The sequence below is a fragment of the Adiantum capillus-veneris genome, chromosome 19, assembly GCF_014529385.1.
Source record: "Adiantum capillus-veneris isolate H3 chromosome 19, ASM1452938v2, whole genome shotgun sequence".
In the NCBI taxonomy this organism is placed as follows: Eukaryota; Viridiplantae; Streptophyta; class Polypodiopsida; order Polypodiales; family Pteridaceae; genus Adiantum; species Adiantum capillus-veneris.
Window position 1 is genome coordinate 15,403,846 of NC_140949.1, and position 72,089 is coordinate 15,475,934.

Here is a 72,089-nt window from a genome sequence, read left to right on the forward strand (position 1 = left end):
TTGTGAGTAGGTACTGAGGTGTGCTATTTTATGACTTCCAAAAAGAGATGAATGTAGGAACCGCCCCAAGCAAGCATGTGGATTTGAAGAACTCTTCACGTCAATTGGTCTATAGGTATGTTTTGTTAGGCTTTGGGCTATGGTGGATGCTACCTGAGAAGAGCCATGGTCTTGAGGTGCAACGTGCAGCAAACGAGAACAAAGAAAGGGGTGTATGAGAGAGAGGGAGAGCAGGAGTCGACACATCAAAAAATTGCACGCTATTATTGATTGATGATACTTTCTTAAAACCTTAAAATATAAATAAAAAGTGCCATGCACACTGCTAAAAGTAGTGGAGTTGTATTTGCATGCTACAGGGTTACGTTCCCACATGTAGACGATACAGGGCTTGAACCCAACAATCCCCCCCTCAAGTAGACGATACAGGGCTTGAACCCAACAATCCCCCCCTCAAGTAGACGATACAGGGCTTGAACCCACAGGTAGACGATACAGGGCTTGAACCCACAGGTAGACGATACAGGGCTTGAACCCAACAATCCCCCCCTCAAGCCCGAACTAGACAGACCCTCTCATGATACCTCGAGTTTTTGATGTACTCGTCAACCGTGAGTTTTATGTTTTCTCACAACCAAGGATTTCTGGTGTATCCATAACCTGGTGCTATGTCAGTAGAACCCCCCCTTGAATAGATAGGGTGTAGGTTAAAAATTTAGCTACCAAAAATGGAGTAATCCAGGAGCAGCTTGTGGAAGAAGTGCTAAAAAAAATTAATATGTATGCCAAGCCTCAGGCTAAGCAGCCAAAGTGGTGTGCTATTGAACAAAAATGGACAAACCATGTGACAGAGGAATGTTATTATAACAAGGGATATTTGAGAGAGCGACCTTATGCTCCCCAAGCTCAGGTAGCATCTCCTCAACTTCCACCGATGCCTAGGCATCAAGCAGGCAACCTACCAGGACCTGTAGGTGTTGAAAGACCACAACCAGTATTGGGGCAACAACCACCCCTACCAGGATTACGACTGGTCGGCATAAGATACACACTAACGATAAACGAACCATAAGAGAAGTCTTTGGTACCTATGCATGCATATTACGAAGATTCCAATGGATATGCAGCAAATCCTGCCTATTATCCAAGGGAAGAACCCCCAACACCAGAACCTTGGAGCATGATTGGAAGTACCGGACCACCAACAACTACATAGGCAGTAGGAGAAGGAAGATACATCTTGGATGAACGAACACTGTTGTTCATAGCCAACAGAGGCATGGGCGGGCAGAGGCATGCATACCAACAAAGAGGAGCTCAAGGAGCACCTCAACAGCGTAAGGGACCCTGCTACAAGTGTGGCGGAGACCATTGGCTAAGAGACTGTCCTCATGATGAAATCATTAGAGTCAATGCGTATTGCATCGAGTGTGGAATTACTCACTTGATTCCTGATTGCCCTAAGAACCTGAGCAAATGAGCAAAAACTACTTTGAACATGCTGGAAGTAGTGCCTTCCAGAGGAGGGTCAGAAAATGAGACAGTAATACCTATTCAAGCAGTGACACGAGCACAAGCTCAAAGAATGACAAATGAACCTATAATTGAAGAGCCAAAGACCGATGCCCCAAGTGCAGAAATGAAAAATCAAAGAAGCACTTGGAAAGCTAGAAAGGCGTGTATGGAAGCCAATTGAGAACGAGAGCAAACGGCTCTATCCGAGGAGTTAAAACACACAAAGGATAGATTGGAGCGGTTAGAGGATCTAACTAGTTTAAGTTCACACGCTGCTACAATCGAGCCAAGGAAAGAGTAGAACCCAAAAGTGCAGGATCGGGAGGATCAGTGCTGGTAGAAAAAGCAAATGAGTAGCTAGACGCACTTTTAAAAGCATACGAAGCCAGATAAAAACAACCAGAACCAGGAGAAAAGATAAATGACTTATCCATATGCAAAAATAGAAAAACAGAGGTTGGAAATGTGTCAAAGATGATTGAAACAGCCCAATCCTTGATAGAAAATCCACTTGGTAAACCTGCAAGTTGGCACGAGGTACCAGCTCCAACCCCTATCAAACCAACTCTAGAGAAACAAGAAGACACGAAGGAGAGACTCACGACTGCCTCTGAGTCTAGGAGAGAACCTATCATAGTGCCAAATACAACAGATAAGACAATTGATGGTTTCCATCCTAAAACATTGGTAGAAATGGGTAAGGATTGTAACAGTCTAGATGACTTGTGGAAGCAAATCCGGGAAGCAAATGAAGCTAATAGGGTGAACCACCAAATAAATAGCACGAGAAAGGAGAAAAATGAGATCTTACCTCCCATTGAAGAGTTTCAGGCAAGATCACAAATGAACTTTGATATGCATTCACAAGGGGTTTACCCTAGCATAGGAGACCACTCTTGAATGCACAAAGGCGACAAAAAACCATTGGGAAAAACCTTGGCACCACAAGCTCTGCAAGAGGCCACCAAGTGGTAAATCGGTGGAAAGTCGCCAAAATGCCACCAAAACTCATGGGTAGGAGCATCTTGACATGCTCTACAAGTCTATATAGCCCACATGGCCATAAGGCGACCCGAAGCGGGACTAAGCTTCAGAAACGGCATTGGACACACAAAGCGTCAACTGGCTCTCACGGCCAAACCGGATGTCCGTTTGCCACCAAAATTCACGAGCGGCTTGCCTAGACCATCAACAACCAAGTCCTATTGTGGTAGACCACCACAAGTCATCGATGGCATGCAAACGCAACCATGGGCGCTTCCAAAGCGACAAATCGCCAAACGGAGCTCCAGGGAAGCTAAAGCCAACAAAAACCATATGGCAAGGTTCCCGAAGAAACCATGAAGCTATGGAGACCAACATCAAGAAATTTCATCGCTGAAAAGCACTCCAAGAGTCAGAAAATGACTCACAGGCTCTGAAAGCCAAACAGGGAGTTTCTATCTATCTTTTTGACTTTTTTGTTGGCCTAAAGGGGATTCAGGGGGGCTAAGGGCATATACTAGTAACACTTCTTCCAAAATAATTCCTCAAGAGACATCCTACGCGTAGGATGTCTCAAGGCCATGTTTGGGCACCCAACTCAATATCTCACCTCATACACAGCTTCTACATAGCTTATACATGCTAGCCATCAAGTTTCATCACATTTGGACAAGATTTGACATCATATGCATTAAAAAAAAAAAGAAAGTCAGAGCATAGAGGCAATAAAGGGCCATAGACCTACCAAAACTAGTCCAAATCACATGAAACTTGCACAATATACTCATTATCACATTGCCAAGCTATCTGTGGAGTCAGATATGAAAAATGGTGAAATAGACATCCTACGCGTAGGATGTATAAATGCCCTATTTGACCTCCAGCTGGTGTTTTTGAGTTCCATGTATCTTTATAACATCTTCACAAGCTCATATATCAAATTTCAAGCCAGACCCATCACATTTGGCCCCCAAAACCTCAAAGATCTGCAAGGCAAGCCTAATAAGATGATTGTCATCATAGAGAAGGTGGGGGCAGCAGCACTTGACCTCTCTAACAAAGGAGACAGTGTGACTAAGAGACGGGATGACATTAAGGTCTACTCAGAGAAGAAAAATAATGATACATTTGAAGATATTGCAAACCCGAAGGTGGCCATCATGAGCCAATTATATAATCAGTACTTCCACATGTGTACCAAGCGGCCACAAAAATACAGGATGCCACCTGGAGCTATTGCCACCACTTTCACTTGGGCGATGCAGAAGAGCCGCCCGAGGGAGATTAACTATGCTGCTTACATTCACTACAACCTTGTGAGAATGGGGACCAAAAATCCCACTTATATTGTGCCTGGTGAGTTGATAACCAAAGTCATCTATAAAGCATTGGATGCCAAGGGAAATTGGACTCTACCTCCCTCCCAAAATGATTGGCTCAAGCTGAAGGAAGACAAAGAAGAAGAGCCTCCTAAGGCTCCAAGGGTAGCCACAAGGTTGAAGCGCCGTTTAGAGACAGTGCCAGAAGAGCCTCCACAGACCAAGAAGGGGAAGAAAGAAACTCTACAGGTGCCAGTAAAGGAAACAAATTCACAGAAAGCAGCAAGGTTGGAAAGACTAATGGAGAGTTTCAGAGCTGAGAGGATGCTAAAAGGGGATTTGAGCAAATTATGGAAGCCCTCACTTGAGGCTATGTCTGGATCTTCTCGAAAGACTAAAAGGGATCACTTTGAAGATTATATAAAGAATTTCGAGATCTTAGATGCTACAGCTGAGAATATCCCAAACATACCTTTTATCGAAGAAGAAGTTGATGATGTGAGGTGGCAGCTGCTAGAAGAGCAGCAAGGGGAAGAAAGAGAGAGGAAAACAAAAGCTGACCAGGATTTCAAAAAGAAACCATCAACCCCACCATCAACCTCCTCCTAGTCCTCCTCAACCCCAACAAACTAAGGAGTTAAACAAATCTGATGGGCAACAAGACTCCAAGGAAGAGGAGAACAAAGAGAAAGAGCAGAAGGTAGAAATTGAACCAAAAGAGCAGAAGGCAGAAATTGGACCAAAAGAGGAGAAGCCAGATCCAGAAGCAAAAAACTATAGAATATTCCTTGATCTACTAGCTGCTGGATACTCTCGAGAAGAGGCAGCTCATGCAGCTTTTCAGTTGTCTAGCACTAGGCCCAAAGAATATATGCTGAGCCCTTGATTGGTGGAGTTGAAGGAAATGGCCACAGATACAATGTATTTAAAGCCACAAGCCAATGATTGGGATGAGGTGATGCAAAGACTCACTGGGCTCAGAGCAAGGTCTATGGCCACTGAGATTGAGTGTGATAATCTCAAAGCAAATGAAGTTCAAATCAAAGCCGAGGTGGACTCGCTGCAAAAGTAGGACCAAGAGAACACACAGAAGCAAGCCAAGCTGCAAGCTGATCTGGACACTGCACTAAAAAGATGCCAAGAGATGGAAAGTCAGAGTCAGGTAGCAGACCAAAAGCTTCAAAGAGCAGATGGGGAGTATAAGAAAATCAACAAATCACTGACGGATGCGAAGAAAGAAAGGGACAACTTGACACTCTAGCTTGCTGATGAGTCCAAAGAAGTGGAGACTTTGAGTAATGCTAAGGAAAAAGATGAGCTAGAACATGAGGCCATCCAGGACGAAGTTATAGAGCTGAAAGATCAAATAAAAGTGAAAGATCAGACAATCCAGAGGCTAAGGGCATCTCCGGGAAGAGTCAGAGCCGCGGCCTCAACTAGCACTGCTTCAGAGAAGGATATGTATGAAGAACAAATGAAGGAACTCCAAAAGGAGTTGACACTAGAGAAGAGACAAATATTGATGCTGACCGAGGGCTCCCTAGTGATGCAAAGCCGTTTGGAGGATAAGAACAAGGCCATGAAAGATGAGCTAGAAGCCCTGAAAAAGAAGATGGACGAGGATCTCAAGAAGATGCAAACTGAAAATGAAGACACCAAGAAGAAGCTAGAAGAGGCTGAGAAAGCCAATGCTGAATTGAACGACCTTTTAGTGACCATGGGGGATCAAGCTGAACAGGAAAAGAAAGCATATCAAAAGCAGATTGATGAGCTAAAAGGCCAACAGCAGACTGAAGAGCCACACTTGAGCACAAGGCCAGCAACTATGGAAGGAATTGATATAGACAATTTGTCAGATCCAGTGGACACAACAATGCAAGAGGACATCCTTGTGGGACCATCCCAAAAGCCCCAGGATCTGACACAAGCACCTACTTGCTTGAGTATTTTGAAAGACCCACAATATCGGGGAGATAATTTAGGTGTTGGCCTAGTTTTCAGACTTTCTTAATGTTCTGGCACACGTAAAAATACTTCCTCCCCTTCCTCGAAGGTAACTTGCTGACGTTTCTCAGCAGCATACTTCTTATACCGATCTTGTGCTTCTTGGACATTCCGAGCGAGTTTTGACATATCCAGGTTGTCTTGGAGAAAATCCTTAACCTGTTGGAGCTTTTTGGGTACCAACCCCACTGTAACAGGTGACCTAGGTTGAAACCCATCCACGAGCATGAAAGGACTAAATCCAATTGTGACATGCTTAGCACTATTGTAGGCAAACTCGAGAATAGGTAAGTATTCTTCCTAGTCTCTCTCTCTCTCTCTATGACGTGTCGTATTTGTGCTATTTCAAATCACTGTTGTCTGTGTTCTAGCCGCTCAAAGCTAGGTGGTGCCCCCTGTTCACTTCCCACGACGAGCTCGACGTGCACGATCCTGGCATAGTGGCCGTTGAGGTCCATTTTGTGCTTTATGATCGTCAGTACTCCTAAATATTTTACCATCCCTACTAAAGATTTTACCCTCTTCAAGATTCCATAGGCGATACCCAAAGTTCGCTTCTCCATAGGCAATGAAGAAAAACTTTTTGGAGTTTTCATCTAGCTTTGACCTTAGGCTTCTATCTATGTGCATAAAAGTGTCACATCCAAGCACTTTGAGAAATGCATAATTCATTGTTTTATCTATCCATGCCTCTTTTGGAACTCCTCCATCCATGTCGTTGTGGTTGACTGGTATGAGGACAGAGTGGAGGAGCCAGAGTAACATGCTGATAAAGTATACAGATGAGAGATATCTTTCCCTAAGGATCTATGTGAGAATTATACAATTTACATTTTATATAATTCCGATATACATTAAAGTTGCAAAATTGTTTGTATAGGGGAGGAGTTCTTCGTGCCCGATCTAGCATGGAGTTGAAGTCGTGAGCTAAACTACACCCAGGGGTACCTAGTGACCAGTGGTACCCCTAAATGTGTATGAATGGAAGCATACTCAAGGAAATGACCAAGTGGAGTGTGAATATTGTGTACACCGCATTGAGAGATTTTAGAGAGAGAGAGAGAGAGAGAGAGAGAGAGAGAAAGAGAGAGAGAGAGAGAGAGAGAGAGAGAGAGAGTAGAGGGTGATGTAGAGTTCCTAGACTCAAGAGAATCTATGTATATCCCATCTAAATGAAACACACAAATCATGAATTAATGCAATAACAAAATCTGGATATACCATAACTTTAGAATATAAATCATTAAGTAGAAGCACTGGACCTTGTGTGTGATCGACCAGTCCACCCATCCACATCTCCTCTCACTATAGACAAAGAGAATTCTACTTTATCGAGAGTGAGCAAGAAAGCCTTCAACTTGATCAATACATAAGTTGAGGCTGCTTCGTCTCTCTCCATGAAATGCGAGCTCTGAAAGGATTTGAAATACAAGCAAGTGGTAGGAAATCAATGCCAACCATACCAATTTAGGTACCATGACTCTTTGGTGCCACACAACATGTTTAGGACAATCCAAGGCAAGATCCCCGACGTGTTAGCCGTGTAGATCATTCAACCCTTGATGCAATAACCACTGTGTAGATGAGCCTAACAAAAAAAATAAAGATCTAGGGAACACCTGCGATCCAAAAAAATCCCTAGGTCATTGACCCTTTCATATGAGGCTAAGCAATTTAGGTGATTCTAATCTTGTATGACATTCTCATGATAAACATAACACATGACTCCAATCAAAGTAGCATCTTGCGCATGCACAAACAATCCCTTCCAAAAAATGGTTATTTTGAATAGGGTCTCTATCCTTATACGTCTACCATAATCCATCAAAACCAATTCATAATCCAATTCAAAGACAATAAGCCATAATCCAATCCCATCACATGGGTGAGCGCTTCACCCTACTCTGGGTGATACACATTCATCTTACAAAACCATTTTAGCACATAACATAGCTGCAAAAAGTTTGACACCATTTTGGCAGCACAATCATAACCAAAAAAATATATTCCAAGATCGACATTGGCTTCCACAATCAAAAATTACAACCAAGACCATAAGGGATCCTTAGCCCTTGAGCATATATCATATTCACCATTATACTAGCTCCCACAATTGGAGTTTTGACCATACACTCTCTTGTCAAACCAAGCCAACACACACGGCCCTCAAAGAATGAGTTTTTATGCGTAAAAAGAAGTCCAACCACGAACCAAACATAATCTCAAAATCCATTTTGATAATGTTCAACCATGCATAAGTGATGCACTATGATCGCGCCTCACACTCCTTACACATAGAGTTAGTTTTGACCTAAAAGGGTGGAAAGCAGTTCATGCATGCACATGAGATATCCACATTTATCCTTGGGGTTACATACATAATATGAAATCACCGTATCAATCCAATCATGATGTGAAACATCCACACAATTTAATCATATGCCATAGTTTCACATGTAGCTGAATTTTCTTTTCCTACTTTTGGGTGCACACATGACATGAAAAATAGAAATTGCATCAATCTCATCCCTATAGCATAGACTAACACCCCTTCAAATCACATTCCCCATATGCGACTTATGCTAACAGCCATGACACAAAAAGAAAGATTCTTTATGTAAAATTGTTTGTGTAGTTCTTGTATATCCACACATAAGTTTTTGAATATCAAACACATAAAATAAACTCACCAAAGCAAACCATAAAACATATATAAACCACTCATCAAAACTCATAACTCCATATGGTACTCACTACAACACAACATGGAGATATCGACGTGCATATATCGACGAAATTAACGGGCGTCGATATACGCATCGCAATGTTCGTCGATATACACGTGGAAAGGCTTTATTTTCCACGCGTATAGCGACGCGTATATCGATGCGTATATCGACGCGTATAGTGACGCAAAAATTTTTTGGGGAAAAAAAGTGAAACCCGCGAGCAGCAGGGGCCATTTTCTCCTGTGCTCTGCTCAAATCTTGGCCTCCACCTGCTGTGCAGGTATTATGTCCCCCTCCAACCCCTCTCTCTCTCTCTACATCGTGTGTGTGTGTGTGTGTGTGTAGGAAAGAGAGAGAGAGAGAGAGAGAGAGAGAGAGAGAGAGAGAGAGAGCGGTGTGTGTGTGTGTGTAGTGATAGCCGTTTTTTGGCTCTCCATAATTGCTATACTAAGTTACTCCACCCTACCAAATTCACCCAAACGCTATGGCTATCCCTACCATTTCATTGTACATAGGCGTGTGTGAGTTAGGGGGCTTTTCCCATATCTTCTTAAAAAACCCTCAGCTAGCTAGTCACTGGGCTAGGTGAGCCAAAATAAAAAAATAAAAAAAATAAAAAAATAAAAGTATATTATGGCCTCTTTGTGTGTAAATATTTCATTGTATATATGGCCTAAATATAGGGATTTTTAATAATTATTTTGGTATTTTATTTAAATATTTCTACTTAGGTGTGTGTTTTATTAAACCTATGTACACCTTCTTTCATCCTCTTACACCATAATTATTTTTTTATTTTATTTTTTTTATTTTTTATTTGCCAATATGTACATACTCTAACCTCATATTTTTCCTTTATACAAATCACTCCCACATTTTCACCCTCACCCTCGTGAAAACAAAAAATTGATTTCTACTCATTGGTCAAGTTTATTATATTATTTACTTGCATACCTTTTCCTCTTTCACCCAAAATAATTCAAAGAGGGACCATATCATATGATTCCAATATCTTTCCATATCCATAACTCCTCCATATTTTTATTATTATTTTTACTCATTATTCTAACACCATGTGCTCATTGAGCTAAAGTCCATGAATAGTCCATACACTAGTCCCACCATGTATATATTTCTTTATTCACCAATAATCCTCCTCCATGCATGTGTCAAGGGCAACTTGGATGCTTTGTATTATGATATGACAAAGGAGGGGCTCACTCTTGGATGCATTGTACAAATTTAACAAAGGAGGGGTCCACTAAAAGACTTTTGCAAGCATAAAAACAGGCTTTTTGGTGAGAATTTTGGCACCTATCTCCACTCCGAATTTGGAGCAGTGGTCAAAAGAGAAAATGTAGCCTACGCTCTGAATAATCACCTCAAATTTTTTCATGATTTTTGGAGCTACCAGCGGTGAGCTATGATTTTTTGAGTGGACCCCAGTCTGCCCACTTTTTTCACAAGTAGCCCATAGTCTTCTCTCACCTCTTTCCACACTTCTACACACACACACACACACACACACACACACATTTCTCTCAATCCCTCACTCAAACCTGCACCTTCAATGGTTTCTCTCACCTTCTTCACCATTAACCTCCCCACTTACTCCCATAGCTCTCATATGAGCTCTCCATGTACATACACCATCTCTATGCCTCTCTCTATTATCTCCAAAGTACAATTCCATCTTACTCCTTATATATATATATAAATTCAGCATGTGTACCATGCTTAACCTCTGCAAATCAAAAGATCTCATCAACGGAATTACCATTTTCATCACGATGATCAACCTTGGCAGCGGTGGCGTAAAGAAGAGAAGACGAAGAAGAAGATCGATGGTCATTTTGAGAACCTACACAAGTAAGTCCAAAACTTCTTCAAGCTTCACCATCACAAGGATTTGTTCACTTCATTCAACCATCTTACTCCAACCATCCCACCCATTCTACCCATTGTAAATATATCATTAACTTTCTAGTGATTACTAACACTAACCACTAACATACTAACACAAAATAGCCATTGACCTAACCATAAAAGACACCTCACCTCAAGACATGTGTATAGTAACTCTCTCTCTCTCTCTCTCTCTCTCTCTCTCTCTCTCTCTCCTTACTTACTTTCACCTTATCTACCATCAATAATGCTCTCTTTTGAGCCCACACCCATGACTCAAGCAGACAAAGAAGGCCCACAATGTTTTGATATTCAAAAAAATCATAATCTTGATTTGTTAGCTTGTAAATTAGGATTTCCAATAATCCTAATGAGGGGTCTCCAACCTATAAATAGGCCCCTCTCCTTCTTGCAAAACAACCTCCAACATCTCACATAGCACCCCAACACTCTATGCGTGAGGAGAGACTTAGGTGTAGCAACCACTTGTGAGCTTCACTCTTGGTGTGAGAGAAGCCTTCAAGCTACACATTGCAAGTGAGAGAGCGTGAGTTCCACAAATCTCAAAACCACTATTGTACATGCTCCTTCATCATCAATAAATTGAGGTTTGGTGCATCAAAGGCGTGATTCGACGTTCAAATCTTCGTCCTTCCATTTGTGCAATACGGTTTGGTGAATTCAAGGTGACTTGTGTATTTTGAGTTTTATCGGTTGATCTTGATTTTAGAAAGTGTTTTAGTGTGTTTTTCATTGCCAGTTTTGTGTCCATTGTAAGAGGGTATTGTGGTGAGAGGTCTCCCACACCCTAAGACAGTGTGTGTGTGTTTTGGCAATGATTAGCAATCACTAAGCATTGAGTGATTTTTGTACAAGTTCTATGATAGCATCATAACGAACCATCTCCATTTGCAAGTCACAAATAAGGTATTACGCAAGATCCTTTCCTCTCTCTCTTCCCTTTGCTCAAGCTCTCTCTGGTCCATTTCATGTGTGTCTTGGTGTGAGGTTGTTTGTGTGTGTTGTGTGGTGCATCTTCTTGGTTGTGCCAAAATCTCTCTTGCGTCCTAGTTCGCATACCATAACTAGGTGGTGCCCCTATCTTGTTTTGGTTTGGCTGTGGGTTTGTTGTTGTGTTGTGCTTGCCCCAGCCCCAATTGAGCAGCACGGGAGCCTTGAGGGGTGTTTAGAGGTCGCCTCTCTTGTTGCCCGCCCCGGACCGCCTCAGTAGGAAAGATAGAGAGAGAGAGAGAGAGAGAGAGAGAGAGAGAGAGAGAGAGAGAGAGAGAGAGAGAGAGAGAGAGCGGTGTGTGTGTGTGTGTAGGAAAGAGAGAGAGAGAGAGAGAGAGAGAGAGAGAGAGAGAGAGAGAGAGAGAGAGAGAGAGAGCGGTGTGTGTGTGTGTGTAGGAAAGAGAGAGAGAGAGGTGTGTGTGTGTGTGTGTGTAGGAAATAGAGAGAGAGAGAGAGAGAGAGAGAGAGAGAGAGAGAGAGAGAGAGAGAGAGAGAGAAGTGTGTGTGTGTGTGTGTAGGAAAGAGAGAGAGAGAGAGAGAGAGAGAGAGAAATGTGTGTGTGTAGGTAATCAGAGAGAGAGAGAGAGAGAGAGAGAGAGAGAGAGAGAGAGAGAGAGAATTAATGTATGCTTCGGAAATTAAAATTAAAGAAAACTAATTAAAGAGAGAAATGAAATGAAATGTTATATTAACGTCTTCGAAAGGCCAAAGTGACCTATGAGACATGAAACAAGAAAGTTATAATGTGATGGATCTGATACAAAGTCAGAGTAAGAAGATAACAAAATAAAATATTATGGAATCCTAAACTGCTCGGTATGGACTAAATGGCTAAACCAGCTAGCTGGGATAGGTAGATCATAGGAGATCCAGCAACTGTCGTTGGCAGATCTCATCAATCTCCTCCATGGTCAGTAGTCTGACCGAGCGTTATGCATGTCGAGCCAAAGTGACCTAGCTAGATCCTCTGATGCAGCCTCTGTCGATGTTGTGTAGTCCTCCGCAGTCATGGACGTCTAGATCTCCCTAGCTCAGTTGCTCGTTCGATCAGTAGAGAGATAGGGAAGTAGAGAGCGAGAGAGAGAGAGAGAGAGAGAGAGAGAGAGAGAGAGAGAGAGAGAGGAAATAGCTAGAGAGATAGAGAAAGAGAGTTATATATATATATATATATATATATATATATATATATATAGAGAGAGAGAGAGAGAGAGAGAGAGAGATAGGAAAATAAGGAAATAGAGAGAGAAAGAGAGATAGCGAGAGCGAGATCGAGAGAGAGAGAGAAAGAGAGATAGAGAGAGTGAGATCGAGAGAGAAAGAGAGATCGAGATCGCTTTTTTGAGAAATAACCATGCAAGGCTTTTGAATCTTTCTCAAGTTGCTCATCCATCTCCACATTATCTTCTGGCTTGGACATGGAGGCCCCGTCCGGTTTACAATCAAGTAGAAAACTTTCATTGGGCTGAGAACTTCCATGGCTTGTGCATGTGGTGAAAAAAAAACTAGGATGGGCATAATATCCTTGGAAAAACCTGTGCAAAAAATTGCAAACAGACGGAACATTACAAAAATGACAAAAATGGTCATGCTTTAATATATGATTCATCAAGTGCGGCATTGGAAAGATTTCTCTGACAGGCTACCTCGGAATGGAGGCAGGTGGGTTCGTAGACAGAGAAGAAACTATGGAACTAAAAGAGGCAAAGGGGTTTTTTCTGATACATGCATTGCCATGTACACCTGGGAGTGCACTTATGTGTCTACCCATATAGGATTTGACCAATAAAGACGAGCTTTTGACCCGGTGGTCCTGATCTCCGTACACCTCTGGACTGAGGTGTATGGAGATTTGGCAAGACTAGAGAATGCGAGGTAGTTTACATTGTGAGGAGTATATATATATATATATTAAAACAACATTCATAATCATTGTAGATGGCAACTTCATCAACTAACATGGAGGAAAAGATTGCATGCTCGTACACGCTCTGCAAGTATCAAATCCTGCGCAAGCGTAGGATATGTAATGAGCATGTGCACAAGTACGGAGAGTTTTCTAGAGAAACCGTACAGAATCTGCGATACGACTCCTACGGAACGGGCATTGATTTCCGCGACATAGCACCTACATCTGAGAGAGAGAGAGAGAGAAAAAAGATTATGCGTGAAGGTCCGACCAATATAGAGCCACTGATGGAAGCAGAAAAGGGCTTACAGACAGAAGACGACGGCATGGAGGATATGCTGGATGCCTTCTTCCAAACAAGCGAGGAGAACGCGAACGAAGCAGCACCAGAAGCCGTGCGCCTATCTCTTGAAGACATGTTGAGGAAGTTGGCACGTCAACCAATCTATGAAGGTGCAAAAATATCTGTGCTTCGTACTTGTCTGGCGTTTTTGAATCTTCAGTCAGTGTACGGGTGGTCAGATGCAAGCGTCACTGCTTTGTTTAGGTACGTAATTTACAAAAGAGATTTTCCGATTGCAACGGTGATGTGCTCGGAGAGCTTTTTAATTTAATGTGGCTTAAACAGGTTATTGCGGGAGCAACTTCTCCCGGCTGGCAATGAAATGCCCCCCTCCAGGCCAGACGCAAAGCAACTTCTGACCTTAGTTGGCTTGGACTACAACAAGATTCATGCATGTCCAAATGATTGCATTCTTTTTCGCAATGAATTCGCAGATTGTCTGTCGTGTCCTAAGTGCGGAGCAATGCGCTACAAACAAGATGCAGTTGGCGAGACAGTGCTAGCTAAAGTGTTGCGGCATTTCCCTATTATTCCTAGGATAAAAAGCATGTTTCGTTGTGGTTTCATTGCAAAGTTGATGCGGTGGCATTCTACGAATTGTACCGGACCCTCGAGAGCGACAATGGTGGTTTGTGGTTCAGGTTGCTCCAAGAAATAAACAAGTATTTGAAGGGCAAGATCTCCTGGAGGAAAGTCAGTCAGACGACGTCCATACTACTGTGACATTAGATGAGACGGACGAAGGTATGGCAGAGGAAGCTGACAGATATACGAGGGATGATGCAAACGAGCCAGAATTGACACTTGTAGATGAAGATGCAATGGATGAAGACAATCTTCCAGAACGAGTTGGGGCAGAGTTATGTTTGCAATTAGAGATAGATGATGATACGGTGCAAGATCTTATCGATGATGCCTCACTCGTCGAGGCCTAGGCCGGTAAGTGTTTGTGTGAAGACTTTGATTTAACATTAAGATTAAAGTTAATTTAAAAAACTTTGTTCTGACGCTTTATTTTACTTTCTTTGTGCAGGACTTTAGTATGGCAGACGAGATTCCAGATCCCGCTTCCATGAGTGCAGATGCACTTATGGGCTTCGTTACACGGATGACGCCTGCTCAGATGGTAGAGGCTTCTCAGTACTGGGTAGCCAGAGGCACGGGTACTATGCCTCCGGGCTTCACACTCGAGGGACCAACTCCTAGGGGGGGGACGCCTACGGGGTTCAGGACGCCTATGGGTACGACGCCTTCTTCTCCTATCATGGCCGCTTCGACACCTAGGGGTGGGGCAGAGGCGGGTACGTCCTCATCTCCGCAGCACAGGCGCACTCGCCGATCTCGACGATCGTCAGGTGGAGGTGGTGGTTGCTGTGGAGGAGGGTCCACAGATGCTTCGACCCCTCCTCGCTCACGACCCCTGTCTTACCCAGGCACACCTCTCGACACACCTCTTGTCACACCTCGGACACCTTGGGGGGCACACGATCCTAGTGCCTCCAAGCTCTATACTGTATGGGGAGATGGTTCTGTTGACATGAATAGAGTCGAGACTGAGATGCGACAGCGGATTCGCCAGCTCGTGGAGCTGCAGTTTTCGACTAGCATTCTGACATCTTGGGATCAGCAAGAAAAGGAAAAAGTCACTTACATAGTGGAGACAATCCTGAGAGAGTACCAGCCTGCTCCGGGTTCTTCCATTGTTTCGGCGCGGTGGATCAAGGGTGTTGCATGGGACACCATCAAACGTCGACGAGATGCAGCTCGGAAGGCTTTCAGGACCGGCTCGCCGAAGCCTTCGGGCATCCCACACGAGACGTGGCTGCAGATCAGGGAGGATGAGCGGATAGTGGCCACGCGGTTCAGACAGCAGCGTGAGGCTGCGCAGGTACGACAGATGACTAGGGGGACATCTCATCTTGGCAACGGAGGCTTCGACACCTTTTGCTATGAGTTTGTGAGTTTCTAATCCAATCTTAACTATGGCGTTTTTTAAAACGCGATGAATCATGTATTCTTATTACTTTGATTTTTGTATAAACGCTGAATCTTGCGATGCATCGAGCTCCATCACGCGAGGAGGAGTCAGATGGATATCGCAGAGGTATCTATGAAGTACTGAATGATCTTGAAGCTTCAGGAGAGACTGTAGACTGGGAGGCCTTACAGTCTCGCTGATCGCTTGAGGTGAGACGTTAATATGTGTGAGTTGATTTAATTATGTCAGTATATGTGAAGTAATATCAATACTAATTTTGTGAGTTGTCCTATGTGCAGGTTGCGATGCCTAGTCATTAGTGGACCAGATTTCATCTATATGCTTTGTGAGACACAGACACGCTTCTGTGTCTCTTTTTTGTACAAACAATTAGTGTTCAGACAGTTATTGTTTCCCTTATGGTTATGATTATTGTCATTGTCATTGTATAGACAGTTATTGTTTCTCTTTCTGGTTATGCTTATGGTTATTGTTAATTTTGTTTATGGTTATGGTTATCTGCATTATGGTTTTGATCAAAGTGATTATAGCCGGTTATGGTTTTAAGTTATGGTTATGCTTTTAAGTCATGGCTATGCTTTTCAGTTGGTATTGTTGTCTTTCATTGGCCTTAAATCTCATGTGAGATCCTACATGGATAGCATGTAGGAGGCGTATACATGATATGGTTTTTTTTGAAAAGTTTATGTAAAAACAAAGGGAACTCTGCCGAAACTTCTGCGCGCGGGAGCATGGTTGATATTTTGGTGCTGCTCGCTTTCTTGGGCAGAGGGCAGGAAGTCTGGCTGTGGCTGTGTCCATCTTTTAACTGGGCACAGTACAGGCCAGGCTACCTGCCCTCTGCCCAATAAATTTTTTTTCTGCTATGGTCGTCGCTATGCACGTCGCTATATGCATCGCTATATGCGTCGCTATGCGCGTCGCTATACGCGTGGCTATCAGTGTCGCTAATAGCGACTGGTTTCACAGCGACGCTCATAGCGATGGGCACCGTCGATATATGCGTCGATAACACCTTCTTTTGTTGTAGTGACTCCTCCTAGTTAGCATCCTTGACATGTATAGGCAATCCCATATAAAGAACACTTAATAACTCACACTCATGAAGTGATATTGTTGATCTAAATACATTTATTAGTTTTTAAATCATGGTTTTTATTTGGCTAAGTTGGTTTCTTAATCCGATGAATCTATATAGTGGTTCCTTAAGGAGCGTGGAGTCCAAAATATTGGTTGTCCCCCCGCAGGTAAAAGCTATGCACAATGTAATTTATCAAGGTAACTGCTATTTCTCATTGTCGTTCTATATGTAGATGATTTGTTGATTAGTGGCCCAAATGAGACACATATTGTTGTTTTTAACCATGAGAAATGAGGCTTTTGTAACAATCCAGCTGAAAGCACTTTGTATGCCAAGTGTGAGAGTGATGTATTTCTCATCATCATTCGATATGTAGATGGTTTGCTGATAACTAGCCTGAATGAGACACATATTGTTGAATTTAAGGCTGATTTGAATTCTAATTTCAATATGAAAGACTTGGGGACTTTTGCATCATTACTTGGCTATACACTTCAAGCTGTATGATGGTGGTATTTCCTTGTGTCAAACAAGCTACATAGAGAGATTACTATGTAAGTTCGGACTTGAGGAATGCAAACCTATTGCTACTCCCATGGAAATAGGTTTGAAATTGAGTCTTCATGATGCTGGTGATCCTATCAATGTAATTCTTTATCAAATTGTTGATGGATGCCTTATTTATGTATGCAATATGAGGTTCGATATTCACTTTGCAATCTCATAGGTCAGCAAATTTATGCATAGCCTAGGGTCTAAGCATTGGCAAGCTGTCAAGAGGGTTTTTCAATGGCATTTTATATCTTGGCTTGTTTTATCCCAAGGGGATATCCTTGCTACTAGATTTACATGCTTGTTTTATCCCAAGGGGAGATCCTTGCTGCTAGATTTACATGCTTTTTCAGACTCAGATTGGGCTGGTTGTTACGACACACGAGTGTCCACAAGTAGTTTTTGTTTTACGCTCGGCAATTCATGCATATCATGGATGAGAAAGAAGAAACCTACTATGGCCACTTCCAGTTGTGAGGCTGAGCATAGGGTTGTCTTCATAGCTATGGTTGAGTGTGTATGGATCATACGTCTTACGGCTGATTTGGTTGTTGGACAGGACACTGACAACATCATCTACACTTGATAGTCAGAGCACATTGGTAGTTGCAAGGAACGCAGTTTTTCATGCACATTGAGGTGCATTATCACTATGTCAGAGAGAAGCTCTCAGTAGGAGAGGTTAGCTTGACTTATGTGCCAGCACATGACAACCTTGTAGATAAATTCAAAAGGCATTGCCTCATGAAAAGTTTGAAGCTTTTCGCAAAGCTTTGGGCTTACTTACCTTTGTGGATTTATCACATCTTTAGGACATGTCACTTCGCTATACACTAGGTATCAACTCTCGTTCACCACATCACTCATAGGGGAGATTTGATACCATTTATGTGCGGTAGTGATGTGTCTGAACACACTTAGGACTGCCAAGGCATTTTTTCCCTCACTAGCAGGTTTTTTCCCACGTGCATTTTATACATGCCCATCCATCTAGAGCTAACTTATCTTTCCATTGTGCACTAAGCAATACACTCTCTATTGTGTGTTCTGAGCTTCTTTATCTTCTCCAAGTTGTGTGTGTTTTCTTGCAACCCTATTTTCAACCCCTATACCACCTTGGTCTATTTATTGTGCCACCTTTTATAAAAGTAATACCTGTAAATTATTTTTTAATCTTGTTTCTTCATCGTATCTGTTTTTTACCCATATGGTAATCAAAATTATTAGTTTTTGGGTTTAGACAATTATAAAAATCACATTACTCTTTGGAAATGCCAAAAAGCAGATTACCCTATGGATGTTTACTGCGGAGATGCGTTGTGGATGAGATGCCGGTGAATGGTGGGCTTTGTTGATGCATCGGTGTACTGCGTTCGTCACTTTTGGGGTCGACCGGGGCATGCCTTCAACGTCATTTCTTGATTGATGGTTGCCTTTGCGTGATTTTGGTGTTTCTTGTTTTGTTGTTTTAGACGTCGATGTTGAGTTCTTCTTGTTTCTTATTCTTGTGTGTGCGTATGGCATGTGTGTGTTTGTTTGAATGTGTGCATGTGCTCGTGAGTGCGTATGTGACTGTTTGTGTGTGCTTGTAAGTGTGCAAGTTGTATGGTAAGTGTGCGTGTGTATAGGTTAAGCGGGAGAGATTTCTTACATAGAACAAGAGTGTGTGTGTGAGTGTTCAAGAGAGAAGATATATTATTTATCTATATTTTTCTTACTAGCTTCGTCGACCACTCAGAGAACGAGAGAGAGTCTGAGAGATGGTGAGAGTGAGTGAGAGGGGGGGGGGGGGGGGGGGGGGGAGGGAGGGAGAGTGAGAGTGACGAAGGGAGGGTGAGAGGGAGGGAGGGAGAGTGAGACTAACGGAGAGAGAGTGTGTATGGGTGGGTGGGTGTGAATAATGGAAGAGAGAGAGAGAGAGAGAGAGAGAGAGAGAGAGAGAGAGAGAGAGAGAGAGAGAGAGAGAGAGAGAGGGAGGGAGGGGGTGAGGGAGTTGGGGTATGTGTGTGTGTGTGTATGTAGGGAAAATGAGAGAGAGAGTCTGAGAGATTCTGCACCATGTTGGCTGTTTCACCGAGAGAGAGAGAGAGAGAGAGAGAGAGAGAGAGAGAGAGAGAGAGAGAGAGAGAGAGAGAGAGAGAGAGAGAGAGAGAGAGAGAGAGAGAGAGAGAGAGGGTTGGTTGAGGGGAGCTAGGGAGGGAGTGTGTGGGTGTATGGGTGGGGAGACGAGAGAGAGAGAGAGTTGTGGTCCACTGACCTCATGGCTATGAGGAAGAGAGAGAGAGAGACTATAGTCAACGAGGGATAAGAGAAAGACGTGTGGGCAAGGGAGAGGGTGAGGGAGCATGTGGACGGAGAGAGAGCCCATTTTTCTTTGCTCATGCATGGGGCCCCCCTGTGGATTGACGGATGAGAGAGAGATATTATCTTGCACCCTACCGGCTTGGTGAAACAAGCAAGGAGAGAGAGAGAGAGAGACAGAGAGAGAGAGAGAGAGAGAGAGAGAGAGAGAGAGAGAGAGAGAGAGAGAGAGAGAGAGAGAGAGAGAGAGAGAGAGAGAGAGAGATAGATAGATAGATAGATAGATAGATTTTATTATCGTCCTCGGAGGTCAAATATGACCTATGGGACCAAAGTTACATGTGATGTAGTATGTGTACGGATGATGAGTGACTCTCGATGCTCCAAAATTGTAGTGATGAGAGTCGCAATGGAGAGCCCACACTTTGGCTGGGAGAGGAAAGTGTGTAGGTCTAAGTTATGGCTGAAAATGTGAGAGAAGCAAGTTCGGATGTGATTGAAAGCTGAGCACTCTAGTAGTGTGTGGTACTCATACTCTCGAACTTGCAGTGAGCATAATGTGCACAATCGATTTGACTCTTCTCCATTGCCCCAACGCCCTATCTCGCATCGAAGGAAATGGGAGCTAAGCCGAATTGCTGCGATAGTGCGTATCGCGGACAAGGGAATAGGCTCAAGCATGTAAGTGTGAGTACGGTTTCCTCTCTCAGCGAAGAACATGGTTTTGTAGTTGGGGGAAATATAGGTGGTGTAATGTATGAAGCGTGACCCACCGGATTTCTCCCAAGCCGTAATACATTGGCGTTGTAGAAAAGCTTCATTCACTTGAGAGTCAATTGAAGCATCATGTAGCAAGTGTAATGCATCCCATCTCCCAAACCACTTCTTTATGTCTTGCATCCATCCCGTGCTCAAGATCTTGCTTTTATGCGTCTTTTGAACTTTTTTGCTTGCTTCCCATGCAATTGTAGGAAGTCGATGTGAGGGGTTTTGACGCATCTTTATCATGTACTCCACAACCCTTTCCATGCCCATAACCTCAATTGGAAGAGATCCCGACTCAAGAAGTAGGAGCATATATGGTGTTTGTGTCTTAACTTGGAGAAAGTTTGTAAGAAAACGCTTTTGGACATTCTCAAACTCTTTCCAAGTAGACTTTGAGATGCTCCCACCCCACACTTCAACTCCATAAAGAAGAACCGGTGTCACCAATGCATCAAAAAGATACTTCTTGAGAACCCAACACTTGATGTTTCCCGCATTACACATGTTCTCAAATGCATAATATGCTCTCTTTCCCGCTTCCAAACGACGCATAGCACATTCATGCCACTTGTGATTGGATGGAACCTCAAGGCCAAGGTACTTAAAGCTCTCAACAACTTCAAGTGTCTCGTTGTTGTACACAATGCATGGCTTCTCCTTATGGTTGGTTTTCACAAGCATAACCTTTGTTTTGGATTCATTTACAATCAGCCCCCTATGCAAGCAAAAGTTCTCAAGGACAACCATAAGCTTTTGTGCATCTTCTAAAGTGTGTGCTAGAAGCACTACATCATCCGCATACAACAAAAGCATGATTACCGCATTGCAAATAGTGACCTCTTCAATGCCTTCTTCTTGCATAAAGTCAAGTACCATTTGTTCCAATTGATCGATGCATAGACCAAAGAGAGTTGGTGACAATGGACATCCTTGTTTAACCCCAATAGTGCTTACAAAAATTTCTGAAATTTCTCTTCCCATGCGCAATTGACAAATCACCTTCTCATAGATTCGAGAAACCGCAAGCATAAACTCACTTGGCACTTGGAGTTCTTCCATCCTTCTCCACAAATTGTTACGTGGAATCATATCAAAGGCTTTCTTAAAGTCCACAAAACAACAATACAATCGCTTGCCTTTCAACCGACTTTCCTCCATGAGAACACGAAGAGTGACAAGATGATCAATGGTGCTATGGCATCGACGAAAACCCGCTTGTCCCTTTGCACGCTTGTCGTTCTCTTCAGCCCAATCACTCAATTTCATCTCCATTATGCACCCAAATAACTTTGCCATAAGAGACCCAATCATTATAGTCCGGTAGTTGCTTACATTCTTTACATCCCCTCCTTTATGCAAAGGCTTAACCCAATTAGTACTCCAATCATAAGGCATACCATGTTGAAGTGCAAGGTTGAACATATCACACATCCACTCATGGGTAAAATCTCCCGTCCATTTTATCATCTCCGGCTTGATACCTTGAAGATCTCCCGCTTTGCGAGTGGCCAACTTTTCAAGCCCACCGCATACATCCTCATAGTAAAAAAAGACGGCATACATGGGAGTGAACCATAAAATGGCATTTTTTCAGTATTTTCTTGCTCATATAATTGCCTACAATGTGTGTACATATCCACTAGACTCAAGTTACCAAAATTCTCAACCCGCTTGCCTCTCAAGTTTCTCCAAAATCTTCCACATGCATGTGCCTTTTCTTGGACTTGAAATTCTTGTTGCTTTACTTCCCATCTTCTTCTCTTCTTTTGAATCAATGCCTTGTATGTATGCAAATGACTTTGATAGTTGTCTTTGTCCATAGTTGCATCAAGCTTTATCAAGGACTTTCGAGCATCTTGACATTCTTTATCAAACCACCTTTTGCGTGATCTATCTTTGTTGATACCATGGAGATGCTTTATGGCAAAGCATTCTTCCGCACAAGAACAAATAGCTTTCTTGAAAGCTTCCCATTTGGTTTCCAATGGTGCATCACATTGAAGCTTTGTCATCCATAATTTTTGCTCAACCATTTCAATGTACATTGGTGCCCGTTTGAAATCCATACATAGTGATAACTTCTCTTTCCTTTGGCTGAGATTATCATGCTTAGTTGCTTCTCCACATGAAAGGTCAATACATAAGGTGCGATGGTCGGATTCCGGGGTCCATTGACCAAACATAAAACTCTTTATGCAATACATGATGGCTTCAGAGAGTAGCATATAGTCAATCACACTATCCCCATTATGTCTTCTACATGTAAATCCATTGGTTCCACTCCACAAAGATACACCATTGGCAATGAGCATACCCGTGCTATTACACATGTGTAAAAGTAACTTTCCATAGTGATCCGGCTCTTTCTCATCCATTGAAGTACGATCATACAAGTGAACTTCCTCCAACTCCCTTGAAATGTATGGCATATCAAATTGTTGAGTATCATGTTGCAATGTTTTTGTGCGAGCATTCATATCCCCAAATACAATAACATCACCTTCACCTTTGAAATAAGCAATGTCCTCTTCCAAATCAGAAAATGGTTGATCTCTATCCATGCAAGCATAAAAGGGAGAATCATGATGAGGAATGTAGCAACCGGCTACAAAAATGGGTGCTCTTTTTGGTGTCATAATTTTCAGCCATACATAACGTTTGTACTTGTCATCTTTCACAATTGATACAAAATCTTCCAATCCTTTCTTAACCATACATGCTAACCCTCCTTGTCCTCTTCGTTGCTTGAGATTCTTTGACCACATCAATGAATGTACATTGTAATCCTCCAAGCCGTTAATGCTTTGTGTATCATGCTCCCAAGTTTCAACAAGAAGTACAACATCGGCTTTGCTTGTTAGTTCATCAATGCCAACCCCCGCATTCCATGGGTATCCATTACAATTCCAAAAGCATATTTTCAATTGTAACTCGGTCTCATAGGTCACGCATCCCTATTTGCTTGAGAGACTTGCCTCCTCCTTGGGCACATTTTCTTCATGAGAGATTTCCTTGTTTTTATTATTCTTTTCCTCATATTATTATTATTCATGAGAGAGAGAGAGAGAGAGAGAGAGAGAGAGAGAGAGAGAGAGAGAGAGAGAGAGAGAGAGGAGGGAGAGCTGAGAGTGGGAGAGGTAGTGTATGAATAATGAGAGAGAGAGAGAGAGAGAGCTGTCCCATGCATGGCGCCCTCCTGTGGGTTGACGAACAAGAGGGAGAGAGAGGGTTGTTGGCTGCATGTGATAATGGAGGGAGAGGGAGATAATGGAAGAGAGAGGGGGAACGGTGGCCCGCTGTGTGTGCATGCATGGGAGGGAAGAGAGTGGCGGGGCAGCAACAACAAAAAAAAGAACATCTTTATTTTAATTTTTTTATATTACCAAGCACCCCTTTTTGGGGTTGGTTCTCGTGGCCACGGCTTGTGAAAGCCGGCCATCAGTACGATGGTAAAATGTTTAGGAGTAGGGATGTAATTTTTAACAAAATAAATATAAACAAAGATTACTTGGAAAGAAAATAAACAAAAGGTACAGGTTACGAGTACATGGATCTTGAAGACGGTGACAACTTGCAACAATGTCGACCAAATGAGGAACCTCAAGCTATGACCCAAAGATCTACGAGAGCAAGTAGACCTCCAGAAAGGTTTATTCCTTCCCTCAAACATCTCTTGGTCTCACATTTTGGAGAGCCAAAATCATACAAAGAAGCTATGCAACACAAATCAAAAGAATAATGGACAAAGATCATGCAAGCAAAGATGGACTCATTACATTGCAACCAAACATGGGAGTTGGTTGAGTTGCCTAAAGGTAAATGGGCACTGCAAAACAAATGGGTATACAAGCTGAAGGAAGAAGAAGGAGAGAAGAAAATGTACATGTCAAGGCTTGTGATGAAGGGGTTTTCTCAAAAGAAAGGTATTGACTTTAATGAAATATTTTCTCATGTTGTAAAAATGAATTCAACTAGGCTTGTATAAGCCTTGTGTCTTCTCTTGACTTAAATCTTGAGCAAATGGATGTGAATACAGAATTCCTTCATGATGACTTGGAGGAGGAAATTTACATGTTGGTATGAAGAAAAGGGTAAGGAGAAAATGGTTTGCAGGTTAAAGAAGAGCTTGTATGGTCTAAATCAAGCATCAAGACAATGGTACCTAAAGTTCAATATGTTGATGACATTCTGATTGCAAAAATCTCTCTCTTCTCTATTATCTCTCTTCTTTATGAAAATAACCACTATAGTCTCTACTTAGCTACCCCTTTATTCCTAACATTGGTAGCAAGTAGGATTGAAATTTTCTCACCACAAACATAAGAGCAAGCATCATGAATTTTACTTTTTTGTAGCCTCTCTCCAAAGCATTCATGACCCTACTAGAAAAGTAGATAGGTCACATCTTGGTACAATGGGGATCTTGTTTGTAACAAAATAGCACCAATTTTTTCCTTTCCAACACTAGAGCTAGCAAAGAATGCATACTCCCAACAAAGAGGCATGAGTGTTGGTAGTTCCGACATAATGAATCTAATGTTACAGAAATACTCTTCAAGCTACTTGTTGTGTCAATTTTTGCAAGGGGTGAAGTAACTTCAATACTCTACTTTTGAATGAATGAGATGGCCTCCATGAGACTCTTGGGGGATGGTAACTCAATAAGAGCCTTTTCCTTTAAGGAATCCACCTCAATGCCTTTGTAAGAAACTTTGTGACCAAGCAAAATCACTTCATTCTCACCTATGTGACATTTTTTAGGATTGAGTTAACGTCCCATGTCAGAGAGTTTGTTCAAACCTTCTTCTACCTTCTGTGGGTGCAACAATTTCAAGCTATAAATGCAAAAATCATCAATGAATATCCTAATGGAATTTCCAAAGAATTCTTGAAACACCACATCCATGAAGCATTGAACAATTGTTGGAGCATTTGTTAGGACAAATGGCGTGACTCTAAAAGCAAAGTAGCCTAAGGAGTGATGAAGGTTGTTTTCAATTGGTCTTCCAATGCAATCCCTATTATCCTAAGTAGCCATCACACATAATGTACTTCTCATGGATAGCTACCTCATTTAGTATCTCATCTTGATAGGAAAGGGGAAAGTGATCTCGCTTGGTTGTCTCGTTAAGTGGCCGATAGTCAACGCATACTCTCCACTTCATATTCTTTTTAGGAGTGACCACAACTAGAGAAAAAACTCAAAATTCTCTACAGGATAGATGAATCCTGTTGCTAGAAGCTTTCTCACCTCTTTGAGTAGGGCTTGCTCCTTGATGACTCCTAGCATTCATAGCTTTTGTGCCTGGTCTCAAGCTTTAACTCAATCTTGTGCTGAATAGCATCAACTCCATGCACATCTGTGTAGTCTTTAGCAAGAACCTTAGGAAACTTCCTTAGCACACATTTGAATTCCTCTCTTTTCTTTAATTTTAAGTGGTTTTGAAAACATACCTTCTAGCATTTCTTCATCTTACATACTTGGGTTCTCTTGGGGTCCTACCTCCTCCAAGCTTGACAAGAGGTCTCTTGGTTGTTTGGCCTTAATCTTATCCCCATGACTTCAATGGAAGATTCTTCTTTAATAATGCTAGTGTTATTTTCTTCTTCTAAGGTGCTATTAGTCTAGTATTCCTTTGCCTCACTCTGAGATGATTCTCCATGGAGCTCCCCTTGACATCACTCCTTCATGTCAAAGACAACCTTCGTATGATTGTCATTCCTACAAATCAAATTTCTACTTCTCTAATCCTACAAATCTTAGATTTTTATTAGCCATGGTCCAAGATCTACCAGGTCAAACATTTCTAAGCATTTCTCATCACCTACCACCTTTTTTATATGTCAAGCCATTCTAAAATTTACTAAAAACAACTTAGCATCCTCACCAGGCTCTCCAAAAAAGAGAGGAATTCTTGGCATTTTGTGTTGGGCCTCCATTGAACAATTTCAAATTGAAAACATGTTTCTTTTTTTTTCTTTCTTAAAAATATCTATAAACACAATGTATGCTAGGTTGAAATCTATTCCAAAACAAAATAAAATCATGCAAATCAAATGATTTGTGATAGTCAATAAGATGCACGATGATAGGTTGTGGTGATGCAAGGATTTTGCCTACCCTTTGAGAACCAAATATAAACACCATACATTGTTGAAAATTGATATTCCTACTAATTCAAATGTTAATATTAATAAGTGGTGCAAAGTAAAAAGGATAAATCTCTATTCTTTCTCCATTGTCCATGGTCTATGTATAGCCTAATGCTTAAAATAGAACAAAAATATAAACATCCAAATTGAGGTCGTACGTAATGAGACACAAAGAAAAAGAATTTACCGATGCATTTATTTTGGCTAAGCTACAAGGACCTAAAATTGTATGAATTCTAGGTTGAAATTGTAGCTTAATGATAACAATGATATGCACCTTTTGCCTTGGAATCAGAACAAGAGCTCATACAAACTTTTGTGATTCATAAAACCTAATTGATTATACTAAAGGCTAAGCATTCATGTAGTATGAAAAAACAATATACACAAATCCCTCCTCCATGGGGGTGCCAAAATTGAGGCATTTTTGAGGTGGGCAACAAGAGAAGCGACCTCTAGGTCTCCTCAAGGATCCCGTGTTTCTCAATTGGGGTTGGGCAAACCACAAGTACACAAGACAACAAGAAACCCATAGTGACACCAAAACAAGAAAAGGGGTACCACTTGGTTATTGATGCAAACTAGGATGTAAGAGAGTTTTTGTCACGACCAAGAAGAGATACAACAGAACACACACAAGAAAACTTATGTCAAAACCTTTTCCCTCAATGGTTATGTGACGCACAACATCATTTTCTTCATCAAGTAGCCATCCCGTATGGAATATCCCGCTACTACCTCCCCATTCTGTATTCGAGTGAATACATCAAAAAAATCGGATCGGTGGCGTACTGCTCAACCGTATCCTTGAAGCTTCTATGATGAATCATGGAAATAGCCAAGACTAGGGCTTCCAAGACAATGCATCTGCCACCAAGTTTTTCTATCCATGAACATGGACAATCTAGAAGTGAAACTATGACAAGTTGTTAGCCCACCGCATCTGCTTTTCCAAAAGTTGTTTCTATGACAAGAAGTAATGATGATCAGTAAAGACCGTGAAATCGGCTCCGAGTAGGTAATGTTGCCACTGAGTAAGAGCATGGATCATTTTCATCCACACAACCACTGATCACTATGGGTGGAAAAGATCGCTTTAGCATCGACCTTACAAGGAAACTCTTGAAGAGATGGATGAAGAAACTGAGGTAAGCACTTTTTAGCCTTGTCGATAGTCTATTGTACCCTATAGCAAGTGTTGAAGTTGTTTAAAATATTTTGCAGACCGCATACCATGTTGATAAGTTTACAATGCATACTGGAGGTTTGCGCAATGTTCCTATGGGTAGAGATAGCTCCTTGTGGCACTACCTTGGCCATCTTGGGCCATCCTTTGAGTTGCTCACACAGACTTCTCCAAGCATGGTTCTGTAGAGTTTCTCAAGTGAAAATCATTAATTTCCATCCTTGCTGAAGATTCCGTTACCCTTAATGCTCATAAGTGTATCTTGGTGGACCAGGAGGCGACATTGTATGCCTTTACCCGAAAGCACCCTGGGTCAATCCACTCCCATTGTGCCTTAAGCCTAGGTCAAGAGGTGACAAACCCAGAGGATATTGTAAAAACCCTTGGTGTCAAGTCTTCCATTCGCCCTATACCCACAGATGTAATTTACAAGAAAACCAACTAGCCATGATGTAATATCCAAAGCATAAACAATAATTTTGTCCTTTGTATTTTTTTTGTCACTTCCTGTACTTTCATTTTTCTATTGCACATATTGGACAATAATTATTTTTTTTGTAGCACGTTCACACCTCCTCGACCATCCAAGCACCCGTTGGTGGACGTGGGACGCCTACCGGTGAACATTTTATAAAACTGAGCCATTTTGGGTGCGCACGGAGGCCGTGAGACCACCAAATTTCACGATGATGCCCGATGGCATCGCACGGGTCAAAAAAAGGCCCTGTGTTCCACGGCATGCATGTGCCAGTTTTGACTAGGCCCTGCGTGCCGCAACGTGCATGGGCCAGTTTTGACCTGGTCAAAATTGGGCCATGCATGTTGTGGCACGCAGTGCCTTTTATTGGCTGGTGCATCATCGCCGGGCGTCGTCGTGCAATTTGGTGGTCCCACAGCCTCCGTGTGCACCCAAAATGGCTCCGTTTTTGCAAAATGTTCACCGATAATAGGCGTCCCACGTTCGGCGGGTGCTTTGGATGGTCGAGGAGGTAAAATCTAGCAATTTGATTAATTCAAATACTTTAAAAATAGAAAGTATACAATTAACTATTACAATTATATCGAATGGAAGAAAATCGACTCATTCATATTATTTGGAAATATTAAAAATCTCATAAACAGAGGCTACATGGGGAAACTACTTCTTGTGGAGGCACCCTTCATTCCTCAGATTGATTGCTAGACCTAGATCTATATTTTTTTGTTTAACTTGCTTAGCATGCATGATGCAAGAAATGCCATCTTGGAACAACTGCACCAAAATGTCCTCGGCGGCATCCTGTAAGGCCAATAGAGCTGCATGCTAGATACGTATAACAAAATCTGAATACTCATCCATTATTTCTCTCACCACCCAAGAGAAAGCTGCTTTTGGTAATATTGGCTCGGTGCTCTTTTGATATTTTTGGATCTCACATAAAGTAACCATGCTTGACTTGCATCACCGTTTCTTCTGCGATGTTGGTGAAGGAGCCACTTCTCTGGCCCATTGAGGAGGGTATTTTTGTACTTTTTCCTCCTTTCCTCTTGGGCTTGTTGCTCTTTGGGTGTAGCTTGTCCTTTTTCTTTTCGCACATTGTTTTTCACTTTGAGGAATTTTTGAAGGTCTGGAACGCTTAGCTTTGCTTATTGGGCGGCCTAAGCTCTATCCTCTTTTGCTCTCCTCTCTACCTCTGCTCGTGCTTGTAAATTAGTCAAGTGATCTCTTTCAGCCTCGCTCTATGCCATTCATCTTGCTCTCTCTGTCTTCTTTGTTCTTCATGCAATCTCTATGCTTCTTTATCAGCTGCCTGTTTCTTTTCTATCTCTCTCATTCTCTTCCTACTCTTGGCATCTTGTGATTTTGAAAACAGGATCACATGGTATTACTTTGATCACCCTTCGTTTGATCCGCGGGGGGGATTTTTGTGGTATAGTTGTGGTTGCTTGAGTTTTAGGTGTGCAGCCGTTTCTTGAGCTCCAGGTGCTGTTGTTGCTTGAGCTCCATGTCCTATTTCTTATGTGGATCTATTTAGAGTTGTGATTGGTCCAAGATTTGTCAAATGTGTGCACTTTGCATGCTCTAGTGGCTAGAGATCACCAAAAATCTACCGCATAGTGTTTTGATCCACTGGAGTCGAAGGTTGGGAGAGCGGTTGGGTGTTTGGAGCTAGTTTCTGTGTTGGGTTATCCACTTGTGGTTGAGGATGCATGTTTACAATAGAAATGGTTAGTGTAATTTTTTTTTTAAATTTCCACCCAACACCTGTCATCACGCTGCCTTGTCTCCAACCAGCACCAGAATCAATCTTTTGCACTTGAAGCATGATATGATTGTGATTGCCTCAAGCTAACCACTTTTCCTATTCTACATTTCAAACTTCTTATTCTCTAGTCTTCTTTCTCTATCTCCCTGCTAAAACTATGTAGAACCAATTGAACATCTCATGAAGGACATTGCTCTTTTTTCTTCCACCTCCATGTCGTGTATTTTTAAAAATACACTGCTTTTGATTGATAGTGTGAGCGTTCCATTCCTTGGCTGCTCAGATGCGTAATGAACCATAAGTGTCGAGAAAAAATACACTATGTGAAAAAATAATGTGCTAAAAAAAAACCAAACTTTAGTTTTGCATACAAATGTATTTCAATTGCAAAAATCAGATGTTCAACACACCATCTAACGTGGTATGTGTGTCTCTTCCCAAGCATCCACAATTTGTCTTGTAAAATTATTGATTACAAACTTTAAGGTGGATATCTAGTCATTAGCTAGCTTTGCCTTTTTGAGAAGACAAAAAATATCATTAGTAGAATGCCACACACGAGCACACTTAATTCCTAGGGCTACTTCATTACTTTGTAGGTGGTAATGTTACACACCTTTCTCCAGAATTGAAACTTATTGGGACTTTGGGAGTCAGAATAGTTTGAAAGAAAATGCCTAGCTTTATTGCCATCCATACATACTTTATTAGGGAGATCCTGTGTACTTCCATACGCCTTCTTGTCCTTTGATAGCTCAACTACACCCCCATGTAGACCAACACTCAATAGAATAGATTCGAGTTCTTGTATACACTCTTCTCTTCTTTCTGCAGGCTCCATATTCCAAGCGTAATTAATATGGAGCATAAGCAACTTGTCAAGAATTCATAGACGAGCCTGAAGGTTGCACACCTGCACATTTATTAGTGGTATTGGAAGAATAGGATCCCAATTTGAATCATCCATGTTTCGATTAGGGGGTACTTGCTGGTCACAACTGAGGATACCTTGAAACCATTATTGTAGTGCTTTGCCTACTTCTTGTATAGTGGGTACACCTTTCATATAGTTGATTGTAACTTTGCCACCCTTACCCTTACCACCTTTCCACTTGCTAGCCTTTGCACCCTTGCCCTCAGTTCCCATTGAGACTTTATTGTCTAGCAATAAATGCATGGAAAGAAGGTTATTGCACCTTGCTTGCACCCTAACATACAATTGAGTGTTTTCAAGTCTCTTGCCAAATGCCACTCAGCTTGGAACATTCCAAGACCTGAAACATGGAATCTCTGTTCTTCTTATTGCTGCCAGTTGACATCAACGATTGCGGTGTGATTGAAATACAATTTCAAATCCTCATGTGTCTCATGTGGGAGATGAAAAGCAGCCAGCCATTAAATATTCTTCTTTGACTGAACACCTAAATATGTGTTTCCCTTCTCATTTGCATTTAGCTTGACATTGACACCCACCAAGGCCTTGCTCATCAACGTAACACTTACCCTCTCGAGCCGTTGACCTTTAACAGCTTGGCACTCATCAAGATTCATAACAAATATCACTTTGCCACCATCACACTCTTCTTTTGTCAACCCATAAAATCTTATCATTGACTCTTGGAGCTTCAACAAGTCAACATACATATTTTTGAACTCGTTGTACTGGAGGAATTTGTTGTCTTCTTCTAATGGCATGTCATCCTCCACATACTGAAATCCGGCCAACAAGCTTGCAACATCATTATTGACACACTTTTTTGCGAACACTTACACTGTAAGGTGTTGGTAGAAACCTAAACAAACCTTTTGTCTGATGACCAAGTGTGACACTTCTATACAAAGCTTCATAGGCCTTGAAACTTACTCATGTGCTGTCACACACCTCCATCATCGCTTGAGGCGACACAATGCTATTTAGCTCACTTGAATACTTCTGCTGCAAAGCATTAGCAATGCCAACATTTAATGGATCATCCAGTAGCTCAACCAACTCCTTTGGCTTGATGATATGCTACAGCAGAGCACATTCTATTGTTTGAGCATCGAGATTGATTCCCATCATCATTTGAGCCAAGTTTTTACATATTGAATTAGCGTTACACTAACCTGCAAAACATGTAGGAAAGCAAAATCTTGCATTCGTATTCTTACCAAGTTTGATAGACACGTTTTGTTTGAGCTCCACCACTTGAGGATAGCAAGGAAATTGCTTGTCTCTTGCGCTTACGAGTGGTAGCCTAGGGGAACATGTGTGAGATGATTGATTTGCCGATGAATATTTCGTGAAGTGTGTTGTAGTTGAACATAATTGTCTAGTCGACGCTTTACTCTTTTTTTTGTTGCTATAATTTTTCATTGAGATTCACCATCTCATCGTTTAGTTGCTTCATCTTCTTGTTGGCTTCCTCTCTAACTTGTTGTAGTTCTTTTGCTTGCAATGATGAATAGGCAGCAAAGAGATGTTTACTTGCTTCTCTTTCATTGACAAAAGCTGAATACAATTTCCAGCAATAGCCAAATAGTTTGTATCTTCCATCTCTAATAAAATGCAAAATCTCAGTGACATTATGAAAGGTTAGTGGCACATTGATCATTGGATCGCAGGGTAAATGTGTCCATCAACCCATAAGCTGATTTCCTTGCACCCAATGCTTTGTAGCTGATCTATAGCATTGTGATTTGATGTGCCAAGTCACACAATAGCGTACTTCTACTCCAAATCAACATTTAATCAATATCTCTTTAGACTATTAGTAATGTCTTGCAGTGGAGGGCGATTGAATGACATGTTTGCTAGCTAATCAAGAAAATTAGAGAGAGAATGTGTAATGGTGACTAGCAGGGAAAGATGGCTATGGAGGGAAAAAATGGAGAGTACTCAAAGCAAGTAGAAAAGGATTATTTTGTGGAGGAAAGAAAGAGAGGGAGTTTAGCTTAATCTCCTTTGAATTCAAAATATTGATCATGAGAGCTTTAGAGAGAGAAATGTTGCTGCACACAAAGGTAATGGAGTTTTCCATTGCTCTCACCTGGAGCTGGAGGGGGAGAAGCATGAGAGGGAGAGAGAGAGAGAGAGAGAGAGGGAGAGGGAGAAAAGGAGTGGGAGAGAGAGATAAAGACATTAAAGGAAAAGAGTGGGAGATAAAGACATTAAAGGAAGAGAGTGGGAGAGTAGATCTACAACCTTGGAGGATCTGCACTTTCTGTTAGATGTAGGTAGCATAGAATGTCCTCTTTAATATTGGGAGGTGGAAGTGACAAGAGAGAAAAGGGGGGAAAGAGAAAGAGTTGGCCCACATTTTAGAGAGAGAATGTAATGAGAGAATATGCAAAATCTGCTTTTTTGGCAGGGAGGAGCTGAAAAGTGCTTCTTTTAATGAGAACTAAGTGAGAAAGAGTGTTTTATATGTTAGAGAGAGAAAGGAGAGAGATGGGAAAAAGACATTTTGAAATTTAGTTACCCACCTTTCTTTTAGGTTAAAATAGTGTATTTGCAAATACAAAATATACAAATGGTATTTTTAAAAATCTCAGCATAGGCCTTTATGCCCTCTCTTTTAGGCTTGGTCAAACTTGGCTCAAGATTTAAGCATTTCCTTAAATTGCCAAATAAAAAGGCCCTCCTATACCCCATTCCCTTCCTAATGAGAGTCTGGTCTTGTCAAAGAGCTGGATGAACATCTTCTTTTGATAACAAAAAAAGGCTTCAACAACAACAACAACAATAGTCCCAGAAGAACCTCAAGTTCATGCAGAGAAGAAGCCTCCAACCATATTAGAGAAAGGTAAAGCTAAAGAAAACATTGAATTAGATCAACCTTGCAAGTTGACTTTACCTTCAACAAGTCTCCATCAAACTTCTTACGCAGTCTCTACATCAAGAGACAAACCATCGACAATGCAATGGAAGTCCAAGAAAAAAGTTTATCAACCAAAGTTTCTATCGCAAAAGAGACTTCAGAAGAAGCCAAAGAGATTCAACCAAGTGTCGGTATCCTTAGAGCACATCAAAGTCAAAGATCCAGTTTGAATACATCAAGCACAAGTTCAAATTCAAGAACCAAAGGTCATTGGGTTTGCCGCATGAAAACACATTCAACAAAGGCTACTTTCAAGAAAACACAAATATTTGGGCCACAAAAGCCTAAGGTAATAGCTTAGACCTACTTACCCCAAGAAAAAAGTTCTACAAAGAGCAAGTCGAGCCATCAACAATGGAAGAACACCTCAACGGGAGAAAGAAAAATCACAAGAGGCAAAAGGAAAGACCTTCAAAGAACCAAAGTCAAACTTCAACCAAGCTACCCAACAAAGACATGTGAAGAAGCAGTGGATGATTCTAGTCAAGCTACTTGAAGCACAAAGGTTTATGAAGGTAACTCTCAAATATGGTTACCTAAAGTAGTAGCTCAACCTGGAACAACTAAGATCCACCACGTAGCACAAGGATCCACCCAAAAGCAAGAAACCACAAAGAAGAGACAACAAAAGCCAATCACAATTGAGGGTGCTATGGCCTCAAGATGGTAACCTCATCATCTACTATAAAAGCAACAATTTTACAACGATAATCATCAGTTCTGGATATCAAAGCCTAGTGTCCATCAAGCCATCAAGAAAAAGGAACAAATGCAAATGATGGTCACACATGGACCAAAGACAAGGTGGGTTCCAAAATTGCTAGTGGTAACTCAATCACAAAGGACCCACAAACATCTTCAACCTCTTCATATGGGAGATAAAGCAAAGGCTCCATCAATACCTCTTACAATCGTAAAGCCTATTGCACAGCAAATTATTGACATATGACAAACAAGTCAAGAGGAGCCAAGGTATGCCAACCTACTCAAAAAAATGGTGGCATTCAATGACTGACACAATGAAAGAGGCCTAAATCTCAAGAACCTATGGAGCTGGGTTTTTGGCCTTGAACAGGTACATCCAAGTTGCCATTAAAAATACATAGCATAAGAGTTAGAGTCAAACAGTTAAGCCACTAAATGATAGAGGCATTAGTCCCAAAGCTTCAAGTAATATTCCCAAAAATACATAGCATAAGAGTTAGAGTCAAACAGTTAAGCCACCAAATGATAGAGGCATTAGTCCCAAAGCTTCAAGTAATATTCTCTATGGTCTAAGAGTCTTAGCTATTCTAGGTACTACTCAAGCTGGAAGAGTTGAGAATATTTATGTTGTGTTGCTTATGCTAGTATAGATGAGCATAACAATCAAAGTCTATGTATTTGAAGTCTGGTGAAGTGAAGGAGTAAGTCTAACAGACACTCATGCAATAAGCACAATGAGGTATGAGTTGAGAATCTTATACATAAAAACCCCTTCTTGGAAACGTGGAAGCTATTGTGATGGCTATTGATGTCACATGTGCTACATTTGTTCCTTGAAGCACCCATTAAATCCATCTTTCACACTGCATGCTTATTCTCAACAAATTTCTCGTATGCATATAGAGTGTCCCATAATTGGCACTTGCATTATGCACTCTTCCTTTGTTTCTCCCAATCACTCACCTTGAATGAGCACGTACTTGATGTCCAACTGCTCAATTCCAATAAGAACATGTACCAAAGACTTTTTTCCCCATCGGGTGTTTTTCCTTTGTTCATCTAGGTCTTAGGCCCTTCTCTAGCAACACTCATCACTCTCTTCTCTTGTATATATTCCTTCTACATCACCAAATAAGAAAATTGCTACCCATATCATTCATCAAAGAATCAGAGCAATAGTTGTAGGTCTCAATCATGCTTTTCAAGTGCAACTCTTATCTTCAACAATCACGCTCCACCAAACAATGTCAAGTCAAAGAATGGCCTACAACAACAACTCCCAAGAAATGAAAAATTTAGCAAGAGAGCTATCAAACCACAATCACAATAGCTCACACAGTGCTTCAACTTGGTGAATATTGACTCCAAAAGGAGAATGCACAACAACATACAAAATTGCCCCAACAATCAACATCTATTACACTCATCAATGAGAATACAATAGATGTGAATCACTCAAGGAAGGGAGGAGCATCATCAATGGCATCACACTTTCAAAGCTAAATTCCAACCATAAAGACAAAGGTGCAGACAATCCTAACAACAAGATTTCACATGGTTGTGTCAAGGGATGATACGAGCTAGGAAAGTGTGAATTTTGGTGGATTCAGTATGCGGGCACCCATCGAGCCGGACACCACATTTGTACTGTATTATTTTTTTGAGCTAGTGCAATGACACTTTGTGTGTAAATCCTGATTCTAGAGTAGCACAATGATTCCTTGAATTGTAATTCTATCATGATATGTGTAAAGGCCCATGTGAGTTTGCCACTAGCCATTTAGAAAGCCTTAGGTATAAAAATCAATGACTTTAAGGTGAACCGAGACTTATCTTTTGAAGAAAAAAGAGCTCTACTGTACGAGCACTCAAGGAACTTCTCAGATACAACTTGTAATCATCATAATTCATGATTGGATAATCCATTTTAAATTTTGAAACTTGTATTGTGTTCCTCTTTCCTTGCTCTTTGAATTAAGTGTAAGCATTGTTAGTTTTGTTGAGGTTCACGGCTACATGTTACTGAGTCCAATCTTCAAATTTGAGTGCTTAAACTTCACAAATTTTTGACGTTTTGACCATAGGAGAGTGTTCCTAGACCATAGTGCGACCTTTTTAGATCGTTTTGTTGTAATTTTTAGGACCTTGATCATGATGGATCGTGATTTTGGTACCTTGTCAGATTGCGACTAGACTTGGTAGGATAGTGCCCTAGGTGTCTTAGATATCCTCCTAAAGTTTCGTTGCATTTTGACTTCGTTTGAGTGTTGAAATGGCATGATGACTTGGAGTGGTGAGAAAGTACATACATCATTAGGAAGAGAATAGGGTCTAGGAGGGCCTCTTTATTTGGCAGTTTAAGGGAGTCAAACCTCTAGTATTAAGAAAGCAATCAAAGGATAGCTTTTGAAATCAAACAAGCAGAACGACTAGTTTATTTGAGTTCAAATCCCCCGCCCCTCCCCCCAAAAAAAATTCAAAATCTAATGGGAGAAACCATATCATGTAACATATCTATGGAAAGAGATCGACATGTAGATTACAAATCTCTAATCTTTGCTCAAATTGGAAATCATATGTAGAGGTTATGGAAGGTCAAAAATCATAAAGTTGTCCATTCTCTTTTTTGGGGAAAAAAGTGCATTCTTTGACCAATCTTTCACCTCTCTTACACACCCACCATTCTTGCACACATGGCATGCATCTATTTGCCAAAATGTTAATCACCTCCATAATCTCATAGAAAATAAAGAGGCCCTAGGCCTCTTAGACTCCATCCTCTTTCTAATGAGATTTTCTAATTATTGAGTGGTGTGTTTGCTTGTTCAGTTGGTGTGTTTACTTTAGGTTCACTTCTTGAGGACTAACAACCTCAAAAAGTCTCCGTGCCCCATCCGAATCACTTCCCTGAGTATTGACATATTACGTTAGTGTGAGATAGCTATGCTATAGATGTTCGTTTTGATGACCCACTAACAATGCAGGATGTGAAATAGCTGATGAAGGTAAAGGTGATGCAAGAAGAGGATCTGTGGTGAAAGCTCTATGCATGCAAGAAGTAAAGGAATAGCCAATGACACACGCTCTCGTCATAGTAATCCTAATTTGAGCCATGAATGCTCTAGTCTTTGCACACCTCAAAATTATGGCCATTGTTATTGACATGTCATCCATCCATTGATCTATCTTTCTAATGATGCTTGCAAGATAATAAAAAAGATTAGGTCCTTAAGACACCACTACTGATGTTATGACATTTTGATACCTTTTGAGTTTCATCTATTTGGTTTAGATTTCTAGTAATCCTGATATCATCATGTGCATCCTGTCCTTCAGAAATCCCTACTCCTTTTGGTCTAATCATAAACATATCCAATGGTTGATCTTCAAAATTAGACACTTCTTTATCTTGCCCTTCTATTTCATCTAATCTAGAGTGGTATAACTTCATCTTTTCATTGTTATAGACACTAAGTAGAATCAATCTAGATAAATCCTTCAATCTAATTGTTCCATTTGGGAATACCCAATTTACCTTGTATGGTTCTGACCATACTATTCTCAAATTAGGTTTCTTTTGGTGTAGCTTCTCAATTGATATAGTAACATCAAGTCCCCTTTCTTGAACTCCCTAACCTTTAACTTACTATCATACTAATATTTCCTTCTTTGTGGACCATTTCTTGTTTGAGCAATGTCTCTATATGATCTCATCCAACTTCACGAGCTCATCAAGCCGATTATTCTCGGACCAATCCTTTGGAAATCCCCCAAACTGGAGAAAAGCATAAACAACCTACCACTCATCTTGCCCATATATTACCATACTTTGGAATAATTCAACATCTAGTGGTTCTTCTCTTAGCAATATTGTTGAAATTTTGTTGGTACTTCTAGACAAACAGTGAGCGCCGCAATGAGTTTTCCCTAGCTTATGAAAGATCTTAAACTCAAACTCTAGCAAAAACATCATCCATCTGATTAACCGACCTTGAATCACCACCTTGTTAATTAGAGAAAGAAGTGTTTAAAGCTCTATATAGAAGTGAAATAGATTTTGAAAAAAAATAGTGTTTGCACTTGGTTACACTAAACACCATTCCCAATGCCTCTCTTTTAGGTGTAGAGTACCCTTGCTCTGCTACACTAAATCTATGACTTGCAAAGTATACCGAGTAGTTTGTCTTCCCAACAAGCTGATCCAAATTTCCCCCATCATCATACCAGATGCATCAACATGGACTTGGAATATCACATACCAGTAAAAAGAATGAGCTTCCCTCCAATGGAATCTTGCAAACAGTAAAAACCCTCCTCACATTTTGGGGTCCATACAACCTTCACTCCCTTTCTCGAGGGATCCACCTTTCAAAAATACCTATAGCACGTGCATTCAAGAGGACCTATTTGTAAAACCCCTCACCATGAATTAAAAGACCCCTCTTCCTTCATAAACTTGTAACTTTTTTTCAATTTTCTATTTGTAAACCCCTCTTGTACATGTAATTTTATAACTATTTGATATATTAAAAACCCCTCCAGGTGAACTCACGTGCTATACTTACATATTTTGAGGTGAACACGTCAGTTCATATAATGTCATTTCCTTTTTTGCAAAACATTAATGAATCTCTTATAAATATTAATATACCCTAGAAATGAGCTCAGTTCAAATACATTTGTCTATGCTCTTGCCTGATGGATCCATCAAACTTTGTCTTCAGTCATCTCAATCGATCTCATTTCTAGATACACTATGCCCTAGAAGTTGCCCCTTCCAGACATAAAGACTAACTTATAATGATCCAGAGCATAAATCCTGACTTGAAAGGATCCAAAAAACCATTTCCAAGAAAAGTAGATGCATATCCTCAGTTGAAAATACACTAAAATCATCAATAAATATTGCCAGGAACTTATGCATACACCTACAGAAAATTTCCATCATGCATCACTGAAAGGTTAATGGAGCATTGAATAATCCAAAAGGCATTACTAATAAATATATAAATGCTCCCCATTCAATGATGAATGTTGTTTTTTTTCTTTCCTTTGATGCTATCCTTAACTAATTATAGCCACTATATCCATCCATGAAAATGTAAATCTCCTAGCCAACAATCTCATCCAATAACATATTAGTAAATGGAAGTGGAAATGGGTCCTTTATGGTTTAAGCATTCATCTTTTGATAATCAACACAAACCCACAACTTCCCATTATTCTTAGGGACAACCACTATAAAAAACACCTAATCATTGCTCACCACTTCTATGATGAATCCTACTTTCAACAAATTGTCGATCTCTTCCTTCACCTTCTTGGAATAATTTGGATTCACCATGTACCTTTGGAGCCTTACTGGCTATATATCTACTAGTTTTAGTACCTTTGGAGCCTTACTGGCTATATATCTACTAGTTTTAGTGGTATCTTATGTTGGCATACCTATGGATCTATAACTTTTAGTCTCCCAAGAAAAAAACATCTTATACTTCTAGAACAATTGTTTTGATTTTTCTTTTATCTATGGTTTTACCATCTTTATACTGTCTTCTAAACCAAAATTTCACTCTTGAATTTCTAGATCATCTCCCAATAACGAATTTGGTCCACCAACTTTTCTCATTGTCAGCAATTTTGCTTCCTTATCTATCCTTATCTCTGTTGCATATTCATTAAAGGAATTTCCCAGTCTTTTTAATTGTGCCTCTCTATCTGTATGTCCATCATTTTGACCAGACATGTCTATACTAGTTTGCTTGTAGCCTTCATCTACTATGAAGTCTTCATCTATCTAATTTGATTATTCTATAGACTTACCACTGAAATCCATTGGTCTTTCTCCTAGATTAGGCTCAGTGAAATTCACTAGATACTATTGTCTCTCATGTTGTTCTCTCTCCTAATCTAGCAGCATCACATTCATAGCTATTTCTACTATAGAAAAAATATTTATCGATGCCAACATTCATTCAATCTTTTTCGTACCATATTTCCCACACAAATCCCCTTTTCTCATTGCCTTCTTTGAGATTCTAGTGTTATTTGTTTTTACTAGGATTTTCCTATTAGGTCCCTGGATTATCAACATTTGGCATGCATAATTATGGATGGCTCTTGCACTTCTTAGCCAAGGCCATCCCAATAGAATACTATAAGCTCTTTATACAAACAACACCAAAAAACTAGTTTTGAATTTATCCTTTCCCACTCTGATATACAGGCTCTTGACTAAGCCACTAGCGTTGACCACTCCGTGATGTTTTGAATTTTGAATGAATCTAGTTTCATCTCTTGAATTCCCAGTTTCTATTTGGCATGCTCTTGAAGGATGTTCACTCCAGGTCCACCATCAAGTATCACTCTTGACAGTGGCTCCCACTATTTCCTCAGCTTGTAGTGGATCTAAATGAATGACACTTCATCATCCTTAATTTCATATAGATCCATGGCTATAGATTTTGAAGCGTTTTTCCTCTTCTTTTTAATGATCTTAGCAGCCTCTAGTAAGGTATATATGATGTCATCTAATTCTATAGTGAGCCTTTGAGTTCTTTCATAGACCTTAACATAGATTGTATCGTTCTCATTTCTAGAGCTGCTATTTGAACTCAAGGATATTCCCTCTAGATAACTCCCTTTGCACTATCATGCATCTACTGGCCTCTTCCATATCATGGCTAATGGATCCTTAGGTGAGAAATTGGATTGTGACTCTTGAACATTGTCTATCCTGAGATTTGTTTGATCAATCTTGATCAAGTTTACCCTGACTTGCCAAACCTCTTCTTTTAGGCACTCCTTTGAGGCCTTAGCTATTTATTTAGGTTTCCTATTGATTCCACCTTATCAAATGCACTTTTTAAGAAGTACCTCTTCAAAACCTTTGGAAGCTTTGGTGAAATCCTTTGGATGTTCTTGGCCTCTCAGCATTTGTGGAGGAACAAATCATTTGTTTTTCAAAACAAGGAAGCGAGTGGGTGGGAACATTGCTTGAAACAAAAGAGTGTATGTAATTTGTTTGTTTTTTGTTTTCTTTGTCAGAAGGATCATCAAGCATAGTTGCAAGGCAAAGAGGGTGGCTGGCAATGTATGTTTGTGTTTGTGTGTTTGATGGATATTCAACAAGTATCGACAGGTGGCCATGGGACACAGTGAGGCATAAGAAGCACAAGGTGATTTGAATGCCAATTAGAGAAAGAGTGTGCAACTTGTAGCATTGAAACTTGATTGGGTAGCAATTGGCGGGAAGTGGAGTGTTGGAAAGCTAGCGCGGTGAGGGCTAGTTGACAGGCATAAACTCTGATTCCACAAAACTAGGCATGCCCATAGGAAATGAGGATGCATTAAAGCACTGTGTAGGTGTGTAATTGTGTGTTGACAACCTAAATGTGGTAGGCCTATGGCCAACTAATTGTTTTAACATTTTACTATAAGGTGTAGACCATTTGATTTTTCTTGGAAATTCCCTTTAAGGGAGTGTTCTCACAACAATTGTGTGTTTGTGTGGGGGATGTCAAAAGATGTGTGTGTTTGGGTCCCTTTATCCTACCATGTATATTCTCTCTCAAACACTCGATTTCTTTTCGTTAATTTCATATCTTCTTACCTTGATCTTTGAAGTCTATGCATACTATTTTTTCACCTCAAAATAGATCATTCTCAGTCAAGAGATCTAAGAAAAAATCAATGCATAATCCTTCAATCTCTTGTCCATTTTCATTCCATTTTATGATTCATTGAACACACACTAGATTGGATTGAAATTTATAAATGCTAAACCATCCATTGTCGCACGACCACTAGAGAGCACAAGAGCACGGGAGTCCTCGATTTGTGGTACCACAATGCTTGTGAGATGTGCTATAGTTGAGCGCTCTTAGATCCTGCCGCATTTGGTTTTCTCCCTTGCTCGTCAATTTGTGATTATTATCATTTTGATTTTTCCACATGCACTTATTATCATTTGCAAAACCACTTAGTATCAGCTTATTGCATGCGGTAACAATCACAATTTTATTTCTCCCTAACTGCAATTATTATCTTCTTTTTTTGCCATTCCATGTAAAGCCTGGCTTGCATCTCCTTAAGCCTAGTTTTCTCAGGTTAGGGTCTTGTGCCCAAACTTAGCTTTCCATGGACTCGGTCAATTTTCCTATGGTTGATGATATTACAACTCCTCATGACCAACGAAGCTGACTTTGGAAGGGGAGGACGTTGTCGTGCTGTGGCACGTACATAGTGGGAACAAATGCTAGGAGAATTATTTTGTGACTTTTAAGATGCATGAGTATATTTACCATAATGTACGTATGTGTGTTTAAATATAATATTAGGCTTCCTATCTCATCCTAGAATTTATCTCAAAGATAATCTACTTTTATATTACTATTAGAAAGTATTATGGGTAAAGGTGTAAATAGCTATGCCTCTTTAACTTGGGGAAAAAAAATTGGCTCTTTTTTTCTACTATCCCATTATCACCTCACACTCTACCTAGATCCTATAGCTAATGTAATTTCTATTATATATATATTCTATGTATTTTCCATAATTTTCTTATATTTCTTTTTGATAGTAGCTACTAGGAAGGCATCAAATCCTAGAGGGATACTAGCTTGCATAATTGTCAAAGATGCACCTATTTTAATCCATTATTGGAAGGATGCTTACAAAACTTTGTCAAGGAGCAATGTCATGCTTTCATATTGCATGAGGTTTCCATTGGAATCAAATGGAAGTCTAAGCTAAGGGGACCACAAGTAGACTTTTGCTGCCAAAAAGATACCCAATTTTGATGATTTGTTTACACATGGTTCCCATCCGGATTGGAAATAGTACATAAAATAAGGGTCATATATCATGAGTTGCATTTTCTTTCCCTTTTTTATTTTTTTATTTGGAGCCACCATTGAGGAGATATGCTCAAAATGGTGGACCCCACTCTGTTCACATCATGCAAGGATAGCCCATTTCAAAGTGTCAGCTCGTGTTCACAATGGCTCCTCTCTTTCTAGTGAAACCCTTGAGGGTCCCCTTCACCTATAAAAGGGGACCTCTTCTCCTTGAAAACCATTCATTAGAGAGTGAGAGGATTAATGCCTAGTTGTACTTAGCCATAAACATAAGCCTAAGCATACACTTGCTCCTTGAGGAAGACTAGCCAATCTTGTAAGAAATCCTTGTAAGATCAACTCTATTCAAAGAAGGACTTGAATTTGGTGCATCATTCAAGGCTGGGACTTCCCTCTCCTTCTCTCTCCATCAAAATGACAAATAAATCTCAAAGAGTTATCAAACAAGGTGTGTTTCGATTTGTGATTTTGTTGGTTTCTTGATGTTTTTCTTTTCATCTCTAGCCCAACCCTTAACTCTATCTCTATTTTCAAATCTATTCCCTAACCTAGATATTATCCACTTCTAATTCTACACCACCCTTATCTCTATCTCTATCTCTATCTCCATCTCTCTTCTGTCCTAATTACTGAAGGCATTTCAAACTACAACACTCAACCAAAGCTATGATCAACCTTCTTGGAGAGCTATGCTAATGCATAAGGTGAATAGCCATATCTTAAACTCTCACAAATATCTCTCACTCTTAGAAGCTCATTTCTCTCTATGAACTCAAGATTCTGTTTGCTACAGGTACATCTCTCCTCGTAGTATCCTTATTACCTACGAGCAAGAATAGGGCTTGGGAGGGAACATTTTCTACTTTTCACTTCTCTCACATCTACATTTTGCACATACTAGAAAAATCCTAGATGAATAATCCTCATGATGTGAATTTTTATCGCTTCCACGTTGTGCAACCTATTACAATTAACGTATGGATTAGCTATAAATACACTTCCAACAACATATAGTGTTTCTCTTTGGCCCAAAAAGGCCCAATGAAATACTTCTTTCATCGGATCCCATCAGAATACCCCTTCTATGCTATAACTTTTCTTTTAAGATTGGTGTGGTTATTTTGCTATGAACGAAGAGGATTTGTACAAACAGTCAATCCCAATCACTAGACAAAACATATATATCATAGTAAGAACAAAACTACATTTTCAAAGAACAATTTGTAGCTTGTTTGGTTGGCAAAGGTTGAATGCCATTAACTCATCTATTAATCCTTTCATCATATTCATGATAAGAAATGACCAAAGACTTGACGTTTTCATCTTTGTGTTATTTTGATTTTCTCTTTTGTGTTCTTTCTTTGTGTGTGTGAGTGCAAGAGAGAGAGAATGGGGCTTCTTTGATTGCACTCCCTACCAAACACTAGACTTCATGGCATCTATGGCATAACTCCTTCATAAAGTTCTTCTAATTACCTCAAAAATTCTCACAGTGAGAAGCCCGATGCTTTCTTGGCAAGGCAAACTTTTTGACATGTTTTTGGTGAACCTGACATGAAGATGCCAGGGTGAGAGTTTGTGGGTAACCATGAGTGATTACGTGGAGCAACATGGTATGCATTTTGACCTAGCAACAATGCAAATGTTTCAAGCATTTTCAATGTCCATGCGACCACAATATGCCACTAAAAGAAGGTAGATTTCAATAACCAAAGCCATACATGTAGGCATCAATAGAATGGATCAATTCAATGGCAAAGATGTAACCAAGTACTTGCGTGAGTATGTGACTCGAAGATGGAGCTGCATTGCGTGCCAGAAGGTGATATGATGCAAAGTTTTGAGCTAGTTGTTGCTCCAAAATTTAAGGAACATGTAAGGGCAATTAAAGATGGCATGGGAGAATCTGGGAAGATCTTAAAGTAGCTTTAAAGGAGGAATATTTCATGGAGGACTCTGAGAGGCTGACTAGAAGGAAATTCTTAGAATGAGTAGCCAAGCCAAAGGAGGGACTTTCAATAGTAGATCTACTTAGAGAATTTGAGTGGCGCTATGCACAAATCACAAGGATAAAAAAGGCCACACTAAATGCAGAGAAAACAGATCTTTTCTTACAAGATGCAGGTAAAGAGTTTCAAGAGAATTTGGAGCTTCTTCTTGAAGATAAAGATGTTGATCAAGGACTAAAGATTGACTGGAATGAGGTTGATTGTGATGTCTCACTACTTGCCAAGCGACAAAGATGGTAGTAAACACTACAAGTCCTTCCTTCTCAACTTCTGACAAAATGGTAAAGCCTACTTTTGTAGCTCCTAAGTTTAATGATTCCATGCTAGATGAGCTTGTGAAGGGAATGTGCAACCTGAAGGTAAAGCTTGCAAATTTTAAGGAAAAAGGCCAACCATTGGGGACACTTCCTAGTCAAAGACAACATCCCAAAGAAGGGTTTGTCCATAGATGTATTTGGTGTGATATTACAAACTATGTAAGAAGGGATTGTGATAGTTTTAGTGATGCTTTGACAAAAGATGTTGTCTTTTTTAAGGATGGTAAAATCCACTTAAGAGAGACAATTCTACCCTTGAGAACTAACTTTGGGAAGGGAGAAATGCAAAGCTTAGCTGAAGATATGGAAATTAACCATGCCACCTCTTCAATTAAGGTAGCTACTTATGGAGTAAAAATTGAGCATCTTAGCGATGAAGAGATGAGTGATCAGCATAGTAGAATTTGGCCAAATGTCATGAAATTTGCTAAAAAATGAAACCTTACAAAAGAGATTCCTCATGAAGCAAGTGATTGCATGCGTCTAGAAATAGGATGGAGTGATCCAGTGGACTCAATGTTCGTGCATGCCTACATTACAAACTGCCAAAACCATGAAGCCATTGTAGAGGAAAAGCGAAGGCGTGAAAATGGTGATAAAGTTTCTTAAAAAAGAGCTACAAGAAGTGGAGGAAGGAATGATACAACACCTCTACGAGCACCACCGACACAACAGACACCTTCACCACAGAAGTGACCATGGACGAGTCTACAATAGGGAAGAAAAAGGAGCCAACAAAAGGTAAGCCAAAGGGACTAACTTACAAACTACAATCTGACATTGAGCTTACTACAGACTTGAAGAAAGTGCTAGAGAAGAGGATTTTAAATAGCAAGTTGAGTTTACTTTTGGGGAGGTGCTTGGCATAGCCAAGCATGAATTCCATGAAGAAATTATCGACATCATCAAGAGAAAGAGGCAAACACTTGGAGAGGCTATTAGCCCACAAGCCAAAGGCAATGTTGTGAAGGCACAAGGAGTAAAATTTCAAGATAAAGAAGGTGATGAAGCTATGGTAGGATGCTACCAATCTTCTTGGAAGGTAAGACAAGTGAAATTTTCTGATGATGGGGAAGAAGCTCAAGCATTCCTAGGCCTATTTCGGTTTCAAAGGCTCAATTTTCAAAGTTGGTAGAGCTATTAAATGAAAAGATCAAAATGGGGATTCTAGAGCCTTCTTGTGCTCCATCCTCACATAGGTGGCTCACAGTTCTAAAGAAGAATGGTCCTCTACGCTTCATCCAAGATATGCATCCAATGAACAAGGTGACAATTCGGAATGTAGATATAGGTCCAATTGTGGATGAGTTTGTAGAGACATTTGCAGGGAGTGCAATCTATGAAATGGGGCACCTCTACTCAGAGTACCATCAATTTCAGCTATAGCAATTCATAGATTGCAGGGAGTGCAATCTATGAAATGGGGCACCTCGACTTAGAGTACCATCAATTTCAGCTAGCAATTGAAAGCATAGATTTGACAACCATGAGGATACCTTTAGGTTTGGTAAGAATGTGCACATTTCCGTAGGGAGCAACCAATTCGGTTGCACATATGATGAATGGGATGAATAAGGTCTTACATGACTTTATTCCTCAAATCACAATGCCTTTCATTGATGATTTTCCTATCAAAGGATGTAAAGAAGGTGAGAAAGATGAAGCTTTGGATCTTAGGGGGTGCTGCAGGCTTGTGGAAAATCACATAAATGATTATGATAAAATTTATATCTAGGTTGGAGGAAGTGAGTCTTACTTTGTTCGGGAAAAAGTCTATGTTTGGTGTTAATGAAGTGCTCATTGTGGCCATATGGTAGGAAACCTTGTCCAACAAAGGTAGATGCCATCCAAAGAATGAAAGAAATATGCGCTAGCATCACTAAGGTTAGAAGGTTTTTGGGAGCATGTGTCTTTTATATACAGTGAACCACCGATGGGAATACTGAAATATGTAATAAGCTCTTTTAGGATTGACTACTAGCATACCTTTTCCATTGTAGATTTTGAGAAGAAACTAAACTATGAAATCATTTTAGGATGACCATTAATGAGACAGGTTTTAATTAATTCAAGATTGGGGACATGACTGCATATACCTAAAAGAAGTGGGATTACTTATAAGGGATAACTTGAAGGATCGTTCTTACAAAAATTTCATTAGGACCCCAATCCAAGAATTCAATTTTGAGCCCCTAGCTGAAACTAAATTGTCATCATCAATAAAGCAAGACATTTTTATTTGGATATGTGGAGCTCTAAAAAATGGGATTTTAGAGCGAGAATATTGTATTCTAGATTGAGATTTCAATGATGCACACTATGTCGGAACCATTCCCTGAGAATCTTTTTGAGCCATTCAAATGGAGTCAAATATTGGCTAACATGGATGCTTCTATCAATGAGTCTTCTCCCACCATGTTCTATGATGAAGAGGGCTATCACATCATTCCAATCCAAATGGTGACTATTGTGCAACTTGATGAACAACAAGTTTTCTCATACCATTATTAGAATGCTACAGATGATTTAGAAGAGGAAATAATTACCACCAAAGATTCCAACTCTGAGAAAGAGCATGTAAGGTCAATTTTGGTACCATGAGGAGAAGAGGAAGAATATTTTAAATTTTCCAACCAATGTCACAGACAGCAAGATAGATATAGGAAGAAACGATAAGCTAAATTGTTAAGATCAACAGTATGCCAAATATATTTTTTTATAATGGTAAATGCCAATGATTTACACAATTTTTTCTCACCACATCCTAGATAATATGAATACTGAAGTGTATGCTTGACAATATTGTACCCAAGATGTGGAGAGAATACATCATTACTTGAACACACTTATTGAAGTGGCAAAAGTATTTCTAGAGAATACAATAATGTGCATGACTAGTCTCAGGTGGAGATCAAGAGCTTGCAAGAGGCTAACCTGAGGCAACTAGAAGAAATGACAGACATGACCATGATCATGGAACATCTCTCAACAGCAAGTGAAGAGCATGAGACGAAGATGAAATAAATAAACACTACTTTCTCGGACACAAGTGCCCATGCCCAATGTCTACAAGTACAATAAGATGTTGCAAATTTCTAGGTAGCATAGACAGAGTCAAGGGCTAAGGATCAAAATGAGCTTCTTGACAAGCTAAGGACCAGCCCAACCATCCTAACACTCCAAGGATCTCTGTTAGAAGCTGGACACACCCCACGACATCTAACTACTCAGAGGACTATTATTTTTGTAATTATTCATTCATTAATGGAAAACCCGATTTTTCACCTTGTAAATATTGAGACTTACAGAAGTTTCCAGATTGTATCCCAGGTTTGATAGTTAGATTGAGTAGATGGTTGATTTTGGAACTTTAGGGTTTGAGAAGTTGTAAGGTATATATACCACTTTTTGACCTTAGTGAAAAACCTTTTGTCATTTCAAAAACAAGTTTGAAGTCTGTGAGTGAGCGTATTGTGTACGAGAGAGAGAGTGTGAGCTTCATCTTGATGCTACGTGTGCTCCGGTGGTCAGAATTGAGTGCGGAGAAGTGCAGCGTGTTGCCCTCGACGAGAGCTACGCGCCGATACCTACATTGCGCGCGTACAGTCCGGCTTTGCGAGCTCCTTCTACGAGCTTCATTGGTTATTTGGGTGAGCATACGTTGTCCGATTTTGCATTGCAGCATATCCACGCGTTCACATTGAGTAGAACTACACATTAGGCACTTTAGATTTTGGAAACGAAGACCTGTAGATTTTGGCTTGACATCCTACATGTTTCTGCACCGGGTGTTTTGTGTTGGGATTTTGGTTCATAGACCTTAGGGAGAGTGACCTATTGGTATGAGTAGGGTCTCCTTCAAGTTCTATGGTGTTTCGAGATTGTTTGATGGGTGTTCGGCTCTAGAAAGCGTTGTAGGAAGTTTCCTCTTATGCACTCTTGAAGGCTGTGACTTAGACAATTGGTAGAGACCTCTGTAGGAATTAGTTAGGAGTCGGTCGAGTGTAGGTTGACACCTTACGCTTGCTTCCACGCGCCTGCGGGTCGAGGTTCGTCCTTAGCTGACATTACATGTTAGGTGAGTTCTCGCAGTGCTAACGTCCGCGGCGGCGTATCCGTCCAACATTGGCGCCGCTGCCGGGGACGAAAACCTTAGGTAGGTGACCGAGACTAATCCTTGAGGATTGGGATTTTTGGCTTGCCAAGAGTCTCGCTTTACATTTAGATAGGATCAGAGGGTGGAGGACTCTCTAGGTCTTAGAGGGAGTCTAGGAAGCGTGTGTCTGGCCTAGATCCTTCGACTTAGGTAGAGGAGGTAGACTTAGGTAGTATTAGGTGGTAGTTGAGTTCTAGAGTAGGAGTTGGAGTGGTAGAAGCGGTGAGAGGAGATCTTGAGAGTCCGAAAAGGCCAAAAAGCAACCAAAAACACCATTGTCACCATTTCTTCATGATAGGTAGGAGTAGAGTAAGTAGGACATCATGATTCAGGATCTAGAGCATCTCATGCATGTACACTTGCTTGGTAGAATCATTACAAGTTTGTAAAAGATGAAAAAGTGTGTTTGAAAGCCTAATTGAAGTCCAAAAGTTACTGTGAGTTTTTCTGATAGATCTACAGAGCATCAGGAACATTCCTGTCAGAAAAAACTTTAATTTTAAGCCAAGAGACATCCTACGCGTAGGATGTCTACAGGCCAATCTGGGAGGAATTTTGGGATTTTGAGTTGAACAGTGTGTTCAGAAGGTAGGGTTTACCCTAATTTCAACTGGAAAGTGGAAATTTGGCCATATCTTGACAGGATAAGGCCAGATAGACTGAAATTGCTAGACATCCTACCCAAATAGTGCCAAAACATTAATTTGAGACCAAAACCATAAGATGGTTGCATGAGCATGTCTTGCATGATATATTGAGTGACTGAAAGGGGTTTCACCTCATTTGGATAAGAAAATTGGGTTCAAAGCGGACTTTAGCACTTTTGATTGGAAAAGCAAAACCAGCTGAAATTTAGGACTTTTGACATCCAAACCAAAATCTAAGCATACCATTGGGTTACTGACATCAAGGGGAAGCTGTGGGACAAATCTAGGTTCAAACAGGCCAAAAAGACATCCTACACGTAGGATGTCTTCTGAGTGATTTGAGACTCCAAACTGAATTCTGAGTAGACCAAAGTGATCAGCAACTCAAGGGGAGCTTGGGCTTTGAGTTTGAAGCCATTCTGATGAAAAAGACATCCTACGCGTAGGATGTCTAATACAAGAAAATGAAGCCAGACTTTGACTTTGAGTATAGTAAGGTGTTATATAGCCTAAGGCAAGCCTCCTAGTCAATTTTGGTCCAATTTGGAGTTGATTAGACTGATCAATACCATCAACAAGCCGTCGAAACAGATTTCTGACTCATTGACCAGCTAATAGGTGTCCAAATCAAAAAGTAAAAGCAGCTGTAAGCTCAGCACAACAAGAGGGAACAACAGTGCAAAAATCCAAGCAAAACACAATAGGAGATATCCTACGCGTAGGATGTCTATTGGGGCATACTGCAAAGAAAATTTGACATGGCATAGACAGTGAGGTTACATTTGGCTTAAGGGTTCTAGAACTTCTTTCAAAAGTGAATTTGGACCTTGTTTGCCCATTTGACGAAGCAAAAGACTGAATTCAGACTTTTTCGCGTAAAGTGACCAACAACGGAGGGTAGTACAATTTCAGATTAGCAAACCTAATCCAGAACATCAGCAGTGTATAAAATACATTAGTGGTTGAGATTAACTCTCCAGTTATACCAATCATTACTAAGATAACCTCTAGCAGATAAATGTTTGATTCAATTGCCGAAATTAAAACGCTTATGTACAGGTATATTCAGCAAACAGAGCAAGAAGTTGTGCAGAAACTGACCCATTGCCAGGTGAGTGGTTGAATTTGTGATAAATTGCATTGATAAGTTTGATGAATTTAAGATCAGGAAGATACATTGTTAGAGACCAGAAGGTGGTAGGTGACCAAGGTAGCTTAGTGTCCACTGAAGAGAGTGTAACTCAGGCAAGGCTAGATCCGCTAGCACCGATTATTGAGGAAGGTAGTGATACTGACACTTCGTCAGACAGATCTTTCTTCATGATGGGTAGTCAACATCTAGGAGGTTTCACCTATGATGGACCTATGTGAGGAGGAATCACCTCCCAAAATCCTTCGAATGATTCCAGGCTCACGGTGATCTTCTTAGAGGGAACAAACTCGAGAGGAGCCCTAGTCTATTCTGACTATCGAGGCCGCAAGTGCATTTGTATCGAAGAGAGGCCGGCTCAAAGATTGGAGATAATCCGAGTGTATGATGATGGAGATAGATTTCGAGACGAAAAGGGGAACCACTATTTAATAGTTAGTAACCCTGAAGATTACAACAGATATGGAGATAACGTGGCGGAAGGGAAAATGTTTTCAGAAACTCAAGAACCGCCACCAAACATTGATCGGCCCGGAGCTATTTTTATGTATGATAAGAAAACAATCAGGGTTCCAACTTATAACGAGAATGTGGGAATCTACAAACATGAGAGCGAGGGTATAGTCTCTTACTTTCACAGCAAAGAACCATACGTAAACGAATTAAGCAAAGACAAGGTTCTTTACTTATTTTCTTATGAAACTGCTACGGGGAAGGGCATAGTTTTTGTTGATAGATACGCGCGAGAATACCAACGTATTCTCCCAGAGGAAGTAGAAAGAGCAACAGGTTCAGGAGCATCAACATATGCCCCTGAGGAAGTGCCGAGAGCCGCCCACACCCCAAGCAAGTCAACAAATCCATTCCACCCGACCGCAAGCATTCAACAACCAAGACCAGCCAACAAATCAGCCATCATTGCAGGCATGGCTTCGACAGAGTGCAACAATGGAACCGGACCGAAACCAAGATGGTTATCAAGCCGCACGAGGGCTCAAGGATTTGCAAAAACCACCACTCTATTCAAGGTATCAGGAAGAGAGTAAGCCAAAGACTCAAGGGTCAACAGAGCCTGGAGGACCACCCATGGAACGAGTTCGAAGAGAAGAACCACCTCCAGCGAGAACCGTTAGAAATTATGGCTTAGGAGTACCATTGGGAGAGGAACCAGTCTATTACAGAAGGCCTGAGGAGGTGTATCGACTGGGACGAGGTGATCCAATGATGAGATTTGTAGACCATCGAAGAATTAGACCTTCTCAAGTGCAAAAATGGGTAAACAAGAAATACACAGGAAACAGAGACCCAAGAGATCGTGTAGCAGCCTTTGTGCGTGTAATTAGAGCCGAAGAGGTGTTAGATTTTCCTACCCAATTTGCAGGGTTTGGACTAACCGTAGAGGAAGATGCTGCCACCTGGTTTGACTCTGTAGAGCGTAGAGACTTTGAGTCGATGGAGGAAGTGTTTGACGAGTTTATTGAGGAATTCTCTCAAAGAGGAATAGCTCATAATACCGTCTCACAAATCCATAAATTCAAACAAAAAGATGGAGAATCTGTACGGAAGGCAACCCTAAGACTAAAAAGATATGTTAAGTTCTGTCCTGTTGAAGAACTGCCAACTCAGTCCAGACTTATGCTGATATTCATCCAAGGACTAAGGAATGCAGATCTCCAGAAAGACTTACATATGAAGAGGAGTACGACGTTGAATGAGTTGACTAAGGAGGCTCTGTACCTTGTGGACAATTGTGCAGTCTACAAAGAAGGGGAGTTCAAGGACCTTGATGATGATTCATCTTCACAGCAAAGTGGAAGCAAGTCTTCCAAGATAGCACCGAAAGAAGAAATAGCGGTAAACCAGGAGCAGCTCGTAGATGAAGTGCTAAAAAAGATCAACTTGTATGCCAAACCCCAGGCTAAACAGCCCAAGTGGTGTGCTATTGAACAAAAATGAACAAACCATGGGACTGAGGAATGTTATTATAACAAGGGATATGTGAGAGAGAGACCTTACGCTCCCCAAGCCCCAGTAGCTCCCCCTCAAGTTCCACCGATGCCTAGATATGAAGCAGGCAACTTACCAGGACCTGTAGGTGTAGAAAGACCACAACTGGTGTTGGGACAACAACCACCCCTACCAGGATTACGACCAGTTGGTATAAGATACACACCAATAGTAACTAAATCAGAAGAAAAGGCTTTGGTGCCTATGCATGCATATTATGAAGATCCCAATGGATATGGGGCAAACCCTGTCTATTATCCACCAGAAGAACCCTCGACACCAGAACCATGGAGCATGATAGGGAATCAAGGACCACCAACTACTGCACAGGCCGCAGGAGAAGGAAGATATAGCTTAGATGAAGGAACATTGTTGTTCATAGCCAATGGAGGCATGGATGGACAGAGACAGGCTTACCAGCAAAGAGGAGCTCAAGGAGCACCTTAACAACCCAAGGGACCCTTACAAGTGTGGTGGAGACCATTGGCTGAGAGACTGTCCTCATGATGAAATCATTAGAGTCAATGCGTATTGCCCAGAATGTGGAATTACTCATTTGATTCCCGATTGCCCTAAAAACCCTAGCAAAGGAGCAAAAACCACCTTGAACATGTTAGACACAGTACCTTCCAGTGGAGGATCGGAAAATGAAACAATCATACCTATTCAGGCGATAACACGGGCCCAAGCCCAAAGAAGGACAAATGAACCCATAGTTGAAGAACCAAAAACCGATGCCCAAAGTTCAGAAACGAAAAATCAGAGAAGCACTTGGAAAGCTAGAAAGTCGCATAGGAAACCCAGGAAAGAACGAGAGCAAACAGCCCTATCCGAGGAGTTGAAACATACCAAGGACAGATTGGAGCGGTTAGAGGATTTAGCTAGCTTAAGCTCACACACCACAGCAGCCGTAGCACCCAAGGAAATAGCAGAACCCAAAAGTGCAAGATCAGGAGGATCTGTACTGGCAGACAAGGTAAACGAGCAATTGGATGCGCTTCTAAAATCTTATGAAGCTCGACTTAAAAAGAACCAAACCCAGGAGCAAAGGTGGATGACTTATCCATATGCAGAAATAGAAAAACAGAGGTTGGATATGTGTAAAAAGATGATCGAGACGGCTCAATCATTGATGGAAGGCCCGCTGGGTAAACCGGCAAATTGTCATGAAGCACCAGCTCCAACCCCTATCCAACCAACATTAGAGAAACATGAGGAAAAAAAGGAAAGACTCACTAATGACTATGAGTCCAGAGGAGAGCCTATCATAGTGCCAAATACCATCGAGGGGGCAAGTAACGGGTTCCAGCCTAAAATATTCGCAGAAATGGGTAAGGACTGTAACGGTCTAGATGAATTGTGGAAGCAAATCCGTGACTCCAACGAGGCTAATAGGATGAGTATCCACATGACTAGTACGAGAAAAGAAAAGAATATGATCTTACCTCCTATTGAAGAATTTGAGGCAAGATCTCAGATGAACTTTGAGATACATTCACAAGGGGGAGATCAAGGATCAATTAGTTCGGGGCACAGCCAACCAGACTCTTTGAGAACTTTACCCTCTTACCTGGAAGAGTACGAAGCTAAGTCGGAAGTGAGAGCAATACCATCTCAAAGACTTTCTTCTAACAAGGTGATGGATTCGCAAGGATTGATTGAGTTTTTATCCACCCAGGTGGCATGCACAATCACGTTAGCAGAACTCCTAAGGTTAAGGCCAAACATGTGGACCACAATAGGAAAATGCCTAGAAAAATTTGGAGTGAAAGACCCCACCTTGAAGCTACAAGAAGGGATCAGAGAGTTGGATAGGCCTCAACTAAACACTAGGCCAGTCCCATTGAATAAGCTTGGAGAATATTGTGAGGGAGAAGACGGAAACACTACGCTACCAGTAGAATTCCAAGGAGTAGTTTCCAAAGCTATTCTTGACAGTGGAGCGGGAGTTGCTATCGCCACCAAAGAAATCTGGAAAAAATGGGGAAAACCAGCTTTGAGGGCTACCAGAATGAAACTACAATTGGCAGATGGGTTCATGGAGAAGCCTTTAGGACTCTTAGAAAAAGTGATTGTCACTTCGTGCGGAATTGAGTATGAGCATACATTTGCAATAGTCAATTTCGACAAAAAGAACAATTATGAGATCATCTTGGGATGACCATTCATGCGACAACTGAAGATGGTCCAAGATTGGGGTTATGACCACATATACCTCAGACATGGCGAGACAACAACTAAAATACACATGAAAGACCATAGTTACAAAGATGTGAACCAAACACCAGTGGCAGAGTTTGATTCGGCTACAGTAGCAGGATCGGAACTACCAGCATGGTTAGGGCAACCAAAAGAGCTATGGATGTGCGGAGCTTTACATTGTGGAAGCTTAAGAAAAGAGGAATGCGTCTTAGAAAGAGCAATTTAGGACAAGGAGTATATTCCGGAACCTTTCCTTGAAGATGCCTTGGAACCTCTAGAATGGGAACACATACTAGCAACATTGGATGTCTGTACCACTACCGACAGTCCAACAACAAAATTTTGTGATAAGGATGGCTATGATGTGTTACCCTATTACATGGTAAGCGTTGTACCAAAAAAGGAGACGGTAGAACCACCAGAACAAGAAGAGTTTTACAACTCCTCTGAACATTTGGAAGTAAATGATGATGCAGATAATAAGTGTTCAGACACCTCAAGTGAGCGTGAAAGAGAAGCCGAGAATATCAAGTTTTATGATTTTGCTAACCAACACCCTAGACGCCAAGAACGCTATAGGAGGAAACGAGCAGGAAATAAAGCGAGAGAGAACCTGATGCCCAGGATAAAAGGTAAAACTCACTATTTGATGTTTGTAAAAGCAGAGGATTGTGTAAAAGATCAAATATCAGAAAAATTCTCAAAAAATCGAATAGAACGCGAGAGGAAATAAAACAGGTACGAAAAGCTAAAACCGAAACAAAATCTGAAAATTCAAAAAAAAGAATAACAAAGGACCAAGAGTGGACTAAACTAGAGCGTAAACAGAAATACCAAGAACTGAAACGGTCTCTGAGAGAGATATGGACTACTGAAGAAGATAGTGATGGTAAAGGGGAGTCAAAAAAGGGCAACATGAACGTACCATCACACTATCGGAAATTTACTATCCAAGACTGAAAAATCATCATGACACCACCAATCAAGAGAGAACCCACCAAGAATCTTACGATGGGCCTGAAAATGCAAAAAAGATAGACCTCGCAGAACCAGGTGAAAAGCCTCAGCCGGTTTATATAGCTAACGATTTAGAGCTTGAGGAGGAAGAACAACTAACACAACTTCTCAAGAAGTATAAAGATGTGTTCGCTTGGTCCTATAAAGACCTCAAAGGAGTTGATCCATTGATATGCCAACATACAATTCCTTTGAAATCAGATGCAAAACCTAGCAAACAAAGTCCTTATACATATAATGACACATTTGCTAAACGAATCAAAGAAGAGATTGATAAACTGATGGAAGCTGAATTCATCTATGAGATCGAACATACAGATTGGGTGTCACCAATTGTGGTAGTTCCCAAAAAGAATGGAAAACTGCGCGTGTGTGTAAACCTCAAGAAGGTGAATGCAGCAACCATAAGGGATAATTATCCCTTGCCAATTACAGAACATGTACTTGAGCGAGTGGCCGGGAAACGGGCTTATTCCTTTCTGGATGGGTTTTCAGGATACAATCAACTGGAAATAGCAAGGGAGGATCAACACAAAATAGCGTTTGCCACAGAATGGGGGATTTATGCGTATCGAGTTATGCCATTTGGCTTAACTAATGCACCAGCAACTTTCCAGAGGTTAATGACTCATGCTTTCAAGGAATACCTAAGAATATTCTTAGAAATTTACATGGATGACCTGTGTGTACACTCTCTTCTGCGAGAGGAATATATGGACCATTTGCAAAAGGTCTTTAAAAAGTTCAGGACATATCGAATTTGTCTTAACCCGGAAAAGTGTGTATTTATGGTTAAGCAAGGACGATCTTAGGACACATTGTCTCAAGAAATGGCATAACCACAGACCTAGACAAAGTCAAAGTCATTGTAGACTTGCCCAGGCCTACTAATGCAAAAAAAGTGCAATCCTTCATGGGACACTGTGGATATTATCGAAGATTCATATACATGTATGCGGTTTTCGCACAACCTTTGTATCGTTTGCTAGTCAATTTCGAGTGGACCGCAGAGTATGAAACTTCATTCCAAAAACTGAAGAAAAACCTCATATCAACACCTGTACTAAAGGCACCAGATTGGGAAAAGATATTCCATGTGCACATTGATGCTTCAGCATATGCCATTGGCAGTATTCTAGCTCAACCTAGAGATGGAACAATGGATTTTCTAGTTTGCTATGCGAGTCGACAGTTAAACAGTGCAGAAAAGAACTACACAACCACGGAGAGCGAAGGGTTAGGAATGATTTATGCTGTAAAGAAATTTCGACATTATTTGCTTGCAAACAAATTTGTGTTCTTCATAGATCATCAAGCTCTTTTGTACCTAGTAAATAAACCTTGCAATACATGGAGAATCGTACGCTGGTTTATTATATTGCTAGAATTTGACTTCACAGTGGTGGTCAAAAATGGTAAAACCCATCTGCGAGCAGATCATCTTTCAAGGATACACAACGGGGAAGCTCCTGGAGGAGTAGATGATGACATACCAGATGCTTACCTTTTCAACATTGAAATGGTACCCAAAGGGTCTCAGGAAATTGTTAGCATTCTTTCCTTCAGAGGTGAGTTTGATAATACAGAATGTAGATCCAAACAGCAAACAATTCGACAAACGAAAAACTTCCAGTTGATAGCAGGATGGCTGTATCATCTTGAATCTGACCTAATCCTACGATTATGTATAAATCCGGAAGAATTCGAGTGCTACCTTGAAGAGGCACATGTCTAGGGTTGTGCATTTCATTGTTCAACAGTGAAAACACACCAGAGACTGAAACAGTTAGGGTTTTATTGGCCAACTATGTATGCGGATACACATTCTTATGTTACCAATTGTACTATATGTAGTGCCAAACGACCAGTGGATCACACAACTTTGTTTCAGGTAAACATAGCACCTACATGGAGTCAATATATCATTGACTTCTTAACCACTAGGACGTTCCCTGAGAACATCACAAGAGAACGGGAAAAAGCTATAGAGCTGGAAGCACGTGACTTTCAGTTAATTGGGAACCAACTCTATAAGCGGGGAAAGGACAATCAGCTTAGAATCTATGCAAGTGAAAGCGAATACCTGCTGATTCTAGAAAATGCACATAGCGGAATAAGTGGAGGCCATTTTTCGGGCGATAAGACGACAAAAATTGTCTTAACCGCAGGAATTTGGTGGCCTACATTGCACATGGATGCCGAAGAGTTTGTAAAGCGTTGTGATGCATGTCAACGCACCAAGATGCCAATAAAAAGAGATGAGATGCCATTACGGCCAATGATGGGAGCAAGAGCATTTGCAAAATGGGGCATTGATTTTGTGAGACCTATATCACCCCCTGCATATCGCACCCATACCCAATATATCATTGTGGCTACGGACTATCTCACAAAATGGGTTGAAGCCAAAGCAACACAAAAAGATGATGCACGCACCACGGCACAATTTTTGTATGAGAATGTTTTTGTACGTTACGGGTTACCAATAGAAATTGTCAGTGACCGTGGAACACACTTTCTCAATGAAGTCATTGAATATCTGCTAAAGGAATTCATGGTCATACATAGGAAATCAGCACCATACCATCCACAGGCCAATGGGCAAGCTGAGGCCACAAATAAAACACTATGCACGGTTCTCACTAAAATAGTGTCAGAATCAAGAACAGATTGGGATCAGCAGCTACACTCAACACTATGGGCATACATGGTAGCTTACAAAACATCAATAGGAACAACACCATACAACATGGTATTTGGCCTCAATGCTATACTACCCATAGAGTTTTTAATCCCAACTCTACGAGTAGCAACAATCTTGGAATGGACAGGGCATGAACTCTCTTCAAGGATTGAAGATCTTGAAAAGCTAGATGAACTCCGCCTACGAGCTGTCGCTTCAATCTATGCTAAAAAGAGAAGACAAAAGGAATTTTTTTACAAACATGTGCTTACCAAAGAGTTCAAAACAGGTAATTACGTACTTGTTTATACCTTAGAGCAACATGCCAAGAAACTTAAAAAGCGAGGGATGGGACCATTTGTGATTAGTGATCTATCACAAAGTGGAGCTGTCAAGCTGGCTACATTAGCAGGTGAAGAAATTCCAAACTGGATTAGTGGATGTCGACTGAGGAGATATCATCTACCACTCACAGAGGAGATGCTCCAACAAATTCATCAAGGAAAACAAAGGATGAAGGAAAAAGAGAGAGTACGGGAGGAAGCTCAAGCCGAAGCACAAGAACGCATCAAGAACGCATTGCAAAAAGACGGCTTCTGCGACAACAACAACAAAGTGGACCACCAGTGAGAATCAACGCCATTCGACTGATGATGTTGGAGGAGGAAACAGTGGAGCCAATCATTACTGTCAAAGTGGGCAGCACTCAAGTTGAATCGACAGCATTGCTTGATTCGGGTGCTCAAGCAAATTTGATCTCTTACAGATTATACCAACAGCTCAAAGTCACAGATCAACTTCATCCTACTCCTCAAGTGCTAGAAAGTAGCATGTCACACCCAGTGAAAACATTGGGATGGACTATATTGCATGTACAGATACATAAATATATTTACCCACACAAATTCTATCTGGTGACAGATGAAAGCACACAACACCAAATGATGCTGGGGCAACCTTGGCAAAAAGCATACAATGTGCAGATAGATTGGAAAGCAAAGGCGGTCAAAATTCAACATGAACATGAACAACAGGTGATAGCTTTTGCTCAGCAATACAAGCATGATCAACTGCAAGCCATGCAATCACTGGAAACAAAGCCCAAAGCACAAATGCCATTAAAGAACATGATACTCGCGACAAACAATCAAGTAAAAGCCAACCATGCTACTTATAGACATATGAAGTCACCGGCCGCAATGCAAAGATCTAGGCTACCAAAACCTGGGAAACAAGTATGGATGCGGAAAGATAGAAATGACATGGCAGACAAACAACAATGTAACAAAAGGATTCCAACAAAGCAGACGGCTAAACCACAAACCAAGGTCATAAAACAGATGTGGATCCCAAAGAAAATGCTTAGCCAGAACCCAAATGTCACTCCCATTTGAATACCAAAGCAAAAGCAAAAGGAACAACCTGCCGTACAAGCAACAATGGAAGGCAGACAGCGGCAGTTCAAAAAGGGAAACCGACATATGTGGATGCCGATGAAAGACAAACCAGTGGCCAACAAGAAAGAGCCAAACCATCTACAAAAATCAGCAGCAACAAAATACCAATGGAAACCCAAGGCCATAAGGCCCATAGCCATTACATCCCAGCCAATTCTATCCTTAGACATAGCTACGACTCCATTAACAGTGTCGGCAAAGAAATTGCCTCTTGCCAAAAAGACAATTAAACAGAGAGCAGTAGAGTTACAACTTTTACTTGCAAAGAAAGCACGAAACCTCGACGGCGAATGCCAATAAGCATCTTGCTTATTCCCTTCTCTTGCACAACATTAATTTTTCCATGCATTGACCGAGTATGCATAAACTAGGGCCGCATTAAGCGGGCAAGCATTAGCACAACTTTTTCAACCTATGCACGGCACCTACTCCGAGGTGATACCTTGTCGTCCAGGAGGACTCCGGCTAGGAGGGGGGGAGGCATTCTAAAGGCACTCTCAAATGCAGAACCAATGACAGAAACAACAAAAAAGGGCATGATTTTCGACTATTTTAAGGGTTGTTGTGTGATTGTGAAATTTTTTGACGTAACCCAAGTATATATGCCCTTATACATCATAAAGCTACAGGTATATGGGGCCAAACGCCAAATCAAGCCCCTAGGTATGTGTATATAAGTAGAAATAGCCATTTTTCAGACAAAATATTGGTAAAACGGAGAAATCCGGCCATAAAAATTGCATGTGAGTGTATATAATGAGTTGCGATGATGTTTGTGATTTATTATGATTTTTGGAAATTTTCTGGGTTTGAATTGCTATTTTCCTTTTAATTTTGCTAATTTTCGGCAGAAAAACTTCAAAAATACAAAAAGCAGGTGAAAAACAGTCGTAATGAAAAACAAAAAATACGGGGATGACCAGTGACTATAGGACAACCTATGGTACAATGGGGGTGCAATTATGAGACTGGAGCGGAAAGCATGTTTTGGCCAGGTTTTGACCGAAATGCCAAATTTCTGGTAAACATAGCAAATGGAGTCCAAATCAAGAAATTTTTGAGCCTAAACCGCATCTCGCAAGATGATAGGAGCACATGTCAAATTTCATGAAAAGTGGTTCGGGGACCCTTATTATAAGAAATGTTGATTTTTAATTTTGTGGAGAGAGCTTCTGCCACCTAGAGTGGATCGACCTTCCAGCAGCTTCTACGACGCGCACGTCTACCCGACCAGCTCCAGACATGAGAGGTAGGCTCACCACCTTGAGCTTTTCGTGCATGTTTGTCATTATGTCACGAAAACTAGCGTAGAAGTCACACACAAAGCGAGCGGTAGAGACCTGCAAGAAGAGACGGCGGCCTAACGGCTAACCCGAAAACAACAAGACTTCATCGGCAGCTTACCCTAGTCTAGGAGACCAGTCCTGGATAACCAAAGGCAGTGGGAAACCATCGGGAAAAACCCTAATTCCCAGAAACCCGCAAGAGGCCACCAAATGGGAAATCAGCGAAACGGCGACCAAATGCTACCAAAATTCATGGGTAGGAGCATCTCGACATGTTCGACAAGTCTATATGACCCGCATGACCAAAAAGTGACCCGAAGCAGCACTAAACCTCAGAAACGGCATCAGACACACAAAGCGTCAAAATGCACTTGCGGCCAAACCGCAAGTCCGTTTGCCACCAAACTTCACGAGCAGCTTTCCTAGACCATCAACAACCAAGTCCTATGGTGGTAGACCACCACAGATCATCAAAGGTATGTAAACGCAACCACGGGTGCTTCTAGAGCGACAAATTGCCAAATGGAGCTCCGGTAAAGCCAAAGTCGACAAAAACCATACGACAAGGATCCCCAAGGAATTGGGAAGCTATGGAGACCAACATCGAGAAATTTCATCGCCAAAAAGCACTCCAAAAGTCAAAAAACGGCTCAGAGGCTCTGAAGTCCACACAGGGAGTTATACTCTATCCATTTGACTTTTTTGTTGAAATTAGGCTCAAAAGGGACTTAGGGGAGCAAAGGGCAAGTACTGGGAGCACTAGCACTGAAAAAATCACCAGGAGACATCCTACGTGTAGGATGTCTCAAGGGCACTTTTTGGCACAAACTCCAACATTTTTTGTCATGCACATGTTCTAAATGACATTTACAAGCCATACACCAAGTTTCATCACATTTGGACCAAGTTTGACCTCATATGCATGGAAAAACGCAAAGTTACGGCATAGAGGCAATAATGGGCCAAAAACCTACCAAATCTTATCCAAATCCCATGCAACTTGCACAACACATTCACCAACTCATCAGTAAACAATCTGTGTGGTCAGGGAGAAAAAATGATGAAATAGACATCCTACGCGTAGGATGTCTAATTGACCTTTTTGACATGCAAGGGATGTTTTATCATTCCAGATCCAATTACCTCATCATCAAGAGCCTATATGTCAAGTTTGAAGCCATACTAATCACTTTTGACCCTCATCACCTTCAAGATACACTTTTTGAGCCCAACAATACTTCACAGAGCCTTACAAGCATCAAATCTTGTCCAAATTCAAATCCAAGAACATGGCCATGTTCCATAGGCCAAGGACAACCTACAAAACAAGTTTCATGTCATTTTGATGAAAAAGACATCCTACGCGTAGGATGTCTCAAGCATAAATTTAGCCTTCTATGCAAAGAATGACATCATGGGAGCCAATACCATGGTGCAATGAGCCCATATACCAATTTTTAACCCATTTGGACATCAATTGCTACCTATGATGGACATTCTACCCAAATTGTGACCTAAAACTTGATTCAGCCCAAAAAATCAACTTTTTGATATCCAAATTCAAATCCAAGCCTATAGCCATGTTCCATGAGCCTTACACTACCTACATGTCAAATATGAACCAATTCTGATGAAAAAGACATCCTACGCGTAGGATGTCTAGATGGAAATTTTTGACCAAATTTACACTGTGAGCACATGCACAGCTTCACAAGTTCCTTTTAAGCTTTAATTTCAATTTTCAAGTCATTGGATAAGCAAAACTCAGTTTCGGAGCTAATATGGAACGAACGCTAACTTCGTACTACTGAGTGCAACAGGATCTATGGCAGCCTCGAAGTCACCGGCAAAGAGGAAAAGAATGACCATCAAAGATTATCTGGACGAAGTGGAAATCTTTGTCATTCCAGAGGGAACACTAAAGCCCACCAGCACCTGGATACAAGAAGATCTATTAGAGTCAAACAACCTAAAGATCTACCAGGGAGTGTTCAAAGACAATGAAGGCAATGTAATAGAGCTACCAATGCTTCCAAGAGAGATCAATGAATTTGTACAAAGCAAAATGGCCGGCTACTTGGAGAAAATTGACCTCCATAACTACTTCGAAGCAATACCGGCAGGGGTGGACATCAAAAGAGTATGGGAGTTTGTAACAAGCATCAAAGAGGATGGAGTGGCCAAGGTAATAGATTTACAAGGCAGACCAGATACAAAGATCATAATCACGGAGTGGGTTGTAGCCCATGCACTAGACCTCTCCAATGAGGGGGACAGCGTAACAAAAAGAAGGGATGAAGTCAAGTGTACAAAGAGAAAAAGGCAAATTACACCTTTGAAGACATTGCCAACCCAAAGGTGGCAATTATGAGCCAGTAGTACAACCAGTACTTCCACATGTGCACTAAGAGGCCACAGAAGTACAGGATGCCGCCAGGTGCAATTGCCACAACGTTTACTTGGGCAATGACGAAGGGCACCCCAAAGATAATCAACTATGTGGCATACATACATGACAGCTTAGTAAAGATGGGCAACAAAAAGCCAACCTACATAGTGCCAGAAGAACTGATCACCAAGGTGGTATATGGGGCACTACACGCCAACGGAAGGTGGCCTGACCCCCCATCTCAGAATGATTGGCTGAGAGTAAAAGAAGACAAGGAAGATGAGCCGCAAAGGGCACCTAGGGTGGCTACGAGATTGAAGAGACGGCTGGAGCCAGTTGAAGAGGAGCAACCTCAGCAGAAGAAAGGAAAGAAGGAGTTTGCTCAAGTGCCGGCCAAAGAAACCAGGTCTCAGAAAGCGGCAAGACTCGAGAGGCTCATGGAGAGTTTCCGAGCAGAAAAAGCCCTCAAGGGTGATTTAAACAAACTCTGGAAGACATCTCTCGAGTCAATGTCCGGATCTTCCAGAAGAGTGCAAAGGGACCGCTTTGAAGATTATATCAAGAATTCCAAGATTCTTGATGCTGCAGCGGAAAACATTCCCCATGTCCCTTTCACAGAGGAGGAAGTAGAGCAGATAAGGCAGAAACTGCTAGATGAACAGGAAAGCCAAGAAAGAGAAAGAAAAACAAAAGCAGACACGGACTTAAAGGGCGAACTGGCAGCTTTACCAGAGAGCCCTAAACCCAGCCCATAGCCATCTCCACCGCCCTCACCACCTCCGAGCAACCCTCCACAAGAAGATAATGCAACTGAGGACAAACAAGAAGAAAGTCAAGAAGAGAAGCAAGAGCAAAACCAGGAATCTGAGCCAAAGAAAGAGGCCAAGCCTGAGTCTGAGCAAAAAAGATTAGATGAGGCCTACTACGCATTTTTGGACCTACTAGCTGCAGGCTATACAAAGCAAGAAGCCACCACAGTTGCATTCGACTTGGCGAGGACAGGGCATAAAGAACAGTGTTAACCCTCACGGCTCACGGACACCCTATCACCTATGAGACGGACGTTGTAACCTACGACAGACATTGTATTATTTATTTGGTAGAGTCAGGTACCGGGCTTGTCGGTCCAATAGGAAAAGGGTAAGAGTGATCGTCGATGAGAGGCGCACTCTAACTGGAACATTCAAGGGATTAGTTGGCTAAGCATGGGCGCCCAAGTGTGAATGGGACGAGCTCATATAAAAGTCAACTAGACCTAAAATTCATTGATTCTCTCATTTGTGCAATAGAAGAGTGCTCTTGCTCCATCTCCATCTCCATCTCCATCTTCTTCTTCTTCACCTCCTTGTGTGTGTGTGTATGTGAGAGAGAGAGAGAGAGAGAGAGAGAGAGAGAGAGAGAGAGAGAGAGAGAGAGAGTGGGCGATCAAGCATTACGAAGGCACGATGGCGGCGGCAAAGCGGTTGAGCACGGCGAAGCGGCGGCTCCTTCTTCTTCGCGGCGAGGAATCCTCCACGAAGCAAGCGTAGAGCGGTGAGTGACACACCATCGCCTTCTTTGAGCTTACTAGTTTAGGCTTGTTGTGTGCTTGGAGCCATTTGTGGCTCGCACACGGTGTATCGGTAAGTTCCTTGCATTGACACGTGCGACATACGCGCACATTTTTAGCGCCGCTGCCGGGGAATGCCGTACATGAAGCTCGAGTAGCACTCTGTGCTTCTCCGTGGTGCAATTTCTATTGTAGGAAAGGTAAGGAAGGAGTGTGTGTGTGTGTTGAGAAGAGGGATTTGGTGTTATACTATGTGTTTTTTTTATTAATGGAGTTTTCAAAGGTTCTGTGTTTATTCTCTGTGTATTAAGGTAGTTAGTTTTCTTTGTTAATAGAGATTTCAAAGGTTCTGTGTTTATTCTCTGTGTATTAAGGTAGTTAGTTTTCTGTGTACAGTAGGTAGGAAGTAGATTAGTGAGACTTAATAGAGTGTGTTAGTGTGTAAGAGTAGGTGTATTAGTTAGAAGTAGGTAGAGAGAGTGTGTGTGCTCTCGCGCAGGCTGTGGCGGCCTTATCCTTTTAAAAAAATAATAAAAAAAAATATTTTAAAAAAAATTTTAAAAAAATTCTAAAGGTAGGACTGGGATCGGGAATATCTCCCAGACCCAAGCCCAGACCCAAGCCCAAGCTCACACTCAGGCCTAGGCCTCAGTCGCCTTTAAAAAAAACAAAATTTAGCTTCACACGTAGCTAAAAATTGATTTTTGAGGACCAACGAAACGTCAGATGCCCGAAAATTGTGTTGTAAAGCACACAGCGACCCTTTAAGTGATACGCTCGTTTCGAGCTATCACACACTTTAATAAAAAAAATCAAACATTAAAAAACATCAAAAACAAGAAAAAATCAAGTAGAAAACGGGGTGCAAAACACCCACAAAACAAAGCAAGTAACCTTTGAGGGTACTTGCTGACACTTGTAGGACACCCAAAGCACATGTATCTACGCTTTGGTCATGTGTTAGAGTCCGAACAACTAGCTAGTGCTTCGATTTACGGGGGTACTCACTATCCTTCCACGCTAGGGTCTACGCCCTCGGCGGGGACCCAAGGTAGTGCAACCCAAGACCCAAATATAGCGGATAGCGACTCTTCCTCTGACTATGATATTATGGAAGAGCATCTTACACAAAGCCTCGGGGGAACAAATGAAACCGTGGGCCCAACAACCTGGAACTAGTGTTTTTAGTCGTTTGATGGAAACTTTTAGTAGAGCTACGCGCTCTGAACCTACAGCTAGTGACGTAAACGAAGGGGGTGGGGAAGTAGAATCACCATTCACATCTCCTGTAGACCCCACACTCCCTCAAAGTGTCCACATGGACATTCTACCTACCTCATTTAATGAGGGCCCTACCGAGCTACCACCTTCCAAAGTCGCCTCTAAGGTAGCGGTGACTAAAAGTCAAAACACGGGAAGCAACATTGCATCCACCTCACGGAAACCCTCTAGTACACCTCTCAATGAAAATTGGGAATATGACCTACACACGGAGACTTTGACCGACCTATACATGGGCTACACATACCATGTGGGTTGGTTAGAAGTTGTACAATCCACATCTAGTGCCACCAATCTAGAGGAACAACAACACATGATTTGCAATGTCATCCATAGGATTATCCAGTCCGAGCGGAAAAATCGAGGAATAAACATGCCTTCGACGGGTCCTATGCGATTTTTAGACACAAGCAAAGGGAAACAACCCACTCTATCACAAATGGAGACTCCCCCAGTGAGTCCCATCGATCCCCCATATGTTGTTTTGCCAGGGGTCTCAATGCAATCTGAGCCCACAAGTGATAGCTTTACTTTTCCAAGTCTAGCTCATCTTTCCCTTGATGAAACCACGGCTACCATGGCTACCCCAATGATGGGCATGCCAAGAAACATGCCATGGACCTCGTTTGTTAGTAAAGCACCGCTACATGGTAGCTCAATGCCTGCAATAGTACCTACAAGTGCGAACCAATCGTATGCACCTATGGGTCCACGTACTCATGTAGTCCCTACCCCTCCCATTGTTTCAACTACCTATGCTCCACAACCACAATACACAAGTTCTTATTTCCATGGGACTATACCAGCTAGCATTAGCATGTCACATTCGACGTCTGTTATGCCTAGGGCCACCCATATGAACTATGGACCACCACATGGGACAACATCATACCCAACGTGGAACCCAAGGGCTTCCTATGTGCCAAGCCCGATGCCAATACCTACTCCACATGTAGTCTCTGGAGCACCTCCACCCACGGTGCCTGCTCACTTAGGTGACTTGGCAACATTTTCTCAAGCTATTGGTCGATCTATTGCTGAGAATATGCGTAACATGCCTGATAGAGAGCCTAGAACTAAGGCAGTACAAATAGCCAAGCTCACACAAAAATTTAGCGGAGACAGGGATGTGAGGAAGCATATCGAAGTGTTTGAACAAATATGCGATTCTCTAGGAGAACAGAATGACCTACATAAGAGCAATGCTTTAAGCCTAACCTTAAGTGGAAAGGCTGGGGATTGGTATAGAACCCTAAGGGTGGAAGAAAAAACGATTTACCCTACTCTTAGGAGACCGTTCTTAAAAGAATACATACGAGAGGGAGTGCTTTGGGGTGTAGCCTCTCAGCTTCAAAAAGCCCAACGAGAGGAAGGAGAGTCGGTGAGAGACTTTATAAGTCGCTTGAAGCATTTGAATTCTCGTTGTAATCCAAATGAGCGCTTCAACAATAACCAATTGCTTGATAGATTCATTAGGGGATTATGGAATGAGGATATCTACAATGGCCTAGTCATTAGAGGTATCACCACTCATTAGGAGAAATATGAACCTTGCATGGGCCTTGTAAGGAATCCTAATTTTTAGGGATTAAGGCTAATGTTGTGTGGGGTTTAGGGGGCAAGGGCATTGAAGAAGGTAGTTTTGAGTAGGCTTTTCTAGCTTTTTTTAAAGACAAATGTAGGATGTGGACCTAAAGGGTTGCTTTCTCTCTCTAGCTTTTTTTAAAGTGAAAGAAGCATAGGGGTGTGTCCACATCAGCAATTCCGTGGGTCAAAAAGAGTCAAAATTTGACTTTTTTTATAAAAAAATCATTTTTATTTGTTTTTTACTTAAAACTCCCTCCCAACATATATACATATCCAAAAATCATTTTTTGACCCATTTTTTAACCCAGAAGCTTAGAAAGTCTATTTTTTCAAAAATCTTTTCCCCCAAAAAGTAATAAACATTTTGTTCTCTCCGCCTCCTCCTTCCTCCCTCCTCCCTCCTCTCTCCCTCTCCCTCTCCCTCTCTGCCCCTACCTTCCTCCTCCTCCCCAATCTCTCCCTCCCCCCCTCCCTCCTTCTCTCCTCCCATCCTGCTCAGCCTCTCTACCCTTCCCCCTCTATCTTTTCATCATTTGCTTCCTCACGCAACAGCTTCCATGGTGCTCACGGACATAAAAAATGGTTTGCTTCCACCACCACGTACTCCGCACACCAAAAGCATACATATTCGCTTACCCACGGCATTTGCACCGAAGACCACTAGTGAGGGTGATCAAAAGTCATCACAGGAACGTCGCACCGCTTGTGAGACCAATGTTGACATTTGGGTGGATGGCCATTTGTACCCTTATGATCCTATACGCCACTTCCATCCACCGTTTAATAGCCTTTCCACATTTCTTCAATTTCTTGGGAGGGGAGAAGCAGGCTTGTTAGGCTATTGCAAGCGGCTGTGTATGGGTGCAGGTGCTTCTTTGCATATGTGGATGCACGAATGTCAAGCTCTTCACCTCAAGACGACGGCATTACAAGAGAGTGTTGCCTCTTCGGAGAGGGTAGTTAAAAGTATTGAACAACAAATGCAAGAAAAGGAGTCCCACATCCAGAAGCTTACCAACACCATCACATACTTGAAAGAAACACCCCTTGGTGCAAGGGAACGCAAACGCCTGTATTCATCCATTGAAACTCTTGCACATTCCGGAGGAGCACGCAAACGACGAGTTACAGCCACAAGGTGATTTGTTCTTTACTTGCATGATGCATTCTTACTTCACACTATTTTCTAACATTTATGTTTATTTGTTGCCAGAAACTTCATCCAGGAGGCATGCGGTGGAACAAGCCAAGATAATCGAGTTAACCTTCTCACTAGTTGTCTCAATACCGAGGACATGATTTCTATCTTACAATCACTTGGAGGAAAGCACATTAAGGATGCAGTCACCAAGGACCTTATGCGTAAATTAAGAAATGTGGTTAGTGATGATGATGTTCAACAAGCTTGTGATGAGGCTGGAATCAGCACCAAAGCCTATCAAGCTATTTTTCAACTCCTAAAGGATGCCCTCAAAAAACATGGCATTGTGGAAAACCTATTTCCCATTCCTCAGAAGGTCAAGCTCGCAAAGAAGGCCACAAACGAAGATGTGTTCTCCCGCATTGGGACATACCTACACATTGAGGACACAATGCCAACTTCCCTTTATGCTTCGTGCGCAACAAAGACAAGGGGAAAGGTAAGAAACAATCCATAAGACCTTCGGAGAACGGCTTTCCTTACACAATGTGGAACAATATTTTCGTGGATCTTAGAAGGCTTCAAGAAGCCATGCTTAGATTTTACGAGTTACCTGAAGAAGGTGACACACTTTACTTTTTTCTTTGGTATTATTCTTATCATAGATGCTGAAGTTTAAGGTCTTAGCACTATTTATTTTGTAGTGCTTGGCACAAAAGTCGCTTTTGTGCTGAAACTCGATGAGTGTCAAATAGTGAAAGGCCGAAGGTTAGAGAGGCTAAGTGTCACTCTAATGAACGAGGCCCTTCTGCAAACCAAGCGAAGGGATTCAGTCGAGCCATATCCCACCCTATCTTTTAGCGTGCAATCAGAGAAAGACATTTGGTGGTTGGGTGCTATTGAGGTGCCCAAAGAGACCAATGGAGTACTTTCATGGATTTTTGAGAGAACTCCATGGATCACAGAAGTAATACACTCCCAAATTGCAGGTCAGAAGTTGGAGATTGAGGGCTTTGGTAGTTATGATGTGGAGTGGCACTTAGGTGGGGATTTGAAGACCATAAAGTGTTTGCTTGGTTGCAAACAAGGGGCTTCTTCTCTCATGCCTTGTCCATTTTGCACTTGAGGGTACAAACCTAATGGACAAAAATCACATAAGAGCACTGCAAAGGCCGGTTACATGCTTCCATGGCAAGGGCATGGAGAACAAGGGTTAGATTGTCGTGATGTCGGAGATGAAGGTAGAGAATGGGAAGCGTCTATTCTGAGATGTCCCATGCTCAATGCCCCAGACCGTGATCAAAAGGACCACGCTTGGAATCCAATCTTTCGATTTCCTCTATCGAATGTACATTTTTGTACATTACACGCATTCATGTGCATTTTTGATAGGCTATTGAAGCTCCACATTGACTATGCTTTCACAATGAAACCGTTGGAAAAGTCCCAGGAAGCGATCGAAAGAGTGGAGGTACTCTTGAATTCCATTGGCTGTCACGATGGAAATGTGTCTATAGTTGCTTCAAAGAACACAGGGGAGGCCCATGAAATTGCTCAACAAGTGTCAATGAGTGGACAAAAAGCTACACACTTTTTGAAGAGAGTTTCCCAAGGAAAGCCAAGTCGATATGATGCTCAAAACAGCTCCAACCAGCAGACAGGTAACCTTTGGGAGCTTTGGAAGGAGTTATGCAAAGCTACTACTGACAATGATTCAAATGGCGAGCTTGCAAACAAGCGCAAGCAAGTTTGGGCCCATTTTGATAAAATGGTCAAGCTTATGGGACTT